The sequence below is a fragment of the Pleurodeles waltl genome, chromosome 7 (genome assembly GCF_031143425.1).
Source record: "Pleurodeles waltl isolate 20211129_DDA chromosome 7, aPleWal1.hap1.20221129, whole genome shotgun sequence".
Classification (NCBI taxonomy): domain Eukaryota; kingdom Metazoa; phylum Chordata; class Amphibia; order Caudata; family Salamandridae; genus Pleurodeles; species Pleurodeles waltl.
In genome coordinates this window covers 894,112,459-894,184,547 of record NC_090446.1, presented here as the reverse complement: position 1 = coordinate 894,184,547, position 72,089 = coordinate 894,112,459, and positions in this window count along the sequence as shown.

The window sequence follows — 72,089 nt, the reverse complement described above, 5'->3', positions numbered from 1 at the left end:
ACAATGGACTTTATACGTTTTGCAACAAAAGTAGAAATATTCAAGGACATTTGACCATGGAAAAGAGAACTTTTGACCTGAGGAACATGCCAAGGCGATGACATCCTCCGGATGTGCCACCTACGAAGACGTCAATTATGAAGACCAATCAGAGTGTTATAAATTATCGTGGGGTGACAATTTGGATTACCTAATGTATAATTTGATAGGTTGAAGATAGTAGGGTATAGCGAATATCCAACAGAAATTTTGGGGGAAGGTATTGTGAAAAAGGGATAAAAACTCATGACACAGAGGGGTTGTTAGAATTAGGTAGGGAATGATATCAATTGCATCCAAAAACTCTGTCACTCTGTTTGGTGATTTGAAACTTAAATAAAACCATCCTCATCCATAGACTGCCCCTTTACACTTTTCCTCCTTATGAGGGAAGTGTCCCCTGTCCCTTAGATGAAATTGACTGACGGCGATCTAACTGATGTCCTGAAGACAAAGACTGATCCTGTATGCTGACTTATTCCGAGGAGGGTAATTATGACAATGCTATTGTAACTTGTCTGCTTGCTTTTCCTTTCTAGGTACCAACTGCTGTATTTTTGGATAGAGACCTTAGTCAGATGTTTTCCAAATTTGTGTTCAAACTTATTTTGTATGAAGTCCAACATGCTGATGCTAATTAGTGGTTAGGCTAGGTGATCACTTTGACTGACACAAATAGAGGCGACTGACATTATGCTATGCTGAACTGAGACGTGTATGATATTCTATGCACTCTGATCTATGCGTATCTTATGTTGGTACTCTTATGTTTGTGATCTTTGCATTTTTGAAGTTTTATCACAACTGCCGTATTGTGACTTTGCTCTTTTGCTTCTTGGTTTTGAGATTGACACTTCTACTATTAGATTGTAATCAATAGGGAATAAAATTCACAAAACTCCAATAAAGGTGTGGTTATTTATGACTGAAAGGTCATGGTTGCGCCGACAGTTTAATCAATGTCTTTATCCAAAGTAAAGTATATGTGGTGATATATATTGATAACGTCATTGATATATTGCTTGACATATTGATCAGTTATCTCGTTCTGCGGTGTCTCACCACTGGGTCAAAAGATTCATCGGCCTAAAACGAGTCCTAATGTGTATAAAATGTACATAAAGGGACGCGTTAACAGTGGCCCCAACAGGCCTCTGTACCCAATCTCATTATCAATTTTGAATCTTCTCTCGGCAATGCTTTTTCTCTAACTCCCTCTCTCAAATGGGCTCTTATATGTTTAATACAATAGTATTTGAATGTGGTGCGGGGTCGGTCATGATGATGTTCAAAGTGACATGGCATGGGATAGTTCTTAGCACCATTTGTGACTGCTCGTATATGTTGGAGATTTCTAATTTTTAACTTCTTTATTGTCCTGCCTATGTAGAGTTTAACACAACTGCATCTCAAAACATAACACATGTTCTGAATTACGTACGATCCTGTCATTAATCATGATTTTCCAAAGCACAAATGTCCAATAACTTTTACAGTTCAGCCCATCTCGGCAAGCCTTGCCTGAGGTACATTTAAAGAAGCCCCAAGACTTTTCACTTAACAAGTTTCTGCTCACTACATCCGGGTCAAAATAACTCAAAGTCAAGATGTCTCCCAATTATCTGTTTTTCTTAAAAGTTATTAGTGACCCCACCTGTACAATCTCTTTCATTTTCATCATTGTTCAACTCATGCCAATTCCTATGCAATATCGTTTTGATGCTAGATTGAGCCATATCATACTTAAGGAACAGTCTCTTCACCTCACTCCCCATTTTACTTGAATCATTATTTTGTAGCTATAACAAGTGTTCCCTTGATTTCTTGCTCATTTTGGGCCAGATGTAGGTAAGTAAAATTTTGCGACTTGCAAATTGCGAGTCTGACCGACTCGCAATTTGCAACTCACAAAACCATATGCAGAAAGGTGTCTCAGGCACCTTCTGCGACTCGCTATGGGGTCGCAAAGACCCACCTCATTAATATTAATGAGGTGGGTTGCAGTTTGCGACCCCATAGCGAGTCCCTGCACTCACAGGGATGGCGACCTGCTGTAGTCAGCAGAGCTCCTTGTCTGTGACTGCTTTTTAAATAAAGCTGTTTTTTTTTTTCATTTTGCAGCCCGTTTTTCTTAAAGGAAAACGAGCTGCAAAATGAAAACTAAACCGAAACCATTTGGTTTCGTTTTTTTCAGAGTAGGCAGTGGTCCATAGGACCACTGCCTGCTCTGAAAAAATATTTTTTTCGGCATTCACGAAGGGGAAGGGGTCCCATGGGGACCCCTTCCCTTTTGCAAATGAGTTACCACCAGTGTGACACTGGTTGTAACTGCGAGTTGGTTTGCGACCGCATTCGCGGTCACAAAGCAACTCAGCATGGTGATCCGGTCGCAAATAGGAAGGGAGCACCCCTTCCTATTTGCGAGTCGCATCTTCAAATTGCGAGTCGGTACCGACTCGCAATTTAAGCATGAGCATCGCGTTCGGCCTTTTGCATGGCGCAAACTGAGTTTTTCGCAGTTTGCGACATGCAAAAGGCTTCCTACATCTGGCCCTTTATCTTTTGCATCTTCCAAAACACTTCTAGGGTAACCACTTTCCATAAACCTTTTCAGCATATTAGACAAATTTTTGTTGTACTCCTCCACCACTGAACATACTCTTTTAGCTTTTAACAACTGACCAAAGGGAATGGTCTATTTCAGGGTCCCTGGGTGACCATTATTGGCATGCAACAATGAGTTGGTGGCAGTCAGTTTTCTATAAATTTTAGTAATAAGTTTATCATCCTTTACATACAACTTAACTTCCAAAAATTCACAGTGCATCCTGCTATATGAACTCGTAAAGTGCAGGTTAATCTCGATAGGGTTGTATGATGGAACCACACATGCCAGAACAATGCATGCCTTAACAGCACGGTCGGAACCATGACCGCGTTATTTCCATGCATGCCTTTACCACACATACCTTAACTACGAATTTCATTGTAAAAACGTGCCTAGTAAAGGCATGTGTGGAAACGCATTGAAATGACATGCGCGGTTCTGCCATGCAACCCCCCCACCCTGAGACCCAAAACTATCCTACCCCTAATACTTAAGTTACCCTGACCCCCCAACCACCCTGAGCCTTAAAAACAAATACCCCCACCTTTGCACCTATAAACTAAAGTACCCCTACAACCTCACCCACCCTAAGCCCTAAATCCACTCCACCACTAAAAACTACATGCCAACCCTGCCCCAACCCCACTTACCTCACCGCATCCTCTCCCAATCCTTCCTCCTCTTCTCTCCTCCCTCCTTCCGCCCTTCCTTAAACCTTCCCCCACCCATTTAAAAATAAACTACCCCTGCCCCACCATAAGCCCTAAATAAAAAAATACCCAAGCCCCCACCTCAACCCTAAACAAAATACCCTGACAACCCACTTAATCCCTTAAAAAAAAATACCCAAGCTCCCCGAAGCCGCCCCTTAAAATAAAATAGCCTGCCTGACCCCCACCCACCCCAGGCCCTCAAACCACCACCCGCCACTGTCCCAGCCCCACTTACCTCACCTTGTCCTCAGCCTCCTCTCCCAAAAAACGCATGGCTTTTTCTGTACCTTAACCACCCATATGCATAGTTCAGGACATGCGTGGTTAAGGCACAGAAAAAGACATGCGTTGTTCAGGCAAGCATGGTTACACTTGTGATGGAAATGTCTGCGTCCTTAAGGACGTGTTGTTAAGGATGTTTCCCTCTTGTTATCATTCAATTTATCTATAAAAGAACACAACTGAATTTCATCACTCTCTCATAGAATAAAAGTCATCAAAGACTGCACCCAAAGTGCTATTTTCTGGACATATTGTTTTTCTCCTCAGCCCAAGCCACCTCCTTCTCTGAATCAATTTGCATAGGTAGGGGAGAAGGAGGTTCCCATCACTGTACCTTGATCCTGCAGGTAGTACTATCAAAAATAAAAACATTATGAATAGGAAAGTACCTGAGCATCTTAATCAACATATAAGTATGTTCTAATAGCTCTGTAGGTCTGTTTGTCAAAAAATATTTAGATGTCAGGACATCCTTATCATGGTTGATGGATGTGTACAAAGACGTCACATCAAGCGTGACCATTATCTACTCCAACTTCCATGGGATGTCATCCAATTTCTTCAAAAACTCAGTTGAGTCTTTCAAATATGAGGGCAAGTTAACAACTATATATATATATTTACATACATAGATATTCACAGAAAAAACAAAAGGTGACAGAGACTTTATGATTAGGTTCAGATTTAACACACACCAAACCATAGAAATTCAGCAGCTTAAGCTATCTCAAGTAATTATTACTTGTGTCCTTAGGTAACTATAACACACACCCCGCCATGTACAGTTTTCTCATCAATAATTTCACTACAAATGTTGCAGTGATATTATCAATGATGTCATAGAAGATGTTCTGAGTGATGTAACATGTAATACGTGGGGTGATTAGCAGTGTATGGTGAGTGAGGGCACGATTTATACTTACCTTAGGGCACTCTAAGCCTGAAAGGGTGTTGTTTTGACTTACACTCTCTCCACCTGAACATGAGAACTACTGAGAGTTCTCAGCTTCTTTTATGTTTTTATGTATATATATATATATATATATATATATATTCTATCTATACTATCTACTGGCGAGCGCTATAGTTAAGACTTAGTTTTTTTAGGGAGAGCGTTTTGTGTTTCCAAATAACTTTGGTGCCGTTTAACGAACCTTCGTGAAATTTTCAAAACATATACATCAGTTGGTTCAGCTGCTGTCTTGAAAGTTTTCAGGGACCCGTCAAGAGGGGATTGAGAAAAAGGATGGTCCCAAAACGCATTTTCCCCATGCTTTTTCCCATAGCAAATTTGAACATGACTACAGCCCGAACCGCTGGACGGAATTACACCAAATTTGACAGAAAGCTAGCTGTCGGTCCATAAAATGTGCTTTCTGTGTAAATCTCTTCAATAGTTTTGGAGATATTAAAAGGTAAAAAAATATAGATATCTAGGGACGCGGATCCTTCCTGGATCCAACTGTCCGCGTGCTGATATCTGATTGGCTGCCAACACTTCAACAGAGAAGTTTTGACATCCATTTTGGGACTCAGCTTCAGCATAAGTCCCACAAAGAAGGAGGGAAACCCTGAGCCCTTAGCACAGGCCCAGGGTTCCCCCAGAGACCCTGCCAGAGCTACAAAGCATTTTTTTTTTCATATTGGAAAAATCCACAGATGGATCCACGGATTTTTCTGAGATTTAAAAATTAAAAAGCATAAACTCCTGAGCTTTTCCTTTACATTGTGCCTGGGGGGACCAGGTCTTGGGGGCATTTGGGGGTGAAAAAAAGGGGGGGCACACAGGGCCCCCTCCTACAGCTTATTGTAGCCCCAGGGACCGCCCCCTCCCGAGGGCAAAAGTTATTATTGTGATGCGGGCGGCCTTCCATGCCCCCGGCAACCCTGAGAACCGCCCCTTCCCTGGGGAAAAGTGATATGTAGTGTGGGGAGACCACACAGACACCCCCCCCCTTTTGGCACCAGGGACAACCACTTCCTCGGGGCAAAGTGAAATGTATTATGTGGGGTCAAAGTGGCCTCCTTGGGACCCAGGGACCACCACCTCCCCGGGGCAAACCCCAACAATGTATGTGGGCTGCGGGGACTGTCACCTCTCTGGAGAAAAGTGGTATGTAGTGTGGTGGGGCAATGCAGCCCCTGGGCCCTGGGAACCACAACCTCCCTTGTGCAGACTCCAATAATGTGGGGAGGGGTACCACGCAGCCCCATGGGCCCCGGGAATCACCACCTCCCTGGGGCAAACACCAATAATATGTGTGGGGGCCTCAAGGCCCTCCAGGCCCCAGAGTCTACCACTTCCCCAAGACATATGCATTTTAATTAATGCAGGGAGCCTGAGTGGCCCCCTGGCAGCACTGGGGACTGACACCTCCCAGGGTCGAAGTGGTATGCAGTGTGGGGAACCACAACCTACCCAGGGTAAAGTGTAATGTATTATTTGGGGGAACGTGTGCACCCCTTGGGCCCCAGGGACTGCCACCTCCCCAGGACTCCAGTAATGTGTGGGGTGACTGTACAGCCCCTCTGGACCACCGGGACCGACACCTCCCTGGGGCAAACACCAATAATATGTGCAGGACTGTGCATCACCCAAAGACCTCAGAGACCACCACCTTCTTAGTGCATATGCATTTGAATTAATGCAGTGGGGCTTGCGTGAACCTCTCGCAGCATGGGGGACTGCCACCTCCCCAGGGCAAAGTGATATGTAGTGTGGGAAGGCCACCAGGCCCACCCGAGCCCCAGGAACCGCCACCTACCTGGGCAAAGTGTAATGTATTTTGAGGGGGGTTGTGGGGACCACCAGGGACCGCCACTTCCCCAGGACAAGCTCCAATAACGTGTAAAGGGGCCATGCGGCCTCTCCAGGCCCCAGGGACCACCATCTCCCCGGAGCAAACACCAACAATATGTACTGGAGGCATGCGTCACTTCTAGGCCCCAGGGCCCGCCACTTGCTTGGGGCATATTCTTTCTTATTAATGCAGGAGGAGCCCACATGCCCCGGGGATCACTACCTCCCCGGGGATAAACTCTAACAATAGAGGGGGACCGCAGGGCCACCCTCGAGGAGCAGTATATTGCCCTGGGGACCACCAACCTTATAGAGCCAGCTCCTGCTACCTCCTGAGGAGATAGATGCTTGATTTTGCTTTGTGTGATCTGACAGCTCCCATCAAGCAGTAGCAAAGATAACCATGATTTCTACAAGCTGGAGATGTCAAACAGCTCCCTGTTGCAGAAAGTGGAGTTTTCATCTGTTTCCCTGTGCAGGGGTATGTGTCCAGTGAAACAGATGAAAATATTGCTCCCGCAAGCAGGGAGCTACTATTTCAAGCAGCTCCCTGCCTACGGGAGCAATGCAGGCTCCCGCAGGATGTGGGGAGCCGGCTAGGACCATAGAGCCTTCAGGCTCCCCTGTGGTCCTGTCACTCTCTCTCTCTCTCTTGGAAGAGAGAGAGAAGGAGATTGTTATTGCAATGGTCTCTCCATGCAATAACTTGAATGTGTCACACTGCCAAGATGTTTGTTTGCAAATGTTATAGTTATGTTTTGAGGCACAGTAGAAGAAAGTCTTTTGTGGTGCACTGGCAAAGCTCTTGGACTGTCACTCAGTAAGTTGAAAGTTCAAATCCTGATGTTTCATGGTAGTTTGTCTGTTTATTTACTAGCATTTTGAATGTTGAACATTCCTAATGAAGGAGCGTTTACGTCTTTTTGCCATCAAAATCTTTAGATTGAATGCCATATGTATATCTGGAAACTGCATAGCAAGGAGTCATGTGGGGTTGGCGAGGGGTTGGATGGTTGTAGGGGCTTGGCCACAGGGCCTGTCAGTGGTGTACGTGGCACAGGGTTGGATTAATGTATAGTAATTAAAATTACTTTACATTAAAAAAACATGGAAATTCACTGAAAAAAACAAAGGTTACAAGGACATTATAGTTAGGAAATAACATTTAAATACACTGCTAATTACCCCAGATATTACAGCACTCATGACATGTTTTATAACATCATTGATAATATCACTGCAACGTCTGCAGTACAATTATTGATGAGAAAACTGTTCATTTGAGGGGCATGAGTTATAGTTACCTTATGGCAAAAATTATTGTTACTTCTAATAACTCAAACTATAACAGGTTTTGTATGTTTAAAATGTGAGCTTAACTATAATGTACCTGTAACCTTTGTTTTTTTTAAGTGAATTTCTATGTTTTTTAACCCTATTTCCTAATTATAACTTCCCTGTAACCTTTGTTTTTTTCAGTGAATACACACCACCCAACCATATGTCTGTTAAAAAATAGAAACAAGAAACACTAGACTTCCCACTTTAGATGAAAACGATCTCTTTACAGCTGATATTTTCAATCTCATTATTTTCCTTCTTTCAATGTAAAGTACAATACAGATTAACAAAATAAAACAGTATTTGATCATTCATTCACAACAACCTAAATTAACAAAATGGAAAAACCGGCATGAATTTATAGTATAGCAACAGGAATATTTTAATAGGAGCTGATCACAACTTTCATAATGTTTCTATTGTTGTCTTGTATAATTCTTAGATCTCTGCAAAATTTGAAATTATGCAAAACAGTTAAAATCAATGAATATTCATAACCCTTATAGCAGAATGTTGGTTTCACTGAACTATCCTCTGCCATCCAAAGAGCAAGGGCATATATTTTAGAAAATACAGGGTAAAGTACCCCAATGAACTTAACACACAGATATATCTTTCAAATCATATTATGCATTTTTAAACTTATTTAGTTAGCACATATCTTCACATTTATTCTATGGAGATAACTGTTTTCCTAATTCGTACCAATTTGTTTATGATTTTTAGGTACATGTATCTCCAAGGTATCTATCATAACATCCCATATTCCACCAATGATGGGTGAACGCAGGGTTGTGGCCAACTGTGTTACAGGAACTCTTTAAAATGTCTCACACAGCTTACAACTGCATGGGGACAGTGTCCAACCTGCAAATGTTAGACGTCCACAGACAATTAGGGGTGAGATGGAGAATCTCTCTCTCAAGTATTTGGGGCCATATGTACCAACGCATTTTCCCATAGACACAGAATGGGAAAAACCCATTGATACATCTGGCCCTTGGTTCCTTGTGGATTACGTCCTAAGCGCTATGCATATTTTTTTTATTAAATGTAGTACTTTTCTACCACTAATGGTGCAGAGCAGATTTCAAATTCTGTCATTCACTTTTTCAATGTACCGTTTCCTACTTTCTCATATACTATCTTTATTGCCAAAAAACTTCCAAAGCTTTTTGGAGGGTATCCTAATGTTTTTAGCTGTTTGACTGAGGGGCCCCCTTTCAATGCATATCTGCAATGAGTGCATCTCAGAGACTGTGCTGGGTATCCAGAACTGCAACAGGTATTGAGGAGCCATGCCCAGGGCCCTACATTGACAGTTCCACAGTAAATTCTGAGTTCCTTTCTGAAACGATGTATTCTCAGAAGAAAAGAAGCATTGGGAGACGACCCAGGGACATGTAATGTACATGACTGAGAATCCTAGATAACCACTCAAGCATTTAAATGTTAACATCAAGTAATAGGTTAATACAATAGCTCAGTGGGCTTAGTGGCACAGCTCCATGCATAATAACCTGAAAAACGTAAGAAGAATCATAATAACCTGAAAATGATATGCCAGCCCAGTCTCTCATTTTTCCAATATTGTTAGAATGAGTGCCATTGTGTTGGGGAGATGGGTAGACTGCTATTTCAATGCGTGGACATCCAGAGGGTGCCCCCACACGCTGAACACTATATTAACAATAAGGGTCTGAAGCACTATGGTCGGGGTCAAAAAACAGTCGGTGTGTTTACACAGCAACTACTTTACAATCAACCCTTAATTTTGCGTTGACTGACGCATTAATTAGACATATGCAAACTGCTCAATCAGACGGAGTCACAAAAAACTATCAAGTTTATAGTAATAGACAAAAAACCTTTTGTGACTGCATGTGAATGTCTCCAAAAAAGGGATGAAGCCCTCAGAGGGATAGTATTCCTCCATTCCTGTATTTGCATTCAATTAATGCAGATTTGCTTTGTTTTAGAAGCAGTCCATGTCCCGTAAAGGCGAGGAGCTGATCTCAAAAACGTGGCATTCAGTAAATAACAACAGCATGCTCATCACGATGCCAAACACACACATTCACAAGGTGAAAGTTGTCCCATGGTGGGGCACTGCTTATTATACGAATGGGATATTTTTCCTTTAGGAACATGTTTCAGAATAATGGCTTGTAACTGCAATTGTGGTCACAAAGGAGTGGCGGAAAAGTCCCGACTACCCTATCATTCAATTCCGCATTTCCCCAGCGAGCCATCTGAGGCTGGTTTTGGAAGCCCAGGGCCCTTTCTGGTGCCCTTATCACTTTCCACGAGTCCCCCAATTTTAAATGTGGGAGGGAGAGGGGTTTCAAGAGAGAAAACAAAGGAGCGAGGATGGTAGAGGTGAAGGAGAAGCAAATGAAAAGAGGAGAGAGGCAGACTGGATGAATGGAAAAAGTCAGAGAGATTAGATGAAGAGCGCGTGGGTAGTTTGAACATTTTTGCCAGGGCTGCTTTTTCCTCCAGTCTGCCCTGGAAGGGTCCCCTTTCACTCCTCGCCTACATTGCAACCAAATACAGACGTTGATATTGCGTCCTTTTTACACTGCAATGTGCCTTTTTGTGATGGCAAGGCTTATGATTTTTCAAATTGCAGGTTTCGCATCCCCAAAAGGCTGTTACTGGCTTCATAATTTAGTACTATTAATAATTAACAAGCTGAGGCAATGCTGAGTAACAAGTCTCAGAGAGTGATATGTTTGGAGTCAGGGGCATTCCTCTGTTCAGGTCATGCACACAATCCAATCTGGTTTCAAGCAGGCTTGATGTAAGGTAGGATGTTCATTCTCAAAGAAGCACTCTGTAAAATCCTTTTTTTTACAGAGCACCGATTGCTGTAGTTCCAACACCATCACAATAGTTCATCAATGCAACAGGAAACCTAAAACCGATACTACACAACTAAAAAACTAAAATGCCGAAAGTGGAACAATATTTCAGTTTTAACTGCTTATGCAGAAGTACATATTTGTCAATGCCCAACCAGAACTTCGAGCAAGCTGATCTAGTGCCATTATATAACTCAAATGACCCTAAGTCTGGTTTTCATTTGCAAGTAGTTGAGAGTTGAGGTTCCATTTGGATTTCAATTCAAATAAATTATACCTTGCTAGATTACACCCTGAGCTCCTGTTCTTTCCCAAGATTCCCTCACTTAACTTGCTTTCAATTCTCTTTCTTCGTACATGGTGTGTCACAAGCTCTGGTGCCCATGCTCCTCTAAAAAGCTGCTGGAAGGATTAGAGCGATGTGAAAATAATAATGTTAGCTCTGATAGCTTTCAATTCACAAGATTAGCTGAAAAGATGCTTTCCTGCTCTGTGGTGAGCATCTTGCATCCACATAAAAATCTTGTAAAGCAAGCTTGAGGAACACCATGCAAACGGCCTTATGAAGAATCACATAATCTTCTGAAACAAACAGGAGGTCTCCTACGTCCAGGAATATTTAGTAAGCCCTGCTCAGCTAATTATCCTCTGTGGTCTTTGTTTTTTTGGATCCAGCATAAGTTCATGGTCTGCAGTTTCTTGACTGATGATGTGAACTTTGTTCTCTCAAGAGAACACAAGTGACTGCGCTCACATTAACATCCAAAGGTTCAATATTTTATACAGTAATGTGTATTGCTTCTTTAACCTGCATTTAAGTGCCGTCAATGTTTTGCCATCAATGGGGATGTGGAAATGAGGAAATGAGACACAGGGCGATAATGTAATTTTCACAGGACCACATAATGTTGACATTTAGAGACATTTAGCATAGAACACAAGGTCCCTACAATCTGGTAACTAGAAAATGTCTCTTCAATGTCCTCATGAATATTCAATTGAGAAAGATCCCCTTAAACTCAATATGCACATTGACATCAGACCACTATAATCACAAAATATAAAGGGGGTGCTCTCAAAGAGACCCCCTTGTCACAGAACAGTGGGACATGAAGCACGAGTGTGTTCATCAAAGATGACATTGTAAGCTGCGATGCGTTCTCTGGAACAGCCGGCATGTCCACCAGGGAGATGCAAACATTCATTAACAGAATCATGTCTCTTTTATCATTGACGAAGAATCAGACAAACGTTTTCTCATCTGAGAGAACAGCTGGAGGGGTGGAAACATAACGAAAGTACCAACATTTATTACTGTAAAACTGTTTGAGATTTGGATGTTGTCCTCAAAGAAATAAACAAAGTTAACTCTCAGTAGTGCCTGAGTTCTAGCTGAGATGTCTGGGAACTACAGTGGCAATGAGCCCTGTGATGTGAGTGGAAATGTGAAACCAATTAGAGAGGGGAAGTAGCTGAACATTTAGATATGTTACAATGCATAAAAAGAAGTTTCCTGCTCAGGAGGATCAATGTATGGAGTCACTGAGAATGGCAACACAAGAGGATGATGGATGAAGTGCTGAAACTTTTCAAACACTCACTCCCCAGTCACTGATCCAGGTTTAATCCATCATTCTCCCCACCCCAGTTTGGACCCAGCCATATGCAAATCAGTCTTGACCCTGTTCCCCATGGGAACAGTCCAGCCTGAGCTGCCAGGCCAGGACCTCCTGGGCCAGAAACAGGCATCCTGGGTCCGGTTTCAGGTATTGCCCCCCCACCCCCTTGGACAGACTAGCTTGCATCCAGTGGCACAGTGAACAAGGGACCCAAGTCTTGGCATACCCTGGCCACTTAGGTTGACTTTGACAACATAAGAGGATGATGGATGGATTGCTGAAACTTTTCAAACACTTACCCCCAGTGACTGATCTGGGTTTAATCCATTGTTATTTTGCTCACCATGCCACTCCAGTTTGGACCCAGACATATGCATATCAGTCTTGACCCTGTTTCCCATGGGAACAGTCCAGCCCGAACTACCAGGCCAGGTCCTCCCTGGACCAGTTAAAAAGTATCCTGGGACCGGTTTCGGGGTGTCACCCCTCATCAGCCAGGCTAGCTTGAATACAGTGGCACAGTGGGCAAGGGACCTTAAAGGGATTCTTTTGTGTTGCTAAAGTAATTAAGAATGGACCAGTTACAATATCTGCTGAGTGCTCCGTTTCAAACTACCAGACTTCAGAATTTGCTGTGCAAGGTGCAGGAATTCTATTTGAAGGATCATGGGCCCTAGGGTTTGGGTCTGAGGTGGCATTTGGACTGGGCTTCAGACACAATTGTTGCTTCCAGATGACTAATTTTTTGATATCTGATATAGATAAGTTATTGCTAAGGACCGCTAAATGGCCTGATTCTCTACAGACAGCAGAGGACGGGCAAAGTATTGGTTCCTAATTATTCTTATGCTATCTTCATAAAAGCACTTAGTAGCATTATCACACACTGGAGTTTCCGCAACATCACATTACATGGGAAGCGCAAAGTTGACGAAACCTAAAAAATACGGCAGAAATAGCTTATTCTTATCCTTTGTGTGCGCACCTGTTTTCGGCCTATTTCCGCGCATTATTCACATGAACTCTGGCCACTTTTCAATATCTCATCTGAAATATACCTGATCTGAAATGACTTTGTTTCATTAAATACTGAAATAGCTTTACTTAAATTGTAGTATACTATATATTATTGTATCTTGTGGAAAGCCTATAAAATTCATACTACAAGGTCATTTTAAAACGCTCCGTGCTCATTTAATAATGCACAAAGTGTTTTGATACTAGTCAAAAGGTAAATAAAAATCTATTCTGGATGATCTCCACTTCTCTATAATATTGTGTACGTTCCCACGTATACAGGACAGCCCCATGATATGAATTTACCAAATCTTAGAGGAGATAGAGGAGTGAACGGCTCTGCCTTCCTTTCCCCCTATTGTCTTAACAGAGAAACCTTAGCATCACAGATCGCACAACTGGAATATTGTATATGAAGCACTGGAGGGGAAAATAAACCTCATCTTCATGAATGTTTGAATAAACTTCGCAATCATAAGAAAATTTAAGAAATTTCCAACCATGAAACAAACATTGGAAAAGCCAATACATCTGGCTTTGTATTAGTAAAACATGCAAGCAAATGATCTCACTAACGTTGTTTACGTATGTTGCCTGCAGATAAGATGATTAGGATGGTACATTAAGACCTACTGGCTCAGCCAGTGCTGATGGAAAATATGCCCACAAATGTATGTTTGCTGACATTCACAAGCTCCTCTCATTCCCCTGTCCACCCTGGTAATGCTAGGAATTTTACTCAAGCCAAATGGTGTTGCACATCAATTTCCAGGGCGGGAATGGGCATAAATCAGCCCAAGACCAGCTGAGGATGTAGGGGAAAGGGTTTCTCCATGGGCCAAATGTATTTTCCAACACAGAAAAAAAATTACGCATCCACTCCCCATAAAAATGTTTGTTTGATCATGGGAGATCATATTCCCCTTACAATTCTTTTTAATTCATTTGATAAAATATGTAACCATTTAGCTTATAAACATCATTAAAGAATATTATTAAGGTATATTTTAAATTAAAAAGCCACCCAGTTCCCCAACAGACCCTCCAAACTGGAAAAATAGCGTACACAAAATTCTACCAATATACACGTTATTTTACGTAGTAAATAAATAAAAGCAATTTAAACAATAAATACAAAATAATAATTAAATATTAATTAATCTGTATTTAAAATAAACCCTGTAAACCCCCCCAAAAATATATATATTACCAAATATTATTTAAAATATCCATGTTTATTTATATACACAATTATAACAAACATATACACAAAACAAGCTATTTTAAACATCAATATTATTGACAAACATAAAAAAATTATGGACCATATATACAAGGCCATAGCACCTCTTTGCGCTACACTAGCGTCATTTTTGTTTTATGCTCATGTGGCTCAAGCAGGCAATTTTCGCTGTGCCAGATTTACAAAGTGGCACAATGCATACATTGCACCACTTTGTGACCCCTTGCACCACATTATGCCTGCGCCAGGCATAATGGATGCAAGATGGGCATTCTGGCATTAGGAGGCCTGCAAAAATGGTACAGTGAAATCTACAAGATTTCAATGCACCATTTCTGCCGTCATTTTTAACGCCTGCTCAATACAGGCGTTAAAGGGATACACCCATTGAAATCAATAGGCCTCCTTGCACTTTGCTGTACCAGCATCAACATTTTTGACGCTATTGCAGCAAACCACCACAATAGCATATAAAATGTTGACGCTATTGGTCTAATGTGCGCCATGGTGCAACCTATTGCAAATACGGCACATTCATGGTGTCATTAGGTGGGGCAGGTGCGACGCAAAAAATCTGGTGAATCAGCACTGATGCAACAGTTTCTTGTGCACATGTCCCAGTGTTTTTACCTTCATTATTATATTCCTAGATATTTTGACACACGTGATTTGGAACATAGAGGGCCTGGAGAGAAAAGTATTTTTATGCGGCGTTATCAAATAAAATTAACTTCCTTTATTCACAACTGTAAGGATCCCCTGTTAGGGTTCAAAATAGAAGGATAGTACATGGATAATCTAATGGAGATTAATAGTTTGTACAAAATGAGACGACCGTGAAACTCTCCCTTTACCTCTCACGATTGAAGCACCGCTGGCTTCCCACCCAGTTTTTGGGGCACACGCGACTCAGTATTCATAGATTTACACATTGGGGGGCACCAATCTGGAATAACATTTGCCTCTTGATCAAGAACTGTAGGTTCAATTGGAGTAAGTGGGTCTCTTGCAGCATAATTTCATTGTGTAACCTAGTACATCACAACACTTTGAATATGTCTGGTGACCTTTGTAGTGAGTTTCAAATGTCCGCTTCTTCGTGCAAGAAAAACAGACAATTAGTGCACTGTCTAGCTGGTGAAACAAGTCCTGGTATACTGGCGCCCCCAGTGCCCCCAATCCTTTCTTACAAATTGTGCTTGGCAAGGTCAGTGTCCAGTTGCACAATGCACTGATCCAATCCATACTCTTCTGCAGTACACTGGGAGACTAGAGACTAATGGCAAACCTTAGTAATTACACAATACACTGATAAGGAATAGATATCACTGCTTGATACTCATGACAAGGAACTGAGCGATCCTTGCCTAAAATCCACTTACTTCAACATATTACCCAACTGGTATTAGTTTTCAAAACTGTATGCAGGCACAACCTTACACAAATGACCACTACTACAGGTGCAAATCGTCTGGTTGTAACTTGCTTCATGTGTTGTGGTCTTGTCCCCAGATAACTGATAACTGGAATGGGGTCAGGCAAGTGTTTCATTCACCTCTGTCTATTTTATCCATCAGCTAGGCTGGCCATTCTTCACAATTCCTCTGACTGGTTTGGTACCACAGCTCATTGGCAGAGGTGGTTAGCCACTGTGCTATCCATCACCAAGGGTTGCATTCTAAGACTCTGGAACTCATCAAAACGGCCCCATAAACTGAATGGTCAATGGAACACCTCCCACTTGTGTTGCATGAATTACAAAGTCAACCTCCGCTATTTGAAAGGGCCTGGTGCCTCTCCCTGGAATGCTGTAGTACACTGCCCCCAATAGTTCGGTTGGTTTTCCAAGCTCATTATCGTCAGTTATTTGTCCTCATTCGCTCTTAATCACACAAATTATTCTGTCTGTCCATTCAGCAGCCAGAGCTATGCACACAGACTTTCCTTGGAGTCACAGAGTTGGCAGGGATATAGCCAAGATTCCTTCTAAGTGTACCCTTCTGCTTCTGCCTTCCTATTCATATACACATTATCAACCACAATACCCTCCCACGGATTTCCCCACCCAAAATCTCCCACTGAAGTTCATTGGGACAATACCCTATAGTGCTTTTGTGTTTTTCTTACAATTATAGCACAACATATAGGTCAACCTACTTTGTTGATTTGAGGTCCGCCTCGAGGCACTTTTACTTCCCTAATGATATTTTTTCTAGTGAAGTGCTTAAATTCTCCCAAAATATCGAACAATAAAAAACTTGCACAAAAAAATAGGGAACACTAACCATTGTGACCAAAAACATCGGGGAAAAACCTACAAATATGGGAATAATGAAGTAAAAGGGGTATGGGAAGCAGCTAGGCTTCTACACCCCGAATAAAACGGTAAGGGAAAATTAAAATAAGTAAACAATATCATATTTAAACAATATTTTAATGCAATGGCCTTTCAAAACAGAAAAAAGTCTGGTACACGCTGGAAGGGAGGGTCAAGGTGAGGCAATGTTCCCTCACAGCACATGAAGGGAGGATGGGTGAGTCATGGTGGCTAGGGCATTCAGTGCGCATGTGGAGGCTGGGATTGGCAGTGAGCCACCATGGGGATCGTAATATCATTCAGGATCGGATCCGGCCCACAGGAGCATTTTATACCCACATCAATCCTATTTCTGGATGAATTACGTTACCTGTTTTCATTTTCGGGTCATCTGGGATTGTGGCAGCGTAAAACAAACAAGTTGCACTGGGAAGTGTCCTAATTGAAACAGGAGGGTGTGGAAGATGGGGCAGGCAGTGGTTACTACCACCCATGAGCTGGCAGAACGTCCACGTGTTCTGTTTTCTTGGGCATACGGGAATCCAGTGTGCGACCTGCACTAGCCACAGAACGTGTGGCAGCATAAGGGACTAACCCAGAACAGCTCTTAAAGGCCACAGAAAGCTGATCAAGGGTGCCCGTTACCTCAGGGAGCGTGAAGAATGCCAGAGGTCTCCACCCACGGCGGCACAGTTACCCCAGACATTCATGGCCGCCTGGGGCTCCTCCACAGCCCTACAGAGGGCCATGGATTCTTGGTGTCGAAAAGCCGCTGACTCTGGCGAAGCCCTCAATCTCCAGCTAGTCACATGCTAAAACTGCAAGAGTCACAGTCCCGTGTTCCTAGACCAGGAAACTTTCAGTCTCAACATTATCAGAAAGAGGAGGGATGCCTTGTCTTTGCGTATCAGCTTATCAGTTACTGCTTGAGAAAGCGAGGATGTGACAAAAGCAAAGGCTGTGCTTCAGAATCCATTTTCACCCTTGGTGTAAAAGAAAAAAAAAAGCAATTTTCAGCTGGTAAACAAGTCAGACTTGACCTTCACGTGAAGGGGTAGAGAAACACATACACAGCACAAGCAAAGGTCTCACGCACCGTTTGTAAAGCTGCTCTTTCGCCCGGGGGAGACTTTAAAACACTACCGCTGCAGGAACCGCCAGACCAGGCCTGACCTCTGTTGGGTGAAGAATAGCATCATTTACTGGGAAATCCCTACGGGAACAGCTTCTCAAGACACAAAGCTTCTGCATAGAGCGATCTTGCATCATCCCTTTCGCTGCTGCTTTCCACAGTGACTGCTCTTGAACCCTGCAACCTCGCTTCGCAACGATGGGCAGCAAGCTTGGATGCTTTGCCAGGGGCCCGTCCACAGGGAGTCCGCCAGAAGAATAGGGATGGTGACCTTTATAGGCCGCCATGCTTCGCTGACGGCCAACATTCCAGAGCTGATGAAGTCCTGATGAAGTCGTGCACCTCCAGCGGGTGCAGGAGGCAGTGGTTAAGACAGAACCGCTATTTTTATATCACACTTCGGCTTAACTACGTGGTATTCCTTCAATAGCAGGTAACCTGAGGTCCCAGTGCTCAATAGAATGTCCTAGATGCTCCGTTAATCTCTGCAAACCCTTCTCAGGCTGATTCAAACTTATCTAGATACTGAACAAAGTACCACTAATCTCTCTAGAAACAACACCATCTTGATATTGCAAATGCCCCCAAACGCACTGCAAATTACTACAGCTGGCCAATGGGTTGGGACAGCACTTATCGCTGGTTTTTAGTATGCTACTGTTAACAGTCTTTGTAGATTGCACATGCCACTGGTGGGGGATTTTGGCACAAGCAGATGTGTCAGGTACTGGCAGGGCCTAGTTCAAGACACAGATTTGGAGTTTCGTGTGAAACTCAAGGACAGAGTGGCTCTGGTGTGCAGGGGGAGATTATTTCAGACTTTGGGCATGAGTTACGAGAAAGTTTGCATGCTAGCTAGTGAATTTGCGGTGTGTGAACTAACATAAGACTGGACAAGCGGAGCCTTCTGGATGGTGAGGAAGCTGACATGGCCGTTTTGCCAGGTGGGGCCAAGGGCCTGAAGTGCCTTGCAAGTGTGAGTGAGAATTTTAATAAGCGCATTGAATGAAGCTTTTTGCAGTGGTCGGTGATGTGAGAGTAGGGTGGTGGGAAATAAAGTGTGTCTCTGGCTGCTGCATTTTGAATGAACTGGAGAAGTTTAGTAACATGAGTAGATATGCCCACAAAGAGAGCATTGATGTAGGGGAACTGTTTGAAGATCTTGAGGAGTTTGAGGGTGTGGAAGCAGGAGGATGCCATCACATTGACTTGGCTGGTCAGTAAGAATGGTTAGTTCACCACCATGCAGAGGTTCCTGGTTTGATTGCCAGGGTTTGGCGCTTGAAAAATTTCGGCTGGCGACCAGGCTGGAGTCCAGACAATGGAATCCTAGCGCTTCTGTTTTGTTAGAGTTGAGCTTAAGACAGTTGACCTTCATCTAATTAGCAACTTTGGATGTTCAGTTGGTGAAGGTGGTGTAGGTGTGTTGCATGTTGTCAGAGAGGGAGAGGATGAGTTGGGTGTCATCTACACATCAGATTATGACAATTCTATGCTGTTACAAACTGAGTTACTGGTTGAGGGGGTTAAAACCTTACTCAACCAGTAAGCACAATCCTTGACAGGGTAAGGCACAAGCAAACCCCAAATTAACCTGTGCTGTACTCTCCAGTAGCTTGGCACAGAAGAGTCAGGCTTAACTTAGGGGTAATGTGTAAAGTATTTATGCAGCACTTCAAACAGTGATAAAAGGAAAACACAACACAAGAACAATCCTGCACCAGCTTAGAGAAAAAAAAAAAAAAAAATGAATAAATAAATTAGTAGAACCGGAGGCATGCGCCAAACAGCAGCAAGCACTAGCTGTGGATATCTGGTTGTACAAGACCGGGACAAAGTCACAAGTTCAGGCCAACCACGGTAGAGCATGGGCCGGCAACAGAGACCTGTGTTGAGACTGCATCATACAGCTGAGGCGATGCTAAGTCTGGGTCAGAGATGCATCGCAAAGCGTTGGCTCCAAGGAGTTGAGTAGCTGCAATGTGAGGTCTAGCGTCATCATCAAGGATGCCATTGACAAGGAGGGCTTGCAGTGTGAAGTCCTGCGTCGAGGATGTGCAGTACATCAGCTGGTTTTTCAAGAAGCTGCAGGGCTTGCAATGCAAAGTCCTTGCTCTGGGAATGTCCGTGCAGCAGAGGTGATGCTCCAGTTCTGCTTGGGGTTGCGCCGCACAGCAGTGGACATTCATCAGTTCTGCTGGATCCACAGATGCACTGGCAGAGGCAGTTCAGGTCCACTTACAAGGGTCCAGGACCAGGGTGGCACCACTTAGCAGGGTAGGATTCACAGATAACAGAGTCCAGGTGCTGGGTTCAAGTTTGATGGAGACTTGTGTCCCTGAGGCTCTACTCAGGAGGCCATCAAACTAGCCCTTGGAGCCACCCTAGGGTCCTGGGTTCAACAGATGCCGGTTCACTCCTCCTCACCCAGGCAATAGGGCAGAAGGCAGCAGGTCAGCACAGCAGGGCATCAGTCCTTTTGAGCAGCAGTCCATCCAGCAGCATGGCATCATTCAGCAGCACAGCAGTCCTGCTTCCTGACAGAGTTCACAGGTCCAGAATTATACTGAAGAGGTAGGGTCTGATGTCCAACAATTATAGCTGGTCCCACTTAGAAGTAGAGACAGTTTTCAAAAGTTTCCACCCCTGAGGTACCATGCATCTACTTCCTTCCTGTCCTTGCCCCAGCTTGTCAGGCTAGTGACAAACCCCTTGTGTGGGTGCTCAGGTGAAAACCCAAGTCACAATAAGAACAAAAAGGAATAAGGACTATAAAAGACATAAGGACAAAATTGATTAAGACCACTTATCTGTGCATACAAAACTTAAAATACAATCCAATAAGGATGACTAATATATTTGTGTGTCTTCCATAAATACCCCAACAGAATCCCGTCACAGTGGTGTCAGAAGTGGGATTGGGGTGAAAGACATACAACCACATAGAGCAATGGAAGACAAACCCACCCTAGAGGATATGATTCAGAGATTGACAGAAGGTCAAAGGCATCTACATTTGGTATGGGAGGAGCAACAGAGAGAGGCACAAAATGATCGTGAGACCCGCCAAAACGCCTTGAAAAGTCAAGCCACAATAATAGATAATAACCAACTGGTGCATGAAACGGCACTACAAAAACTCACAGACACTATTGCTTCCAGCCGCGTTCATCCCAACGTCCCAACTTCAGTTTTACAAAAGTTCCAAGGAGGGGAAGATCCAGACACGTTTTTTACTAATTTTGAACAAGTAGCCGCTTCAGCTACATGGCCTGAGGATAGGTGGGGACAATATATAGCCCCACTACTAACTGGAACCTTACAGGCTGCATATCATGCTGTGAATTCTGGAGGTACCACCCCTTATCCTGAAATAAAGAAAGGAATCCTAGAACGAGTGGGGTTCCATACGGAATACTATCGTGTCAGGTTCAGGAAAACGAAATGGAGTTCCATGGAGAATCCTCGTGCCCTCCACTACAGAATCCAGGACCTAGGGCTAAAGTGGTTAAGTCCCATAGGTACAGATAGAGATGAGGTGATCTGAATTATCCTACTCTAACAATTTCTAGAAGCGCTACCCCCCCAAACCTGTAAGTGGATTAAGCAGCATCCTAATGTAGACACGACCACAGCAATAGAATTAGCTTGTGATTTCCATCGGGCCCCTGAATTCAAGATGGGAAACTAAAAGGGACAACCCATAGGGAACCACCTAACCAGTCCCCCATTTCGTACCAAACCAGTGAAAGGACCCGAAGAAACTCTCACACCGAGAATACCTGATAAGAATCCTAATCAGTTATCCCAGTGTCATAATTGTGCTGAATGGGGACACATAGCACAGAAGTGTCCCCACAAATTAGACAAAACTGAACCAATGGAAATTGGGGTCACCGAAGGCAGAGTTCTCTAAACGGGCAAGGGCATCTCTCGCTACGTCAAGGACATGTTAATAAATGGACAACTTACTAGAGTACTAATTGATTCAGGATGTAGCCAATCGGTAATTCGTGAGAGCTTAATCCCTAAGTAGGTATTGTCAAATGATGAATATGTCCCCATTTGCTGCTTTCAAGGAGATATGAAGCAATACCCTTTAGTACAAGTATCACTCGAATACAGAGGACAAAAAGAGATTCTTATGATGAGGGTAATACAAAACCTAGTAGAAGAAGTGATTATAGGCACTGACTATGACAACTTCCCTCAGCTATTGGACAGTGTCCATGACAAACAGACACTAGATGTATGGTGGGATGAAGCTCCTTTTTCCCAAGCCTCTATCACTCCTGAGAAAGAAAAATTAAGATTAAGTAAAAGACAGAAAAGTGAAGTAAAAAAATCTTACCAAATGGGTAAACCATCCAGTAATTCAATCCCAGCGAGTCAACTGGTGTTGGCGACAACACCCCCTTTCCGGATTAGCCAAAGAGACGACCCTACCCTACAACATGCCTGGGAGACTGCGGTAACCGACAAAACGGGAAAGGTGGGTCCTTATTTCCTTTTCCAGAAAGGTCTGTTATACAGAGTAACCCAACATAATAACCAGGAAAAAACACAGTTAGTAGTGCCTTTCCCATATCGTATCCAAACCTTACATCTGGCACGCAACCACATGGGAGGTGGACATTTTGGTAGAGAAAAGACGGAGGAATACCTGTTACAACAGTTTTATTGGCCAGGGTTTTTTTTGGAGATTCGTCGGTTTTGTCAACAATGTCCTAAATGTCAACTTGTCAATCCTGGATCCCACAGCAAAGCTCCCCTTTTCCCTTTACCGGTTATAATATTCCTTTCTCAAGGGTGGGTATGGATTTGGTTGGACCCCTAACTCCCTCCCCAAGGGGGTACATGTATATTCTCGTTTTGGTGGACTACACAACGAGATACCCGGAAGCCATACCTGTAAGTAGCATGACCACCAAAAATGTGGCACAGGCCATGATAGTTATTTTTCCCGGGTGGGATTCCTGAGGGAATTACTCACAGACCAGGGAACTCCATTCATGTCTCGAGTGATGTAATAAATTTGCCAAATATTAGAGGTTAAGCAAATTCGCACTTCAGTCTATCACCCCCAAATAGATGGATTAGTAGAAAGATACAACCGCACTCTCAAAACGTTATTGAAAAAAACCATTGCAGAGTCAGGTAGAGACTGGGACAAAAAGTTACCCCTAGTGCTTTACGCCATACAAACCCATGTTCAATCATCCACTGGCCATAGTCCATTTGAGTCAGTGTTCGGATGACAACTCCAGACCCTACTAGATATGGCTGCAGAGAGGTGGGAGGAAGATGAAAGTGAAGATAAAGATATTCTAGAATACACACAACAATTAAAAGATCAGGTTCAAAGTGTTTGGGAAGATGTCAGAATACATTTAGAGGGGGCCCAGGAGAAACAAAAACAATACTACAACAGAAGAAGAAGTTATTTACCTTCGGTAACACTTTTTCTGGTGGATACACTAGCTACCTGTGGATTCCTCACCTTAAGAATTCTCCCATGCGCCAGCATCTGACGGAAAATCTTCTTCCCAGCTCTTCACGTCGACGAGGACGTCACAATTGCACAGCTCCACGCGACTCCATCTGATGTCACCGTGCCAATAAGAGGTCCTCGCTGGCATGCTGGCGTCAGTTTCACCCATTTTTCACGTGCCTTTAAGGCGAACAGGTGAAAACCGACCTCACAATCGCTCCAATGAATACATACATACGTAAAACCACAATGTTGCAGTATAATCAAACCATCATTTATATATACACATAATCACCAAAATATATATACACTTGTAAAACAAACATCTTAGTGTAACCAGACAGGCAATGGGGAGGCGGGTGGGACTGTGAGGAATCCACAGGTAGCTAGTGTATCCACTAGAAATGGGCCCATCTCTCTCCCGCCCACGATGCAACTGTGCATAGTGACAGTCATTCCTAAGCCCGGGAAGGATTTCCGGAGCTGTTCTTCCTATCGCCCCATTACACTGCTCAATGTAGACGTGAAGATCTTTATGGGCATACTGGCCTGCGGGCTGAACCCGTACATGCAGCACCGGCATCATACCTGAACGGTCTTGTAGTGACAACACCAAGAGACTATGCCACCTACTGGCAAGGTCCATCGAGCTAAAATCCCAGCACTTCTCCTCTCCATTGATACAGAGAAGGCATTTGACCGAGTTCACTGGCAATACCTCCACACAGTTTAAAAAAAGATTGGACTGGGCCCCAGATTTCGAGGGTGGATTGGGTGCAGTTATGACAAACCTAGAGCGGCGGTTGCCGTGAATGGAGGCCTATCCCGGCAGTTCCCCATACTACGGGGCACTCGTCAGGGCTGCCCTCTATCGCCAATACTATTTGCATTATACATAGAGCCTTTTGCTGAGCATATACGATGGGTGCCAATGGGTGGCAGGGAACATAAGCTGGCCCTTTACGCAGATGATATGCATCCTCAGACTTCGCTCCCCAGCGTTATGGCAGAGCTGACGGCTTTTGGAAAGGTGTCAGGGTTTAAAGCCAACCTAACTAAATCTTCCATGCTGAACCTTACTACATCGGAGGCCGACCAGACCTCCTTGGAGTCTGCCCTCCCCTTTCCGTGGGCCAGGCAGGGGATTATGTACCTGGGTTTGCGTATCCTCCCCACTATAGGTGGCTACAGTTGACAGTAACTACAATCAGATACTGGACACTACTCGCTCCGACTTAACCAAATGGAAGTCACATGGCTTCTCCTGGATGGGGCGGCTAGCAGCAGTAAAAATTACACTCTTGCCTAAGATACTGTATCTCATGCAGATCTTGCCACTGCAACCCCCACCCGCCCTATTGGACAAAATGCAAACCCTCATCTGGGAATTCATTTGGGGCGGTAGAAGGGCTAGGATGTCAAGACCTCAGGCATATTTACCACAGTCCGAGGGCGGATTGGGGGTCACACACCTTTTAAGATACTACCAAGCCACACAGCTGCGTTATATGGTTGAATGGCACCGACGCATGACAGAGAAATACTGGTGCATTATAGACCGGGCTGTGGCGGGAGTTCATATTTGGAGGGTACCATGGATGCCGAAGAGACACAGACCACCTGGGGTATATGTCTCACCGATCTTGAGGGCCACACTACATGCCTTGGACAGGGTACAGATCGCGAAAGAACTTTCCACATTGGTGTCACCACAAACACTGTTCATTGGTAACCCGGACTTCCTCCCCGCACTTGACGAACCCGCCTTCTCGTCATGGCAGGTAGCGAACTGCAAATGGATAGGCGACCTTTTTGGCGGCATGGACTTCAACACCCTCCAAAAAGAGTATGGTCTCCCTTCCTCGGCCTACTGGCAATTCGTGGCCATCCACCACCGGGTGACTTTACCCGCGTTACGCCCACATGCCAGCTGCCGCCTCACGAAATTTGAGCAATGGATACTGACCAGAGATACGGACAAACGGCTCTTGTCTGACATTTACACCTTCCTGACCCCAACACCTACACTCCCCATGACACCAGCAAGAGGTAGATGGGAGAGGGAATGCGAGCGCAGTTTCACAGAGTGGCGGGATGTTCTTCACCGAGCACGAGTCACAGCACAAGCGACGAACACCAAAGAAATTTTTCTGAAAATAGCACACTACATGTACTACACACCCGTACGGGTAGCCCAATGGAGGGCACACGCAGATGGTGAGTGTTGGCGCCGATGTGGTCAGAAAGGCACACTTACTCACATATTATGGCATTGCCCAGAGCGAGCCCCCTTCTGGCAAGCCGTCCTCACCGCAATCGACGGCATGTACACTACCGCTATACCGCGCTTTCCAAGTAGTTACGTGCTGCTGGGCCTTCCCAATCCTCAAACATATCCACTCTGCACACCTAAGGGGAAAGCAATTACCCTGGCACTAGGGGCTGCTAAACTGTTACTGCTTTCTCACTGAGGTACAACGACCATCCCCACACACAATGACTGGCCACACAGACTATGGGCACTCTTGGGTATGGAAAGGCTGACAGCCGCAGTGACTGGCTCGCTGCCCCTCTTTGATAAAACATGGGGACCATGTATACAATACCTGTTGGACGAATTTCGGGAACAAAAATGCCCTTCCTACTTGCACATCTTACGCCTGACGAACCCATCACAGGCCTCCCGCAAACCGGACTGACGGTCGAAGCCTGGGTCCTTCCCCCACATCGTGCATGATTAGAATTAGTATACTGAACAGGGTGCCTCCCATGACATAGGCTCAGCATTCCTCTTCCCCCTCCTCCCTTACCCCCCCATTCCTCACGTTCTCTGTTATCCCACCGGCCTCTCGTTGTGGGTGGGTATGTTGTATTTATTTTGCATTACAAAACCAATGAAAGAGATTTAAACCATAAAAACTGAGAGCCCTTTTCGGGGTCCAAACGGTGGAGCCTCTTTCGAGGGGTAAGGAGTAGGTGAGGAGGAGGGAAGAAAGATGGAAGGGTAATGGTCTGCCTCAAATGAAAAGGAGTGACAACTTTTGGTAGGAAAGCCACCCTGGTTTTCAGCACCACTTTATCAGGAAAGAATAAGGTAAAGGGGGTTTAATGGAAAGAGCTTGAAGCTCACCCACACGCCTAGCCGAGGTTTTAGCAATAAGAAAAACCGTCTTAAGAACTAGAAACCTTAGCGGGCAAGAATGCATGGGTTCGAATGGTGACCCCATTAAAAAAGTTAAAACAAGATTCAGATCCCACTGAATTATATGAAAAGGAGTGGGAGGAAACCCACTAGTTAAACCTTTTAAAAACCTAATAACAATAGGCGATTTAAACGAGGAGGGCTGATCCGGGAGACACAGAAAGGCTGACAGCGCCGCCAAATAGCCCATAACAGTAGCAACTGCACAACCCTTCTGTGCTAAAGATAAAGCAAACAATAGAACATCGGAGAGGTGGGCCCTTAAAGGATCAATTTGCTTCTCTCCACACAAAGCCACGAATTTCGCCCACCTGCTGGCATAAACGGTCTTAGTGGAGTGTCGTCTGGCCGATAGAAAAACATCCACTACCTCTGGTGGGAGAGAGAAAGAACTCAGGTTGCCCTGTTCAATCTCCAGGCATGAAGGTGCAGGCTCTGGAGGTGGGGGTGTAGAACCTGCCCCTGTGACTGCAAGAGGAGGTCTGCCCTGAGAGTGAGATGGAGCAGAGGGCACAGCGAGAGTTGGAGAAGGTCTGTGTCCAATCTGGGGCTATTAAAATGACCTGAGCCCGATCTTGGTGAATCTTCCTCAGAACTCAAGGAATCAAGGGTATGGGGGGGAAATGCGTAAAGCAACTGGTTGCACCAAGAGATCTGAAACTCATCCCCCAAAGCTCCTTGCACCGGCTACTGGAGGCTGCATAATGACGGGCAGTGCGAGTTCTCCCAAGTGGCAAACAGATCTATCCCTGGAAAACCCCACATCTGAAAGATGTACAGGACAAGATCCGGATGGTGACGCCACTTGTGATCTGCCGAAAAATGTCGACTGAGAGTGTCCGCACGTACGTTGAGCACTCCGGCCAGATGATTCGCTACCAAGCAAATCCGATGGTCCCGAAGCCAGGACCAGAGTCGCAGAGCTTCTCTGCAGAGAAGGTACCACCACACTCCTCCGTTTGTTTATATACCACATTGCGGTAGTGTTGTCCATCAGGACCTGAACCAACTGACCGCAAAGGGACGGGAGGAAGGCCTTGAGAGCCAGACGTATTGCCCGCAATTCCAACAGATTGATATGAAAAGTCTGTGCCACTGGAGACCAACGACCCTTGATCTCCAGGTCCCCCAGATGAGCTCCCCACCCTAGAGTGGAAGCATCCGTCATTTCCGTGGCCACTGGAGGCGGCAGTGAGAACGGCCTTCCTTGGGAAAGGTTAGCGTCCTCAGCCCACCATCGAAGATCCGCTGCAGCGTCTCTGGCGATCATTATTGACTCCTCGAGATCCCCTTTGCGTTAAAACCACTGCTTGGCGAGGCACCATTGGAGAGCCCTCATGTGCCAAAGTGCATGAGTGACCAACATAATGCAAGAGGCAAACAGACCGAGCAGGTGTAGGACCTTGAGGACTGGAACAACCGCTCCATTTTGAAACATTGGAATCAATGCCTGAATGTCCTGAATCCGCTAAGGCGGAGGGTAGGCCCGATTCAATGTTGTATCCAGTACTGCCTCTATGAACAGGAGGCACTGAGAGGGCTCCAGGTGAGACTTGGGTACGTTTATCGTAAAACCCAGACTGAACAACAACTGTTGTCATCTGCAAGTAACGCAACACAAGCTCTGGAGACTTGGCTTTGATCAACCAATCGTCCAGGTAAAGGAATACCGATATCCCCTTCCTTCTGAGACGTGCTGCCACCACTGCCATCACCTTCGTGAAGACTTGAGGTGCTGAAGTAAGACCAAACGGAAGGACCGCAAACTGGTAGTGTTGCGACCCCACCACAAACCGGAGATACTTCCTGTGCGACTTGAGTATAGGGATATGAAAGTAAGCATCCTGCAAGTTGACAGACACCATCCAATCCTCTCTGTTCAATGCCAGAAGTACCTGTGCTACAGTCAGCATCTTGAACTTTTCCTGTTTGAGGAACCAATTCAAAATCCTCAGGTCTAGGATTGGTCTCAAACGACCGTCCTTCTTGGGAATCAGGAAGTATCTTGAATAACAACCCTGACCCCTTTCCTGCTCTTGAACCAACCCCACTGCACCTTTCAACAACAGTAATTTGAACCTCCTGCTGCAACAACAGGAGATGGTCTTCTGAACAAAACAAAGGGCGGGGAGGGATGGGAGGGTGAAACTCCCTCACAATATTCAGAACCGAGGAGTCTGATGTAATCAACTCCTACTTGTGGAGAAAAAGACGTAATCTTCCCCCTACAGGAGAAGTGTGGTTGAAAATGGGCAGAAAACTAGGGCTGCTTCCCTTGTTGTTGTCCTCCAGAGGAAGAGAATGATGCAGGGTGCTGCTGGGTAGCCCCTCGTGTCCGATCCCTCCGCCATCCTCTAAAGGACCTATAAGGGAGGCTGGCAGGCTGTTGGGACTGTGGACTGGGGTCTCCCACGGTAAACAGCTCCACGCCCAAACCCCCTGAACCTCCAAAAGGACCTGAAAGGGGTAGTAGTGGAGGCCTGCAGACCCAAAGACTTTGCTGTGGCTTGACTGTCTTTAAAACGCTCTAAGGCAGAGTCAGCTTTATCACCAAAACGTTTTTCCCCATCAAAGGGCAATTCCAAGAGAGCAGTCTGTACATCAGAGGAAAAGCCAGAGGACCTCAACCATGCATGTCTCCTGGTAGCAATAGGGGTACCCATCGTCCTGGCCACTGAGTGTAGAATCCAGACCAGACTGGATTATCTGTTTTGCTGCAGCCTGAGCATCCGACAGGAGTACTCCAAATTGTCTCTACACCTCCTACAGCAGGTCCGGAACCATAGTCCTAGCTGAGTCCATCAGGGCGTGCAGATATCTGCCCAGAACACAGGCAGCATTTGCTGCCTTGAGGGCCTTACTGAAAGAAGAAAAAGTTTTCTTTGCCGATTGCTCCATCCTTTTGGATTCCCTGTCCGACGGAATCACAGGGAAGGAGCCTGGTGCATACCGTGTGGAACAAAAGGCCTGAACCACCAGACTCTCCAGGGTAGGATGTTTTGATAAGAATCCTAGATCCCCGTGCTAACCATTTATCTCCTTGCCACAGATCTAGTGACAGCAGGTGACGACACAGGCTTCCTCCACAGTTCTAAGATAGGCTCTGTAAGAGCATCATTAACAGAAGCAATGGATCCGTCGAAGTAGAAGAAGGGTGCAGGACCTCAGTCAAGATATTTGTTTTGACCTCTGCAGCAGGCAACGGAAGATCCAAAAGATTTGCCGCCTCCCTAATCACAGTGTGGAAAGAGGCCGCCTCCTCCGTGAACTCCCCTGGTGAAGAAATTTCCCGTTCTGAGGAAATGTCTAGCCCACTAGCCAAATCCAGCTCTTGCTATTCCCCCAAGGGCTCCACAATCTCCCCTTCTTCCAACAACTGCCTCTGGTACTCTTCTTCCTCCAAAAGTCTCAAAGCTTTCCTACACTATCTCAGCCTGGCCTCTAACCTCGGCATCGACATAGATTAGCCAACGTCGATGACATTGGCTTCAGAAATGAAAGGCGCAGAACCGGAGAAGAAGGCTGACTTCGGTCTAATCCGGAGCCATCCGGCGCCAGAGCGGATCCCATAGGCACCGTAGACACCTTAGGCTCCATCATCGGCATCGACTGAAGGGGTGATGAGATCGGTGCCGTAGGTTTAGAAGGTGACGTCATCGGAACCGCAAGTCTCCGAGGCGACGTCATCGGTGCTGAACCGGCACCCTCATCCGGATAAAAGAGCATAAACGGCACCGCCTTGTAAGGAGATGGGGAGCCCAACGAAAATGCTAAGGGACCCTTGGGAACAGCCGGTGCCATAGCATTAAACATAGAAAACATGGTATTTAAAAATGCCGCCGGATCCGCTCCAGGAGCCGGGAAGGCAGGATACCGCTGGTCTCCATGTTGCACCTGCGCTTGTTGAGCATCCTAATCCTGTGCCACTGGTGAAAATCGAGGACTCTCTGGAGGTGCGAATACCTCGAAGACCGACGGCACCGGAGAAGCCTGAGGGCTCTGAGGTTGTGTAGTCACAGTCGGACTAACCTCCCACGTCGCACGGCGCTGCAGAGATGGAGACCTGGACCTTGAACGGCTCCAAGCTGAGCGGCGCCGAGAGTCATGACGACGTTGCCTCTTGTATGAGAAAAGGACCTGTGATGCCTCTTATGTCCTTTCTTCGCCTTGGCCAAAAAGAGTTTGGCCTCCCTCTCCTTCAGAGCCTTAGGATTCATGCTCTGGAAGGATACACACTCCTCTAAGTCATGTTCGGAGCTCAATCACCAAAGACAATCATCATGGGGGTCAGTAACCGACATGAGACCCCCGCACTCTCGACATGGCTTAAATCGTGACTTCCTGGGAGGAGACATTGTAACCAGAAACAAGATTGTAACCAGAAACAAGATGGAACACCTTCAACAGTAGCGAGAGCTAGGAGAAAACCGTTAGCATCAAAGGCACGGAAAAAAGGGAACTGACGTCAGCACACCGGCGAGGACCTCTTATTGGCACGGTGAGGTAAGAAGGAGTCGCATGGAGCCGTGCAATTGTGACGTCCTCGTCGATGTGGAGAGCTGGGAAGAAGATTTTCCGCCGGATGCTGGCGCATGGGAGAATTCATAAGGTGAGGAATCTACAGGTAGTTGTATCCATCAAAAACACTGTCCTTAGACAATTAAAGATGCAGACAAAGTATTGGTATTACTACCCAGTTCAGAGAACAAATTATTGGCCAGGTGGCAAGGCCCTTAAAAGATATTGGAACCTGTGAGCCCTGTCACATACAAACTAGATCTATCCGAAAATCCCAAAAGAACACAGCTATCACGTTAACCTCTTTTAAAAATGGGCAGAAGCACATAACCCCTCTGAATCAACAATAACTGGGTTTTTAATAAACAATGTGAAACCCCTGGTAATTAATTTATGTCCACAACCCAAAGAAGCATTTGATCATCTTCCTTCAATTCCCTCCACTCTCTCTCCAGAACAACAAAAGCAGTTGAGGGAGGTATTAAACAAATACAGAACTGTGTTTTCCCTAATTCCAGGGAAAACACCATTAGTACGGCACGCTATTAAGACCCAGGATGGAAAAATCATTTGTCTCCGCCCCTACAGAATTCCAGAAGCCCGTAGAAAGGTACTAGAACAAGAAGTCCAAGATATGCTGCAGTTAGGTATCATAGTACCTTCTATTAGCCCTTGGTGTTCGCCAGTAGTTCTAGTTCCAAAACCCAATGGCTCTATCCGATTTTGTATTGACTTTCGACAATTAAATAATATTTCCCAAATCGGTACCTACCCAATACCCCGGGTAGATGAATTGCTCGAACAATTAGGTAAAGCACAATACATGTCTAAGTTAGATCTTACGAAGGGTTACTGGCAGATTCCTTTGCACCCCCCAGATAAGGAAAAAACAGCCTTCTCCACCCCATCTGGTTTATTTCAATTTACAGTACTACCTTTCGGTTTACATGGGGCCCCTGCAACATTTCAAAGATTAATGGACTGACTCTTACGTGCTCATACAGGATATGCAGCAGCATATCTTGATGACATCGTAATACTTAGCGACACCTGGGTCGACCACTTACAACACCTCGATAAGGTATTTCAAACACTACTCGAAGCAGGATTAACTGCTAATCCTGAGAAATGTAATCTGGCCCGGGACGATATTGCATACTTAGGATATCATATAGGAAAGGGACAGATAAGACCCCAATTAAATAAATTTGAAACGATCCTCAACATACCTCCACCAACCACCAAAAAAGACATACGGTCCTTTCTAGGAATGGTGGGATATTACCGTCGGTTTATCCCAAATTACTCAACTATTGCGGCCCCTGATATTTTAAAAAAAGAGAACCCCACCAAGATTAAGGAATTAAATCCACACCAACTCCGTAATTTGGAAACACTCAAAAGGAGTCTAACAACCGAACCAGTTTTACAGTTCCCCGACTTCACAAAAATGTTCTATCTACGTCGGTATAGGTGCCGTCTTGTTCCAAAAGAATGAACAAGATGCCAACTACCCCATCGTTTTCATCAGTAGAAAACTACTACCCTGAGAACAACGATATCCTGTAATAGAAAGAGAATGTCTTGCAATTAAGTGGGCGATAGAAAGCCTCCAATTTTACTTGTTAGGACATCCCTTTGTTTTACATACTGATCATGCTCCTCTCACCTATTTAGCTCAACACAAAGACACAAATCCCAGAATACTAAGATGGTTAATGAAGCTCCAACTATTTATGTTCCAGGTACATCACCTCCCAGGTAGCCAGTTACCTACTGCAGACTATCACTCCAGACACCCGATGGAGCAAGGTCTCAATCAGCCCTTCCCAAGGGAGAGTGTGTGTAACAGGGTTGCGTCACCCTGTTACGGAATATGAGAACGGGGACGATATCATGGTACCCCGGGGGTCCTGACGAGAGATGAGAAGGCTGGACTTATGATAAAAACACAGATATCTGGGTTAACGGGAGGCTGAGAGAAGAGATGGAGCAGGAGGACGCCAGAGGGTCGAGAGAGGAGACTGAGCAGGAGGACCCTGAAGGGCCGAGAGAAGAGACGGAGCAGGAGGACGCCGGAGGACCGAGAGAGGAGACTGAGCAGGAGGACACCGGAGGGCCGAGAGAAGAGATGGAGCAGGAGGACGCCGCAGGGCTGAGAGAGGAGACAGAGCAGATAGATGCCGGAGGGCTGAGAGGAGACGGAGCAGGAGGATGCCAGAGGGCCAAAAGAGACAAGTAAGAGTGACGAAAACTCGGCACAAGACGAAAACCCCAACCACGTCCCTGGAGGGACGTGACTCATGCAGATATGTGCAAGTTTTCAGAACCCCACAGGATATTGGTGGAAGTGGGGAGGTGGGAAGGGCAAGTTGGAGAACAAGAATGAGCACATATAAAGAGGGAATAGATCCCTGTACACCTGGGTGTTCATTATAACACTGCTATGTCTTGAGAGTGTGTGATGTTCACGCGCACCACAAGGTGAACTACACCATATAATACCAATCCTCACACGGAACTACTCCCCACACTATTCGCCTGCTCCTCCCTACCCAGTAATTTATTTTTGTTTTTAAAAGAAGATAAGGAAAAAGGATACACTCAACTGTTTTGTCCTGGTTCTGTTTTTGCCTGCATGGTCCCGTCAACATTGGAGGTGGACTCACGAAGAGACAAAACCTAAAGGAAGAAAAGGAAACAATAGGACATCAGAGACGACAAACAGGGAAAACCCAAGTCACAATAAGAACAAAAAGGAATAAGGACTATAAAAGAAATAAGGACAAAATAGATTAAGATCACTTATCTGTGCATACAAAACTTCAAATAAAATTCAATAAGGATCACTAATATATTTGTGTGCCTTCCATAAATACCCCAACAAAATCCCATCACAGGGCTCTTTCCCCAACTCCCTACAATGCCCAGCTTAAAGAAGAGGTCCTGATTTCAGTTCAGTTCAACATGCCAGGGATCTTTCAACTGTGCAGCTGCAAGTAGAAACTGATCCCGTACAGAACCTGTCCTTTCTTTATGGCCACTGGAATTATGTAGCAGGACAGGACCAAATTCTGTGGCAGAGTTTACTAAAAAATATGAAAAGAAAAGGCAAATTATGCAACATAGCTCAGCACAATTTGTGTTTACTATATTATCTCTTATTGTTATATATGTATCTGCTATTGTTTCAATCACTAGTGCCAGCAGATTAATGCCAAAATACAGCAACAAACTACTAAAAGTGGCTAGTCAACCCTTGCAATGGGTCTTCCACAGTGCAGCAACACTAGTTACTGCACTTTCAGTAATTTGTGATCCACACAATTTATTTCTGAAAATCTGCAAATTATGCAGCAGATGGTGGATTATATGTCAAATGTTGTAAATCCATAATTATGTGAAAAACACTTCACAGATGCCAAATCACATAATCCCAGTGGTTCTGCCTGTCTGAGTCAGTTGTGCTTATGCTGGTATGCTGAGCTAGAAACAGAAGAACACTACTCCAGGAACCTATACATTGGAGGTCAAGGTGTTGCAGAGGCAAGGGGGTGGAGTCATATGTCAGCTGGGAGTGGGGGATATTTTTTGGGAGACTTTAAGCGCCTTATGAGGGAAGCATAGTGGAATTCTGCTCGAATCTGATGTGTGGGCTGGATTTCCAAGATGTGGAAAGAGTGGATCTGATTTTACTAGCTTGACGATCTCAATTTAAATCCACCTAACATGCAACTGGGCATTGGCAGAACACATCGGGGTCCTGCTTTGTTCCTGGATAGAAAGAAGGTGCTTTCTGCATGTTTGCATAACAAGGATTAAGTGGAATATTTTTATCAAATACATGACTGGAAGAAAGGTGCTAGGCAATCATGGGATTTTTTAGCCAACATGGTTTGTTGTAATGTATAAAAGAGTCATGGTATGGAATGCTCTACAATATGGTCCCCCATTGTGCAGAATGAAACAGCATCCAATGTGAGGAAAAGTGGCTAAAGGCAAATTAATATCCCCCTTTGTGTTTGAAAAGCTATGAACCATATTGTGCTGGGAAAAATACAATACCATTTGTATCATTAAGACTTTGGTAAAACAAATCAATAACTTCCTTAAGCATCACCGGGACCTCCACAACATGGGCAGTGAGCTGGATCTCAGTCATGCAGCACCCCTTCTTGTTAAAGAACCAGCAGCCACATAGCACACTATTACCAGACCTGTTGTATTCCCTGGCACACCTGCCGCTTCAGAGGGAGAGCCGCCATCTTCCTGTCAATGCTGCACTCTCCCAAACAGCTCTTTTTTAATATTTTTCATTTAGGAGATTCCCTAGTAACGGAAGTGTTGATATCTTAAAGCGTTATGTCCAGCTACCCTCATACCCCTGCTTTTTTAATCCCACTAGCATTTACAAGTACAGAATAATTTGACAGAATGAAAACACAAACGTAATTTGTTTCTAAAGTGATATCCTGTATATATTGTATGTATTGAAACTTGTAAAGCACGAACTGTCACCATAATGGTATCCTGGCGCTGATAACAGAAGAGACTGAAACATGCTACTAGGCCTCGAATCAGCCGCTGTTTTTGGACAATTATTTAGGAAACAGCTAGGTCTTTTAGGCCTTTCTGAATTTCAGCAGATCCCTAGATGATCTGAGAAAGAGGGGTAAATTGTTTCACAGTAAGGCATCTTAGACTGTGAAAGCAGGACCCCCTTGTTTCTTGTGGAATTTATTCACACAAACCAATCTTGCTGAGCTCAATCGGAGGGGTATCCCTGGAGTGTAAGCTTTAATCATATGTGGCAACAGCGCCAGACCTTTGCTATGGTTTCTTCCATCATTTACAATACTGAAAATAGCGGGTAAAGTATTTCACCTTCATTTCTCCACAACACAAATATTTGGGCATATTTATGAAATTTTGGTGCATGGCAGTGCAGAAAGTCACCTGCTGCGCTGCCCTGCACCAAACAGAAAGGGCAGGAATGCACTGTATTTAAGCTATATATCACGTACCTACCTGTTCTTTCCTCCTGCACTGTGCCCTTTTGGCTCCCTAGCGTCAATGCAGGCACCCTTGCACCATGGTGCAATGGTGTCTGTGTTGAATGCAGGATTGTTGTTGTGCAGGAAGGAGCACCTTCCTGCACAACAACAATCCTGGGAAGCTTTTTCCTCTTTCTCTGTGTACTGCAGAATGCACATTTGTCCACATCTTTGAAATAACCTTGTGTTTAAGTTTTCCCAACCTTCTTTATTCTGGTTGGTGTATCATATGGACAAAATGATATTAAAAGCTGATGATACTTCAGCACAGCTTCTAAGAAACCTATGAGTAAAAGCAATAGCCTTAGCCATCGCTGTTCAACTTGTGCATCGTGTAAACGTTCTTTCCCATTATTGGTTACTTCAGGCATTTTATTTTCGTGCACGCACATGTTTTTTTATTTTGTCTTTGTTTACCAATATGACACGTCTTCTTGACCCATCTTTGTTGATACCAACAGAAAACTTAGCATGTGATAACATGTAATCTTTTGAAGAGGTGATTTTGAGTTCGAATTAATTTCCATCATGTTTTTATACAATTATATTTAAATTGAAGAGACCTCTTTCTTAGACACCTAACCTAGAAATACTGCCAGATGCCCCAATCCCAAAAATGTCAGGGTCTGGAAGAGAGTTAGCACCTGTTCACAATATATAAAGTAGGGAATACACCATACTCTTTTACTGTCTTTCCAAACACAAGCATGTACAGCTACAGGGAGTGCAGAATTATTAGGCAAGTTGTATTTTTGAGGATTAATTTTATTATTGAACAACAACCATGTTCTCAATGAACCCAAAAAACTCATTAATATCAAAACTGAATATTTTTGGAAGTAGTTTTTAGTTTGTTTTTAGTTTTAGCTATGTTAGGGGGATATCTGTGTGTGTAGGTGACTATCACTGTGCATAATTATTAGGCAACTTAACAAAAAAATATATATACCCATTTCAATTATTTATCATTACCAGTGAAACCAATATAACATCTCAACATTCACAAATATACATTTCTGACATTCAAAAACAAAACAAAAACAAATCAGTGACCAATATAGCCACCTTTCTTTGCAAGGACACTCAAAAGCCTGCCATCCATGGATTCTGTCAGTGTTTTGATCTGTTCACCATCAACATTGCGTGCAGCAGCAACCACAGCCTCCCAGACACTGTTCAGAGAGGTGTACTGTTTTCCCTCCTTGTAAATCTCACATTTGATGATGGACCACAGGTTCTCAATGGGGTTCAGATCAGGTGAACAAGGAGGCCATGTCATTAGATTTCCTTATTTTATACCCTTTCTTGCCAGCCACGCTGTGGAGTACTTGGACGCGTGTGATGGAGCATTGTCCTGCATGGAAATCATGTTTTTCTTGAAGGATGCAGACTTCTTCCTGTACCACTGCTTGAAGAAGGTGTCTTCCAGGAACTGGCAGTAGGACTGGGAGTTGAGCTTGACTCCATCCTCAACCCGAAAAGGCCCCACAAGCTCATCTTTGATGATACCAGCCCAAACCAGTACTCCACCTCCACCTTGCTGGCGTCTGAGTCGGACTGGAGCTCTCTGCCCTTTACCAATCCAGCCACGGGCCCATCCATCTGGCCCATCAAGACTCACTCTCATTTCATCAGTCCATAAAACCTTAGAAAAATCAGTCTTGAGATATTTCTTGGCCCAGTCTTGACGTTTCAGCTTGTGTGTCTTGTTCAGTGGTGGTCGTCTTTCAGCCTTTCTTACCTTGGCCATGTCTCTGAGTATTGCACACCTTGTGCTTTTGGGCACTCCAGTGATGTTGCAGCTCTGAAATATGGCCAAACTGGTGGTAAGTGGCATCGTGGCAGCTGCACGCTTGACTTTTCTCAGTTCATGGGCAGTTATTTTGCGCCTTGGTTTTTCCACACGCTTCTTGCGACCCTGTTGACTATTTTGAATGAAACGCTTGATTGTTCGATGATCACGCTTCAGAAGCTTTGCAATTTTAAGAGTGCTGCATCCCTCTGCAAGATATCTCACTATTTTTGACTTTTCTGAGCCTGTCAAGTCCTTCTTTTGACCCATTTTGCCAAAGGAAAGAAAGTTGCCTAATAATTATGCACACCTGATATAGGGTGTTGATGTCATTAGACCACACCCCTTCTCATTTCAGAGATGCACATCACCTAATATGCTTAATTGGTAGTAGGCTTTCGAGCCTATACAGCTTGGAGTAAGACAACATGCATAAAGAGGATGATGTGGTCAAAATACTCATTTGCCTAATAATTCTGCACTCCCTGTATATACTTCAACCACAACATCCTGACGATTTGTTGGTTGCAATTTTAATTATTTTCTAGACACAGTGCTTCATGTGGGTGTCATACCATTATAATTAGGTAGTTACGTCTAGATCAAACATCCTATTTCAGCGATTACACCCTCACTTCTAAAGGTTGATAGTGAAAATAATCCACGTTTTTTTTCAACTAGGTGGAATCCACATTCCCTGTAACTTATATACAGTACATTTGGAAATATTATCCTTTTTGCGTGTTTGTCTGTGAACAAGCTGACTTTGTTTTTCACTACTAGGCAACTTTATAGACACATCTGTGTGTCTGATTACCTCAGAAAAACTGCCAAAGCTTTCCAAAGCCAATATCATTGGTATTCAGTTTGTGGAAAGCAAATCAGTGCTAGACTTCCAGTTTGTGAGTGTGTAATGCTGGCATCTTGTAGTGTCTGTCTAAATGCCATCTTGTCTTCTCCTGGAAACCCATGTGCCAGCTATTACTTTGGCCCGTATGCTCAATGTTCGATTGGGTGAGCTTCCACACTTGGGTGGAATCAATTTTCTCACCACAGACAAATCTGATCTAGGTTCTGATATTGTCTAATCTTGCGTTTAAAGCACTCAAACGCTAATTTTATTGCTGCTCGTCAAATCGATTGTTATTCCAGTGCTTACGCAATTATTTAAGGTGAGCTATGGAAACTAGTACAATCTTATTTTCGTGCCCCTACAGGTTATCAATTGGTTTGGGATTTATCTCTGCAAAGGCAATAGATTGCTTCTGACAGAATAATTTTGACATGAATCAGTCTAATCAACTGGTTCATTCTGAAAAGAGGTTTAGTTAACTCCAGCCAAGACAACTGAAAATGTTCTAGTGCTATTTCTGGGATAAGAGTTATCTCATATACCACACTTGTGCTATACACACTCCTTCTATGAATTTCCCTGTACTTCAGGCACAGTTCTTGGCCACAAGGTTTCCCTTGAGGTTACGGGGATTTTTTTCTCCTCTCGGGACAACGGCTGGGAGTAGGGAGCAGAGACTAACTTCTATAACCCCTCAGATGGCGGACTAAGTCTTTCACTTGCAAATATATCATCTGGTTCTCGGTCCTGTTTTTGATTGTTTGAATATTTTAAAACTATGTCATTGTTACAGTTTGTAAATCACTTTTATTAGCTTTAGAAACTCTTTTTACATTTGGGCTATTTTACTAAATCGTTGCCCATGGCTCTCACCTGCCTCTTCCTGCTTCTCTGTCTACTTTATGAGGTTTGACACTAAAGATATAGTTATAAATTCAAATTAATTTCCATTAAACAGTAAATAGTTTTTCTTTGTGTCATATTTTCTTCTATGTCTGTTGCTACATTGGCTTGTACAAAATCCTTGTGTGACCTCTAGAAAACTGTAACGTGGGATACATCCTTTCAGGCTATTTTTGGAACAATGTTACCTTTTATTACAAGCTGTCAACTTGTATTAGCTTGAAACTATTCTAGAACTTTCCCTCTGCATTTTTCCTGCTTCAGCCACTTTTTAGCTGTTCGTAGGGCACATACAGACTTTACATTCACCACAATCGATCCACCCAGCCCTAGTTTGTCAATAGAAAACCCTCCTGCACCTTAGTCCTCACTAGCAACACCAATGGTATTTAAGCATTGAGAGGACACAATTGCTGTACTTCCCTGTAATACCCTGTACTTCCAATCCTCTCTGCTTATGACTTACAGCAGTGTTAGCTGCCACTATTTAAGGCTTACAATTTCTATAGACCTCTGTCAGTTTACAACTTTTATCATGATTGAAGGAGCACTTTGGCCATTGCTTATTTTGAAAAAAAGACAATTACTAGAGCAACCCAGAATGTTCACGTGAACTCAGGTAAAATTTAAGCAAGGCACATATTCACATGAAACTCACTTTGAAACAATTATTGTATTGTAGCAGAGAAATGTCTTGCTATTGACTTAATCATTCAACAATGTTTGAATAAAGACAGTAAATCGTCATAAGCATCCTAGTTTGGTCCACTTAAACCAGTACTCAGACATGTGTAACATCACAAACGTTTATAATCGTTAGAAGCCATAACCATGGCATAGGACATTCCTTGTGTCTTTTTGTGAACCAAACTAGGATGCTTACTGTCTTTATTAAAATATTGTTGAATGATTAAGTCAGTAGCAAGATATATTTCTGCTACAATACAATAATTATTGCTTATTTTGCTTATTTTGAACCATTGGTCACAGGTGAGGGTACAATCACTAATTTTGGGGACCAGGACTTATTTTTAATCATCAGAGTGTGAGCCGAGCAAGAGAGAGACAAAAGGCAGAAAAGAGAAAAGGGAGGAGAAGAGAAACATAGAACAACAGTGACAATAATAAAAAGCAGGGACGGTAAAATCTAGCAGGGTTGAGATAAAGACATGTGGGGTAGGATGGGGGAAGAGTGGGACATGAGGTGTGATAAAAAAGAGAGTACCTCATATGTGTGAACTTTGACCCTGGACAGAGTCAATGATGAGACTGTAATAAAAACTTTGCTCCCAGCACTTTTTTAACAAGTTAAGGACTGGCCCAGAGTTCAGTTGCTGGTAGTTCCACCATGTGTAAGCTAGGGCCCCATATAAGATTTGGCAGAGGGTGAGGAACGTCTTAAAAACCAGTGTTCTCTTACCACATCATACCTGCTGTTTTCAGCTCCATTTAGAAGTGGGGAAACAACTGAATTAAAACAAACGTAATCTTTTCTGTTGGCACTGTCCATTTCTTATGAACCTCTCTATAGTACTGCTCTACAAACTGAGTTGTGGATATTATTAGCTTTATTTCATCAACAATGAAGGTGCGCTGGTGCACAAGATTCCAATCAAACTTGCTGAATTCTGTGGCAATCTTCACAGCAGAGTAACCTCTTGCACTCCCTTGTCATTTTCGCCCAAATGTTTAAACTGTATTCTTAAATTCTATTTCTCGAAATTTAGAACAATCCTTGATGACTCACAATAGAAGCTTTAAACACAACATGAACTTTTCATAATTTGTAGACCTTCAACTTCGTTTTCATTAATTGAGACCATGACCTTTAAAATGATGCTTGTGCAACTTATTATTGAGCGAAACACGCTTTAATCATCAAATCCCCAAAATATTATCTTATTTTCCATTGATTGCCTGCATATTCCCAATCCATTATGAGCTCACAATGACACTTCTTCAGGAGAGAGGTTTCTCATGAACTGGAAAAACAAGTAATTACAATGTCTTAATTAAATAAAAACCAACCTTTATTTTACAGTTAACATCAATGCATCTGCGCTAGACCCTCAATCCGCATTTATTTTGATATGGAGGATTGTTGCTACTGCAGTGCTACCATCCTTTCTTTCAATCCAATCAAGACATCTCACGTCTGAATAATAACATCCAAAGCTATTCCAGAATGGTGCACATTCATACTTCAAGTATATAAATATTTTTCATCACATTCAAAACAGGCATGCCAAAATCTCTGATGTGCTGCTCTCCACACCCACTGCTAAATCCATACCCTGGTACAAGCTCGGATGTTGAAGACATTTCATTTTTCACAGGAAAAAATATTGGCCACAATATCTTAAGGTCTTTATCTGCATCAGTCAAATTTTGAGAACTGGGTTCTCCTGAGGCAGGAGAGAAAGAGCTTTCATCTGAGAAGAACTTGCCCAAGGCTTAGACACATCAGAAGAAACTAAATAACTTTCATCCTTTCTCAAAATGATGTGAAGGATCAACTTTGATTCCTGCACTCAAGAACTCATCTCCATCCACATCTGACAATCTACTCATAACAGCAATGCAACAGTACCTTTAGTTTTTTTCTGAATCCCTTACCTGGAGCTGCTGCAGCACATAAATAGTCTAGATATCTGCAAGAAATCAGCCTCGCTCAAGACCTGCTGCACCAAATGCAAAACATACTGTAATTTCAATACATATTGATAATTACATGCAACTTCCCCGCATTGCAGGGACCCTGCACTTGGACTACACCATAGTTCAGTATATTATGGATATTTACCAAAAAAGGGATCTTAATGATCAGAAGTTTGCATGGGTGGAACATGAGGGTGTGAAACAAGTGTTAGGGCCTCATCATGACCCTGGCGGTCATAAGACCGCCAGCCTCAGTGGAGGTCGGGCCACCGCCAAAGCAGTGGTCCGACCTCCATATTAAGACACTGGTGGAGCCGCCACGGTCCGACCGCCGACACCGCCAGCCGACACCCTGGCGGTGCCGGAGGTCTCAATCTGCCAGGGCAGCCTGCTTGCAGTGCTGCCATGGGGATTATGTGTCCCCTTTCTGCCATCCTTTGCATGGCAGTAGCCCCACGTTGCACAGGCTAGTGGAAAGGGGGTGCCGGGCCACATGGGTCCCCCTGCACTGCCCATGCCATGCCCGTAATTCAACGCACCGCCACATTACCCCCAGCTCAATTATGATCCAACGTCAATGTTAAGCCAGCGTTTCCACCCACCGGCACCATAATAGTGACGGCGGGCGAAAGACCGGAATGGTGGTCTTCCGTGTGAATGCGTTTGGCAGGAGGGCCTTAGTGTTTGAATAGAACTATGTTTCTCATGTGCGAGAAAGATGTACTACATGACATGACTGTACTTCATAATGTGAGACAAATGCCAACAGGAGTTTATAGTGCTTGCAAAAACACTTAAATGGTGGACTGGAAAAACCTGTGCATGATTACACCAAAAACTACATTTCAGCTGCAAGTCATTCCCTACTATCCAAGCACTGGCATTAAAAAGATTGCTGACCTAGCTCTTTAAAGGAATGTGAAAACCTATAATACCTTTCTCCAGTGCAAAGAAAGAGGATTACTGAGAATAATCTCTTACTGTGCCTTCCAGTCAAAAAATTAAGTAGATGCAAACAACTCAAACTCCGAATTTATGGGAGATTCATGTTGTAATTGGAACCCATCATCCTCTCATGTGCCCACTGCCCAGAACTGAATCCATATGCCAGGCTTTCCCCTAAGTACACAGGAAAATTCCAAAAAGACAGTAGGAAATAAAGAATCCCTTTTACCAGTTTTAACAGAATTGTCAAAAGTGGTAAGAGGAAGGCCGCGTAATCTTCACTGTGTAATATACAGTAGTTTGAATTAATAGAGGTGGACAAGTCAACAAATTAACGGGTAGAGAAGAGTCAGAGTCGAACTAAGGATCAGGTTTGGCTCTAACAGGCCACCTACAAGCCAAGCCTGAAAATATTTAGCATGTAAATGAGGCAACAAGCATCATGGAAAAATATGATAAAATCTCTACTAAGTTCAAAAAGTGTATTTCTTTAACATGTGGAAGAATTCCACCTTACTACCTCAGGACATACCACTGCATTGAGACGTATTTATTAAAAGTGAGTTTTTAAACATGAACTTAGAAACACTCCTGTCTCCCGCCCGGAAGCCAAAGTCACTATTGAAGAGGCAAGTCATTTGTCACATGCATCCTATATGTGCCCTGGATTCTTATTATTCATAAAGCAATATTATAGCTTATTTAATCTACACAGGATGTTTTCTAAAGTGCACATATCTGAAGGTGTTCGCATAAATGATAATGAAGAAAAAGGACGCTTGGTGAAACAAAGTACTTTCCTAGGATCACACAATTTGGTCATGCAATGAAGCGGTGATTGATCCCTCGTTTTCTGGTTTCACTAGATTGGTATCTGCATGTCTTTCTCAAAGGTTAATAGTTTGGGCCTGATTTAGAGTTTGGCGGATGGGTTACTCTGTCACAAACATGACAGATATCCTGTCTGCGTATTACAATTCCCAGAGGGTACAATGGGATCGTAATACAGTGAACAGGATAGCCGACACATTTGTGATGGAGTAATCCCATCCACCAAACTCTGAATCAGGCCCTTTGTCTTTAACTCTTGGCATATGAGTTTAGAGCTTGGGTGGCAGGCAGATGCCGCATATTTTTATGAGGTTTGCCATAACTCAAACCTGTCCCCGGCAGTCACTATACTACACATTTTTAGACACCGGGGGATTGAATAATTTACCCAAATTCAGAGGATTTTGAGAAGAGTCTGGGATTGGATGCAGGTTCTTCATGTTTACAGGCTGGCACGGCTCACCATGGCCCACATCTCCACTCATGAATGCGCAGCATATTTTGGGCTTGAGGTTCCAAGAGGACTTCTAGCTAAGCCAGAGCCTGGTATCTGAAATGAGCCTATCTCGAGCTTTCAGTGGCTTGTCCACCTCTACAAATGGAGATACCCTTCTCATTTACTATGCTAAGTCCCTGTAATGCAGCCAATTAAATACCAAATCTCCAATCTTTTAGTTGTTCTGAAGCTCCAGCTAGATGAGTAGATGAAAGCAAATAACTTTGCCTTAGCACCCCATCATACAAATGCTGCAGTCTGGAAGGACAGCACCAACAGTTTTATCCACTTTGAAGCACTTTTAGGATCTTCAATCTGAATCACAAATATGTTCATGGAAAAAAATCCAAATACTGCTGCTGTGAAACCGCTTCCCAAGACTTGGTTCTGTGCAATAAAGTTTTAAACTCTGACGATACTGCACAAGGCAGATGACAAGACGTAGATGAGAGACTACTATTATCGAACATGCCTCCCAACTGATTTCAACGCAGGAATCTCTCAAAATGCACAGGATGAAAATTAAAACACAGCTGCTTCTTAGAATCCCTTGTAAAAGTCATCCACGTTGACAGTGGTACCATGCCCATTCTGGCCAGATCCATCTACACTTCCATTGAAAGTCATTAGTCAGACTTGGCTTCACCATAAAACAGATTCCTCTGTAAATTCCTAGTGCTCTGCTCAATTCTTTCCTGGCCTTCATCTCCTTATGTTTTATCAATCGTCAGTCCCTAAATGCCTATCGGCCACTTGACTTCCCTATTGTTTCCCTTTACTTGGGTAACATGGGTGGCGACCTGCCTCCAAATGATTTTGCATACTGTTTCCAATCCTGGTCTTGTCCGTGGTAGCCTAGTGCATTCTGGGTATCATAGTCTTGTTTTGCTTCCACTGAACTAATTGAGCTAACGCACCTCAAATCAATGTTACCTGGAGTGAAGTGGTCACTAATGGAGTGACCGAAGATCTGTCTGCCTTTCAAAGGGGGCCTTAATATATCTCTTCGAGCTGCTAAACAAATATTACATTTTATCCCTCAGACCACCACTTCATGAGCAGTGCCCGGGTCGTGGTGATTTGATCTGTTGTGCCTCGCTCTGCACTCCAGGCACTAATCAGAACGTGGGTGCCCCTGGAGCGTGTGCAGCGAAAGCACAAAGCAGTGCTCTTCCAAGTGCACGCTGACTGGCTCCGTGGCGCAGTGGCAAAAAGACTAAAGAGACAGGGGGTTTTGAGGTTGGACCAGACCTTTTGGCTCAAAAGCACCACGCTCCACACATCCCCGGGCGCCACTGTGCCAGAGTATACAACGCCTCTGACTTGTTGACATAGACGAAATAAGAGTAAACAGAAAACCCACCACAACAAAAAACCCCAGGGCGCCGCTAGCCCCCACTCCCCCGAACCAGCAGGAGCAGCCGAGGTGGAAACTAATTACCATGAAATGCACGCGACCAGATCTAATATTCCACTTCAATATTTGCAAATAATGTTTCCATTAACATTCATTAGCTTTGGAAATAATTCCTGCCGGGCACTTAGAGAGGCAGAGAGTGAAGGCTCTTCTTTTGAAAATCAATCACTCCGAAAGAGCTAATTTCTGCACAGCGCAACATTTACATAGATTTTTATTTAACAAAAAGCCAAACAAAACAGCGATATAGATTTCTGCCACGATGGAAGGCTAGGCGAGAGAACACGGAGGAAGAGAGAGGGTGCGGTAGAGAGAAGCACAAATAGGCACAGTGAATGGAAGACAAGGGTGGGCGAGAGAAAAGCGGAGAGGAGAAAGAAGCGACACAGGGATTATAAAGAGAAGGAGAGGAAGAAAGGAAGTCAGCGGCGCTTACAGAGGCAGAGAGGGAGGAAAGGAAAGAGATGAGGAGGGGGAAGAGGACATTACATCTGTATGAGAGAGAAGCAAACAGACAAGAATGGACAGGAATAAAGATGAAGGGAATGGACGGGAGATTTGCATTTTTGCATCAGTGCCCATGTTCACATTTGTGCTTACATGTTTTTAGGAAGGCGAGTGTGTGGATGCCACCATGGCTATAGGTAGTCAATGTGTTTCAGTCTGTGTTGGTGTTTGCGTATTTGAGGTGTGACTATGTATTCACGTCTTCATAAATGTCTGTAAATTTGTGTAACCGTCTTTGGCGGTCAATACGAGTGGCCAGGTAAACTGCGACCCCTGAGTAAACAAGCACGGGGATTGAAATGATGAGTGTTGCGATATTTATGACATCAAGTAAAATAGCACACCAATCATTAAATTATGCCACGTCACATCTGCCGGAATTTAAAGAGGGGAAGTGCCCAGTACATACTGGCGCATATGCAGGTTGGTGTTGGAAGCATCGAAAGAGTAATGTACGCCCACTGCTTAATTTGTGCTTGTTGTTTTCGGCGCTGAGCACCGGCACTTATTTTTGAGGGCCAGCGCTTATTCTTCGCCTCAAGCATTTGCTGCGAGCAAAAGACACATATGGGAGAGACGGAGGAAGAGAAAAACGAAAAAGCGTCACAAAGGTAGAAAGTATAAAGCTGGGTTTTCATCACAGAAGCGTGACTTAAACAGCCTTGATCCTGGCAACCATGGAATTTAAGGTTACATTTGATGATGGGGATACCATGGGGCTCATCCTTTTGGTCCTCTTGGCTGCTTTTTACAAATGGCTATAACATTCTGCTTCACCATATGGACAAGTCAAGGGTTCAGGGTAATGTCCTCCAATGTGTATCATCCTTTTTCACAGACCAAACTCAATCAGAAAAAAGTGGCCCATTATCAATTTCAGAACAATGCTGTTTCACTGGAAATGCCACAAGGTTCATCCCTCTTCTCCATGCTTTTCAGTATTTATGCTTGACCCTTCCTCAACAAAATCTGATCATTTGGATGAAAAGCCTTATCCTATGATGATGAACAGGAAAGTTGTCAACCAGGTGGATAATCAGGCTTCCGGCTCATTGATCAAGCTTTAGAACTTCTTTTCAACTATTCAGAAATGGATGTCTCACATTATTATAAAGCTAAATTCCAATAAGCCAGATTCTGGAAAAAAATGGGATATTTCGAATAGCTCTCTATTGCCTGCATTCATGCGTGGTAGACCGCTTTCACTTATCAAGGTTATATTTGTTCTCTGGACATCATTATTCTCACTCCAAGTGCAGAATGAAGTGCTGGAGCTTGCCTATTTCACTTCCTAAGAAAAGCTGTACCTTGTTTACCAGCTTGGCACCACACCTAAATCGAGGATGTCTGTGTGATATCCAAGATCTAATAGTTTAATAGGCTCAATATTGGTTTTCTGCCCAATGAGATTACAAAACAACACAGTACGCTGAAGGCAGACGTGTCTCTTATCTATCAATCTAACGGGAGTGACAGTCTCTCAGACTCAAGTAAAGATGTTAACTGGCTGATTATGGGGGTCATTATGATCCTGGGGTTCACTAGATCGCCAGAGTCATGGTGGCGGTCGGACCGCTGCGATCATGTCGGTCCGATCGCCACATTATGACCGTGGCAGAGCCGCCATGATCCAACCGCCGACACTGCCAGGCTGCCGCCAGCCTGCATCCCCGCAATCCCGGCGGTTGTAATCCGCCAGGGCAGCGCTGCAAGCAGCGCAACCCTGGGGATTACGAGTCCCCATCCACCAGCCTGTCCATGGCTGGAAAGGCTGGCGGAATGGGGTACTCGGGGGGCCCATGGGGGACCCTGCACTGCCCATGCCAAGGGCATGCACAGGCCTATCACGCATTCCACTACTCAAATCATGGGCAGTGGAATGCGCGACGAGTGCTCCTGCACCTGCTGCACCACCACATTGCAGCCGGCTCCTTGTTCCCCGCTGGGCCGGCCGACGGAAACACTGTTTCCTCCTGTCAGCCTAGTGGGGAAACCATAATGGGGCCTGCAGGGTTCAGGCCTCCGCCACCGCCAGTGACATAATGAGGGCATATATTAGCAAGAAAACAGTTTAGCTTATTTTGTCTTATTCACAAAACTTCAATAAGCCTGAGTATTCAGTACCTGGTATTTATACCATATGCTGCCACACAACTCTTTTGGTAAAAAAATCAGTTTTTTAAGGTTCTCAGGATGAAACAAGAGTGCAGTCGGGGTGGATCTCTCACATCTCTGAAATCCAAGATATGAAAGAATCCACCTCTCCAGCTGCCAATGACCTGCCCCTACTTCACCCTTTGGAGAAGCACTCAACCCTTTCTTATTCTCTTTGCTGTATTTCCTGGCAGTCTTTATTTTATTGATATTATCGAGTTATTTTTGATGCACAGAAACCCCTTGGTACTTCTTGCACTCCACATGAATGCACATGAAATCAAATTACAAATTACATGTCCTTTTTTTCAAATGCCCTTTTAAGATACGCAAAAGAGCAGTCAAAGGAGGAAATGTAAATTCCTGGTGTCATCCCACTGAAAATAGGCAGCAGGATGGTGGCTCAAACAGTTTCATCCGAAGTATTGCTTACTTTATAAAATACATTTCTCAAGTAGTGTGTGGGCAGGTTAGGCCTGAATCACATATAACTAGATTTGAACAAAACAAAACCTAGAATGTGTAATGCAGTGGTTCCCAACTTTTTGATTTCTGTGGACCCCCACTTTAACATTAATGGAACCCAGGGACCCCCACTGAATCATCACTAGAATCTGGGGACCCCCGCCTGAGTGATTACTGGAAGCTGGGGACCTAATTTGTCAATATTTGTTAATATTTTTTAATTTTCTAAGCTCTTGCGGACCACCCGAGAAGGCTTCGCGGACCCCCAGGGGTCCCCGGACCACAGGTTGGGAACCACTGGTGTAATGAGTTGGTGTATAAATGGCAGGCAGCACACCAAAGCTGGTAACCTTTTGCACTCTGAATTTTAGGAGCATGTTCCCAAGAATTCTGGTCACAATGTTGATACAATTGTCTAAAAGTTTGTGGCTGTGGCCACAGTTAATAAAAGCCAAGTCTCAAAAAAACATGGGCATGGGCAAAATTTAAATTATGCCAGTAAAATTCACAAATCGCCCTAAGGCTGTACTATGGGGGTGATTATGACCTTGGCGGACGGCGGAGGCCGTCCGCCAAGGTACCGCCGCCAAATGACCGCACCGCGGTCAAAAGACCGCGGCGGCCATTCAGACATTTCCTCTGGGCCGGCGGGCGCTCTCCAAAAGAGCGCCCGCCGGCCCAGAGGAAATGCCCCTGCAACGAGGACGCCGGCTCAGAATTGAGCCGGCGTAGTTGCAGGGGTGCGACGGGTGCAGTTTGCACCCGTCGCGTATTTCAGTGTCTGCATTGCAGACACTGAAATACACAGTGGGGCCCTCTTACAGGAACAGGATGGCGGTAGGGGGTGTTAGAATCCCCATGGCGGCGGAGCGCGCTCCGCCGCCATGGAGGATTCCCCCGAGCAGCGGGAAGTCGGCGGGAGACCGCCGACTTTCCGCTTCTGACCGCGGCGGTTGAATGCTCGTGGGAGCACCGCCAGCCTGTTGGCGGTGCTCCCGGCCTCCAGGGTCAGAATGACCCCCTATGTCTTGTACTCTTACATGGTGATAATGTTGTATAGCTATTTTAGCCATATTTGAGACACGTTATTTTAGCGAACTTGGCCTGCCATTGTGCACTTTAGCTCAGATACATTTTATTCAGCATTGCTTTATTTTTCTAGCATTAGCCACATTTGAGGTGTTGTTTTATTTTTTCTATCTATTTGTTCTTTTGCCTAGGAAAGCATTACATTCTTAGCAGAACATTCATTTCACTTTGTGCTTTCCTCAAGGCTGCAGTTAGATAGGATTGCCAGCAAAAGTGGTACGCTGTGTCTCCAACATTCACAGAAATATACACAGTGCTACCTGGAGACCCTTTCTTAATATGTCAACTGTTTTATTATAAAAACACTCTTTGTCCAAATGTACGTTAGAGGGAGATTTCAGGCAGACGACCACAACTGTATGCTGAGTGCTGATTGCCTTTGCTACAGCTGCTTCCTTAGACTGCTGCATCCCTGGCCTACATGGGGACAGTGTCTCTCTAGACTACAGGCTTCCTTGCTCAGTTATGGGGTATGATGCCTTTCCAGGGGAGAAACCAGAAGGGCAGATTAATCTTATTATGCTGTGCTCTAACACAGCTTAGGTAGGAGATCTATATCACTCCTAGTGACATTATGTGGGACTACTTTTGTGTTTCACTCTCCTTGTCACAATCTTGCTTTAATTGTGTTTTATCATAGTTATTGCAATAAATGCCATTTTGTCTAAGATGCAGTTACTTTAACCGCTACGGTGCCTTGGACGAGGTGATCTCGTCCAAGGCACCGGTTCCTGGGTGCCTTGGACGAGATCACCTCGTCCTGCACCTGGGAACTGTGAGAAGCGCTAGCGCTCCCCCCCATGGGCTCCCCACCCACCCCCCCTGGTCGAGGATGGAAGGGGAAACCCTTCCCCTTCCACCCGACCCCTCCCACCACCCCACTGTGATGCGCGCTGACAATCACAGAGTGTTGCGCCGCGGCAGCGTACTAGGGCCGCTGCGGCGCAACATGCAGGGAACGCGGCAGCCCGTGGGCAGACCGCGGGGAAAGCCGCGGCTCGGATTCAGGGTCGCGGCACACGCCGCAGCCCATTTCTCCGTCCGCCAGTTCCAGGGCAGGCGCGGCAGGATAGAAGACCCCGAGTCGGGTCTCGATCCTTGCTGCGCTCAGCACGCGCAGGGCGCGCAGCACATTTAATGACTTAAATCACATCAGGGATTCCCCGGGGAACCCTCCTTGCCACCACTTACCTTTTACACGGCCAAAAGCCGTATGCATGCACATGGCTCCTTTTTATGCATGCTTTTCCCCTTCCCAGCATGCTGTTCACTTCCTCTTTTCCCTGCATGCATTATTTCCCTTTTCTTAGGAGCATGTTTTCTATTCTAGTTCTGATCTTTTTCCCAAACCAAGATGGTGGTTTTACTACTTCCTGTTTTCCACTTCCTGTCTAGGGGTATATAAGGGGAATCTATCTTTCTTCTCATTGCGTTGCAACACTCCTGTGGTGGTAGTCACGCTCCGGCTGGTTTCCTCTTGTGACACCAGTTGTTCTTGATCTGTCTTCCGTCTCCAGAATTCCTGAATTCCAGAATCTTAAGTCCTAACGTCCTTGTGTCCTCCTTCTGTTTCAGGGAGTTCCTGTTGGAGGTTTTTTACCCTTTTGGGGTTTTTCCTCTGGGACTCCTTCTGGAGGGCACGGACTGTAGTGGCTTACTATTGTCAAACAGCACCGTGGCTACCAGAAGGGGTCGCCCCTACCTCGGCCAGAGCAGGACTTGCAGGAACCGGGGCCGCGCACCACCTCTCTCCAACCTCGACGGTAAGCCCAGGGTGAATCATGACACAGAGGGCCTCCTTCCATCGCGCTGGAAGCCTAGCTTCCAGCGCGATCGAAAGAGAAATACAAAGCATTTCTCTTTCGATCACGTGGAGGAGGCCGGAGAGGCTTCAAAGGGAAGGAAAGGAATTTCCTTCCCTTTGAAGTCTCTCTGAGCGTTTCAAAAGCCGGATTGCAAAGCAATCCGGCTTTTGAAACGCCCACTAGACACCAGGGATTTTGTTTGTTTTTAGAAATGAACAAAAGGGAGCGACCCCTTAGGCAAGGGGCGCTCCCATGGGGGGGGGGGGCATTTTTTTGGAAGGCCTTTTCTGCCCCCCCCGGGGGCAGATCGACCTATTATTAGGCTGATCTGCCCCCAGGGGGGGCAGAAACCTCTAGGCACCAGGGATCTTTTCTTTTTTTTGTTTGTTTTTTTGGCGGTGGGTCAAAGGCAAGGGTCGCTCCCTTAGGGGGCAAATTATATTTAGGCCATTTGGGGCAGATTGGCCTATTTTTATGAGGCCAATCTGCCCCCAAGTGGGACAGAAACCACTAGACACCACTGAGTTTTTATTTTTTTAACGTGAATTTCACGCAAGGGGAGCGACCCCTTAGGCAAGGGTCGCTCCCCTGTGGGGCAAATTTATTTTAGGCCAATTCTGCCCCCCTGGGGGGCAGATCAGCCGATTTTAATTAGGCCAATCTGCCAAGGGGGACAGAAACCACTAGGCACCGGGGATTTTTTTGTTTTTTGTTTTACAGATGGGGAGCGACCCCTTGGGCAAGGGTCGCTCCCCTGGAGGGGAAAATTGTATTTAGGCCATTTCTGCCCCATTTCTGCAGATCGGCCGATTTTAGGTCTATCTGCACCCAAGGGGGCAGAAACCACTTGGCACCGGGGATTTTTTTTTTTGCGCCAATGTCACGCAAGGGGAGTGACCCCATAGGCAAGGGTCGCTCCTGGGGGGGGGTTGTTAGGGAGGTGGGGGATCAAATTTATTTTAGGCCATTTCTGCCCCCCCTGGGGGCAGATCGGCCTATTGTTATTAGGCCGATCTGCCCGCAGGGGGGGCAGAATCGTCTAGGCGCCAGGGCAAATTTTTTTGGGGTGTTTTTTTTGTTCTTTTTTTAGAGATGGGGAGCGACTCTTTAGGCAAGGGTCGCTCCCCTGGGGGGGAAATTGTATTTAGACCATTTCTGCCCCCCTTGGGGGCAGATCGGTTGATTTTAGGTCAATATGCCCCCAGTGGGGTAGAAACCACTAGGCACCAGGGATTTGTTTTTTGCGCCAATGTCACGCAAGGGGAGCTACCCCGTAGGCAAGGGTCGCTCCCGGGGGGAGGGTTGGGGGGGTGGGAGGTCAAATTTATTTTAGGCCATTTCTGCCCCCCTGGGGGCAGATCGGCCTATTGTTATTGGGCCGATCTGCCCCCGGGGGGGCAGAATCCTCTAGGCGCCAGGCGAAATTATTATTTTTTTGTTGTTGTTTTTTTAGAGATGGGGAGCGACCCATTAGGCAAGGGTAGCTCCCCTGGGCCTGGGGGGGAAAATTGTATTTAGACCATTTCTGCCCCCCTTGGGGCCGGATCGGCCGAGTTTAGGTCAATCTGCCCCCAGGGGATCAGAATCCTCTAGGCGCCAGGGCAAATTATTTTTGGTGTTTTTTTTGTTTGTTTTTTTAGAGATGGGGAGCGACTCATTAGGCAAGGGTCGCTCCCCTGGGGGGCAAATTGTATTTAGACCATTTCTGCCCCCCTTGGGTGCAGATCGGTTGATTTTAGGTCAATATGCCCCCAGTGGGACAGAAACCACTAGGCACCGTTTTTTTTTTTTTTTTGAGCCAATGTCACGCAAGGGGAGCGACCCCGTAGGCAAGGGTCGCTCGTGGGGGAGGGGTTGGGAGGTGGGGGGGTCAAATTTATTTTAGGCCATTTCTGCCCACCCTGTGGGCATTTCGGCCTATTGTTATTTTGCCGAACTGCCCCCAGGGGGGGCAGAAACCTCTAGGCGCCAGGGCAATTTTTTTTTTTGTGTTTTTTTTTTTTTGCTTGTTTGTTTTTTCAGAGATGGGGAGCGACCCATTAGGCAAGGGTCGCTCCCCTGGGGGTAAAATTGTATTTAGACCATTTCTGCCCCCCTTGGGGGCAGATGGGACGATTTTAGGTCAATCTGCCCCCAAGGAGGCAGAAACCACTAGTCACCGGGAATTTTTTGGGTGTAAATGTCAAGCAAGGGGAGCAACCACGTAGGCAAGGGTCGCTCCCAGGGGGGGTTGGGGGAAGGGGGGCAAATTTATTTTAGGCCACTTCTGCCCCCCCTGGGGGCAGATCGGCCTATTGTTATTAGGCCGATCTGCCCCCAGGGAGGGAAGAATCCCCTAGGCGCCAGGGCAAAAAAATGTTGTGTGTTTTTTTTTGTTTTTTTAGAGGTGGGGAGTGACCCATTAGGCAAGGGTCGCTCCCCTGGGGGGAAAATTGTATTTAGACCATTTCTGCCCCCCTTGGGGGCAGATCGGTTGATTTTAGGTCAATATGCCCCCAGTGGGGCAGAAACCACTAGGCACCGGGGATTATTTATTTTGAACCAATGTCACGCAAGGGGAGCGACACCGTAGGCAAGGGTCGCTCCCGGCGGGGAGTATTGGGGGGGTGGGGGGTCAAATTTATTTAAGACCATTTCTGCCCCCCTGGAGGCAGATCGGCCTATTGTTATTATGCCGATCTGCCCCCAGGGGGGGCAGAATCCTCTAGGCGCCAGGGCAAATTTGTTTTGTGTTTTTTTTTTGTTTGTTTGTTTTTTTATTAGAGATGGGGAGCGACTCATTAGGCAAGGGTCGCTCCCATGGGGGGCAAATTGTATTTAGACCATTTCTGCCCCCCTTGGGGGCAGATCGGTTGATTTTAGGTCAATCTGCCCCCAAGGGGACATAAACCACTAGGCACCAGGGCTTTTTTTTTTGCGCCAATGTCACACAAGGGGTGCGACCCCGTAGGCAAGGGTCGCTCCCGGGGGAGGGTTGGGGGGTCAAATTTATTTTAGGCCATTTTTGCCCCCCGGGGGCAGATCGGCCTATTGTTCTTAGGGTGATCTGCCCCCAGATAGGGCAGAATCCTCTAGGCGACAGGGCAAAAAACATTTTTGTTTTTTTTGTTGTTTTTTTAGAGATGGGGAGTGACCCATTAGGCAAGGGTCGCTCCCCTGGGGAGAAAATTGTATTTAGACCATTTCTGCCCCCCTTGGGGGCAGATCGGCAGATTTTAGGTCAATCTGCCCCCAAGGGGGCAGAAAGCACTAGGCACCGGGGATTTTTTTTTTTTGCGCCAATGTCACGCAAGGGGAGCGACCCCGTAGGCAAGGGTCGCTCCCGGGGGAGGGTTGGGGGGTCAAATTTATTTTAGGCCATTTTTGCCCACTCGGTGGCAGATCGGCCTATTGTTCTTAGGCCGATCTGCCCCCAGGTGGGGCAGAAACCTCTAGGCGCCAGGGCAATTTTAGTTTTTTGTTTTTTAGAGATGGGGAGCGACCCATTAGACAAGGGTCGCTCCCCTGGAGAGCAAATTGTATTTAGACCATTTCTGCCCCCCTTGGGGGCAGATCGGCCGATTTTAGGACAGAAACCACTAGGCACCGGGGATTTTTTTTTGCGCCAATGTCACGCAAGGGGAGCGACCCCGTAGGCAAGGGTTGCTCCTGGGCGGGGGTTGGGGGGGAATTTATTTTAGGCCATTTCTGCCCCCCCTGGGGCCAGCTGAGCTAGAGGCCAAAATCCACAGGTAGGCACTTTGCAAAAAACACCTCTGTTTTCTGTGAAAAAATGTGATGTGTCCACTTTGCCCCACAAGTCACCCCATATTGGATTCCCCTACGTTTCTAGTTTTCAAAAATGCGCTGGTTTGCTAGGTTTCCCCAGGTGCCGGCTGAGCTAGAGGCCAAAATCCACAGGTAGGCACTGTTTTCTGTGAAAAAATGTGATGTGTCCACGTTGTGTTTTGGGCCATTTCCTTTCGTGGGTGCTAGGCCTACCCATACAAGTGAGGTACCATTTTTATTGGGCGACTAGGGGGAACGCTGGGTGGAAGGAAATTTGTGTCTCCTCTCAGATTCCAGAACTTTCTGTCACCGAAATGGATGGAAAATGTGTATTTTTAGCCAAATTTTGAGGTTTGCAAAGGATTCTGGGTATCATAACCTGGTCAGAGCCCCACAAGTCACCCCATCTTGGATTCCCCTAGGTCTCTAGTTTTAAAAAATGCACAGGTTTAGTAGGTTTCCCTAGGTGCCGGCTGAGCTAGAGGCCAAAATCTACAGGTAGGCACTTTGCAAAAAACACCTCTGTTTTCTGTGAAAAAATGTGATGTGTTCACGTTGTGTTTTGGGGCATTTCCTGTCGCGGGCTCTAGGCCTACCAACACAAGTGAGGTATCATTTTTATCGGGAGACTTGGGGAAAAACGCTGGGTGGAAGGAAATTTGTGGCTCCTCTCAGATTCCAGAACTTTCTGTCACCGAAATGTGAGGAAAACGTGTTTTTTTAGCCAAATTTTGAGGTTTGCAAAGGATTCTGGGTAACAGAACCTGGTCTGAGCCCCACAAGTCACCCCATCTTGGATTCCCCTAGGTCTCTAGTTTTCAAAACTGCACAGGTTTGGTAGGTTTCCCTAGGTGCCGGCTGAGCTAGAGGCCAAAATCTACAGGTAGGCACTTTGCAAAAAACACCTCTGTTTTCTGTCAAAAATTGTGAAGTGTCCACGTTCTGTTTTGGGGCATTTCCTATTGCGGGCGCTAGGCCTACCCACACAAGTGAGGTATCCTTTTTATCGGGAGTCTTGGGGGAACGCTGGTGGAAGGAAATTTGTGGATCCTCTCAGATTCCAGAACTTTCTGTCACCGAAATGTGAGGAAAATGTGTTTTTTTAGCCACATTTTGAAGTTTGCAAAGGATTCTGGGTAACAGAACCTGGTCAGAGCCCCACAAGTCACCCATCTTGGATTCCCCTAGGTCTCTAGTTTTCAAAAATGCACAGGTTTGGTAGGTTTCCCTAGGTGCCGGCTGAGCTAGAGGCCAAAATCTACAGGTAGGCACTTTGCAAAAAACACCTCTGTTTTCTGTCAAAAAATGTGATGTGTCCACGTTGTGTTTTGGGGCATTTCCTGTTGCGGGCACTAGGCCTACCCACACAAGTGAGGTATCATTTTTATCAGGAGACTGGGGGGAACGCTGGGTGGAAGGAAATTTGTGGCTCCTTACAGATTCCAGAACTTTCTGTCACCGAAATGTGAGGAAAATGTGTTTTTTTAGCCAAATTTTGAGGTTTTCAAAGGATTCTGGGTAACAGAACCTGGTCAGAGCCCCACAAGTCACCCATCTTGGATTCCCCTAGGTCTCTAGTTTTAAAAAATGCACAGGTTTGGTAGGTTTCCCTAGGTGCCAGCTGAGCTAGAGGCCCAAATCTACAGGTAGGCCCTTTGCAAAACAAACCTCTGTTTTCTGTAAAAAATTGTGATGTGTCCACGTTGTGTTTTGGGGCATTTCCTGTCGCGGGCGCTAGGCCTACCCACACAAGTGAGGTATCATTTTTATCGGGAGACTTGGGGGAACGTAGAATAGCAAAACAAGTGTTATTGCCCCTTGTCTTTCTCTACATTTTTTCCTTCCAAATATAAGAGAGTGTGTAAAAAAGACGTCTATTTGAGAAATGTCCTGTAATTCACATGCTAGTATGGTCACCCCGGAATTCAGAGATGTGCAAATAACCACTGCTCCTCAACACCTTATCTTGTGCCCATTTTGGAAATACAAAGGTTTTCTTGATAGGTATTTTTCACTCTTTATATTTCAGCAAATGAATTGCTGTATACCCGGGATAGAATGAAAACCCACTGCAGGGTGCAGCTCATTTATTGGCTATCGGTACCAAGGGTTCTTGATGAACCTACAAGCCCTATATATCTCCGGAACCAGAAGCATCCAGCAGATGTAACGGTATATTGCTTTAAAAAATCTGACATTGCAGGAAAAAGTTACAGAGTAAAACGTAGAGAAAAATTGCTGTATTTTTCACCTCAATTTCAATATTGTTTTTTTCAGTTGTTATTTTCTGTAGGAAACCCTTGTAGGATCTACACAAATTACCCCTTGCTGAATTCATAATTTTGTCTACTTTTCCGAAATATTTATGTTTCTGGGATCCAGCATTGGTTTCACGCCCATTTCTGTCACTGACTGGAAGGAGGCTGAAAGCACAAAAAATCAAAAAATGGGGTATGTCCCAGTAAAATGCCAAATTTGTGTTGAAAAATTGGGTTTTCTGATTCAAGTCTGCCTGTACCTGAAAGCTGGGAAGCTGGTGATTTTAGCACCGCAAAACCTTTGTTGATGCCATTTTCAGGGGAAAAACCACAAGCCTTCTTCTGCAGCCACTTTTTCCCATTTTTAAAAAAAAAAACGAAATTTTCACTGTATTTTGGCTAATTTTGTTGGCCTCCTTCAGGGGAACCCACAAAGTCTGGGTACCTCTAGAATCCCTATGATGTTGGAAAAAAAGGATGCAAATTTGGCTTGGCTAGCTATGTGGACAAGAAGTTATGAGGGCTTAAGCGCAAACCTCCCCAAATAGCCAAAAAAAGGCCTGGCACAGGAGGGGGAAAAGGCCTGGCAGCAAAGGGGTTAATAAGTCCTTATTAAACTATATTCTGCCTCTACTGTCTTTGCCTGTGTGAGACTAACGTAGCTGAGGGAAAGGAACAAGATCATCAACCACAAATCCCCTGAGGAGTCTTTCTTGTCATGCGCCCAGTTGCCACAATCATCCATGCTCTTGGGTAGAGATGAGGCGCTGCTAGTTAGCCAGAAAACCCAGATTAGGCCGACAGCTGTCACATGGTGTGGAACTGTATTTAGGACCCACAATTTATGCGATCCTACTGCCCATTTCCAGTAGCCTCATTAGGATAATGAGAACCTATGTGACAATAATGCCTCCCAGACTCTACACTGGCATCCCCGTAAGGGCATCATACATAGAGGAGAACTGCTCATCCAGGGCCTGGAGAAATATAATGACATCACCCTGTCCTAACAGAACTCAATTTGCTCCTTTTGCCTTCCTGCATCATCTTCAAAACCAACTGCATCATTTACAAAGCCATCATGAACAGCACCCCATTTATCTTGCAGGCAAGCCATCTCTAGTGGTTCTCAGCACACTTGCTGCCAGGACACCACCAGACTGCTGACTAAAAAATGTAAAAAAGAAAAACAAGACAGTAGGCTTTTCCATCTGAGCACCCAGGTTCTAGAACAACATTCTCAAATCCATCACAACTGCCTCAAAGCTGTTCCAATGAAGGAAAGAGTTGACAACTCACATCTTTAAAGATTACAACATCACAGTGCATTAGTGTTCACAACCCAGCTTCCCCTCCTATTAGTTATATGTTGAAACAATGAGTGCTTCAACCACCCATGCCTGAACAACAAGGTCGGAACAACGACCTCATTGTTATCACTAATGCCTTTACCACGAATTCCTTAACAACGATTTTGCGTTGTAAAGGCATTCCTGGTAAAGGCATTAGTGATCAGCATGCAAGGTTCCAGCATGCTTCCCCCCCTGCCCCCACCTCTAAAAATTACCGTGACCCCCCACCCCCACAACCACCCCAACCCCCACCCCCAAGATCACCACAACCCCAACCCCCTACCATAAAATCTAAAGCACCCTAACCCCCACCCCACCTCTAAAACCTAAACCCTGACCCCCCTCCCCCACCCCTAAACCCTAATCATCCCGAGCCCCCACTCCACCCCCAAAAACTAAAACTACCCCAACTCCCCACCGCCCCTAAAATCTAAAGCACCCGCATGTACGTGGTTCACACATGCGTGGTTAAGGCCCTAAAACAAGGAAGTCGTGGAAAACGAAAGCGTTGTTTCGCTTTCGTTTTCCACGACTCTGTAGTTCATGACTCATTGTTCGGGATGTTTCCCCTCCTATTCCTCGCTGAATTAGGATCTTATTATGAGTGTGACGTCTATAGACAGCCAAACTCGAGGTGGCGGTCTGGACTGCCGCTAATGCGGCGGTCTGACCACCACATTAACCCTGGTGGTCTGACCACCAGGGAACCACCAGCTCCGCCAGCATCTTAGATCTCAGCGGTCTGGCGGTGGCAGAGGTCCTAATCCACCAGGGCAGTGCTGTAAGCAGCGCTGACCTGGGGATTACAACCTCATTCTCTGCCAGCAGTTTCATGGCCATAGCACCGCTATGAAGAGGTTGGTAGAGAACAGGTACAGGGGGCCACAGGGGGGCCCCTGCACGGCCCGGGAACGGGCAGTGCAGCGGCCCCCCTGGCCAGCACCAGTGCAATATTCACTTTCTGCTTTGCAGACAGTAAAGAACTCAAGGGTGCTAGTGCACCCTGCAGGCTACAGCATTGCTGTCGGCTCGATTATGAGCTGGAGACAATGCTGTAGCCTGTTTCCCGCTAGGCCAGCAGGAGAAAACTTAGGTTTCCGCCCTTCCGACCTAGTAGGAAACCCATAATAGCTTTGGCGAAGAGGTTGTCGCATAGGGAGAGGCCACCCTGTCAGGAGTTTGGCGGATGGAGTATTCCATCTGCCAAAGTCACAATGGTCCCTTATTGCTGGCCTTTGATTACATAGAGAGTTCCAATGTCTTTTAGGTAAATTTGCGTTATAGAAATATCATATACATACATACATAATGTAAACTTCATAAAATTTAAAAGTATGCATTTATGTGTTATTTTCACCCAAAGGGCACTGGTTCGCGCAGAAAAAGTCTCACCAGGTAATTTTCTTACCAAACAGCTCTCTGCTCATATCCTGTATGAGTTTTGGAACGTAAGGTTATACTTCATGAAAGAACGTCAAGCAAGATAGTGGCAACTGACCTTTTGCTCTAAAGTGTAATTTCACGTAATTCTATGAACTCTTGTGTGCCTAAACAGCACAATGTCTCAAACCCATAGACACTCTGTGAACAATTATTCTGAGAGCACCTGGATGTATCTTATGGCTTGGCTGTGTATGATGGGTTTATGTATTCCAAGGTCTGAAGCCTACCTATTTTCATTGCACTGTGGTGCTCAGACAATGTAATCAAATGTAGTGCATTGCAAGGCTTTTATCAGATAATACATTATACATGCAACACATTGCATGTGAACATGACAGCATTTAATATTAGAAAATATGTGTAATAGGCATAGGGTCTGGAAAAGAAGACTAACTCTTTCAATAGTAATACTAACAAATGTGTGCTTGATCATCAGGTTTGATTAAAGAAACTTCATATTCTCTGACACTGTTCAAACTAACAAGACAAGAAAGGGAAACTTGTCACATCTCCGATGTACATAATGTAACTATGTTTTAACTAATTCTGCAAAGAATGAGGACTTTACATTAAAGGAAAAATTGGCATTAGTTCTGTAATTCTTTATGTTTGTGCAATGTGGCATGGTTAACACATTTTTTTGTAGCAAAGAAGGAGCCAAGCACGAGTAGTCCCTTCTCACTCCATACAACATAATTGGTGATAGAAATATATTGTGAGAAATTGGGTTGCTGGTTGACTGGGGTGTGAGCCCTAGTCAAGCAATAGCCACAATTCCTTCCAAGGTGAATCACAAAAGGTCACTAAAATTAACATGTACTAAATCTTGGGTAGGTTGGCACAAAAGGCAGTAAGGGTTAACTTAGGGGCTACGTGTAAAATATTTATACAGCACACAAACAGTAATAAAGTGAAAACACACCACAAGAAAATCCCCAAAACAAATTAGAAAAATAGTGTATATGTTAATACATTTTCTGACAAAAAAACAACAAAAATTCAATCAGTAGAACCACAGTTATGATTTTTTAAAGTTTAAGGTTCAAAATAGCGCCTAAAAGATCAAATCGCCAATCGAGGACATCTGTTTGCGCAAGACCGGGTCAAAGTCAAAAGTTAAGGCCGACCCCTCTTGATCGCGGTTCGGATACAAGAAGTGGATTCGACCAGGTCAATGCTTATCTTCAAACTTAGAAACATTTTGAGAATTTTTTTTTTGAGAAGGTTGAAGTTCAGTGGGGCAAGGCTCCAGGAGTGTCCAAAGAGAAAGCCTCATCATCAGACAGTCATGCAGCAAAGCCGCAGGGAAGATTTTTATCTCTGGACTTAGTCAGTGAAATGGAAGTTGAAAATCTCCAGTGAGACAAAACTGAGGACTGTAGCTGAACATAGTTCTACGAGGTTGGATACCCCTTTGGCGAAGGATGGATGCAAAAGATTTGCTGTTGCAAAGAAGAATGTAATGGGAGAAGCCACATAGTCAGTCTAAGCGGCGTTGCATCTCAGGAGGCTAGGCAAGCTGGTTGGTACCGGTCCCCTCCTGGTTCTCAGAGCACTTTTTGGTCAAATTTTGTACAAGTCTACAGTCTTGGGCTTTGGCCATTTGGAAACATTTAGCACCACACCAAGGGTCTAGGAGTGGGCGGAGACATCCTGGGGGCTCAGAGCTCACTCAGGTTGGGTCCAGGTGTAGATTGAAGATGGTGGAAGCCTGTTATGCCCCTGTGGCTCTGAACAGGAGGTCAGCAAACTAACCCTTGGAGTCACTTCTGGTAGTCCTTGGTTCAGATGTAGATGCAGAACTCAACAGCAGGGCTGTCCTGTGAGGGTTCAAGTAAGGCTTCAGGAAGCAAAGCAGCCGTGCCAGGTACAGCAGTCAACTGACAGAGTGCACACAGCAGGTCACAGCAGGAGGCAGGTCTCTGAGAGTCCTTTCGCAGGTACAGTGGTGAACTTAAGAGTGGGTCTGAAGGTCTTATTTTTCATACCCTGGTGCCCTTCTCCTTGAAAATGGGAGAAACCTCTGGAAAGGTTTTGTGAAGTGCATGGGATTTCCTGACTCCTCTGCCCTGGATCCCAGCTGGCTGCAGTAGAATACAAGGTCATTAAGCCTTTTTTGTGGAGACAGGACACAGCCTATTGAGGTGAAAGTGGGGCTGTGCTCAGCTCGGCCCCCCTCAGCCTGCCAGTTGATGGCCCATTGAGGTACACCTAACCCCTCTATTGTGTGACTGTCTGAGAGGAAGTCTGTCAGCTATACCCAGTCATGTGACTCAAGACAGGCTGTAGGCATAAAGGGCTAAGGGCAGGAAAATGTCATTTTCAACATTGTAATTACACTTGTAATTGTACCAACTTTACCATTAAAGAGGGGTCATCATTACAATTCCATAGGTACCAAACATGACATATCCACCTCTTTTCAATTAGAAATTGCAGCTCTTTAAATGTAATAAGAAATGTCCAAAGTTATCCTGTAGGAGGGGTAGGCATAACAGCAGTGAAAAACAAATCTGGGAATTTTCACTATCAGGACATGTAAAACTTAAAGGTGCATGGCCTGCCTTATAATTACACAGCACCATCTCCTATGGGCTACCTGGGGTTTAAGTTACTGGTGGCATATATAATAAAAGGGGAGTTTAAGGCATGGCAAGGGTGTGTGAATGACAAGTTGAAAGGCCAGTGTGACACTGCATTCAGGCTGCAATCGCAAACCTGGAACCACCCTTAGAGTGCTACTTAGGCAGGTGGCACAATAAGTGCTGCAGATCCACTGGTAGCTTTTAATTTACAGGTCTGGGATATATGTTATACCAATCTACAAGGGACTTACACATAAATTAAATATGCCAATTAGGTATTTGCTGAACAACCATATTAGGGGAGTGAGCACAAGCCCTTAAGCACTGGTTAGCAAGGGTAAAGTGCACAGAGCTCTAAGGCCAACAAAAAACAAGCTCAGTAAACAAATGGGAGGAAGGGAAAACATTTGGGGGTGATTCTGCAGAGAGGGCCAAGTCAAACATATATAATGTGTTGATTATGGGGTGGGTGAGACATGGATCGGTTGCTGAGGGGAAATACTGAAGGGCTAAATTCCTGACTGATACCCGATTGACAATATAAGGCATTGCAGGGAAACTGTATGACTTTGATTAATTTAGGATTAATAAATCAATATAGCAGTATAAGATAGATGTCTGACAACATTTAGACAGGTTGGGTCAGAAATAGATAAACAGATTAGGAATGTGTGATACAATATGACAGGGGCATTGTTAACATTTGCTTTGCTCTGCATTCCATCTACTTAGTTGTTAATAATAATGATTGTTCTAATACACATAATTTGTAGACAAATACTACAAAATAAATAATCAGATGATAGATAAAATACCAACTATTGTGTGTCTATATTGATTTAGAATGCAATGTCAGGGCTCCATATTTGATCATCCACAGATAAATGTTTCTCTGACAGGTCTGCCTAACTCCTAATACTTTCCATTTAACAGAGAATTGCACACTAGAGGTAGACTTAGAGACAATTGCCCGTTCCTTTTTGTTCTGAAAAGGATGCATTTCGTTTTGGGGCTAACAGGATCTACCAATTGTTATCACAAAATGTTGGGTGAACATGACAAGCCATTAATATGGTGAGACCGAGTTTATTTAAGTCCAATACAGAGGAAAGCACTGGTGGAACACACTTTCGTCAAATGTCTGCAATTTGTAACATGAAAACTATGTTAATACAGCTACACAATGAGTAAGAGGTGTTTAGTAGAGCAAGCGTATATAAAAAGCCTGCCTTTCCTCAATGACAGGAAGGCATTTCAGTGGCTATTTGAGAACACTGGGTTCCACAGATTTTATTTTTAACTTTTGTAAACATTCATCAACATTGAGTTCAGCGTTCAGAATGACAGTGGGCCAGCTGGATGTGTATGCAAATTCGAACAAAATAAGTGCATTTTTAGAATTAATCACAGGAAGCAAAGACAGAAGTAAGGGCCAGATGTAGCAAAGGTTTTTACCCATTCTGTGTCTATGGGAAAAAGTGTTCGTACATATGACCCTAAAAGAGTGTTATTGGTGGAAACGGTAGCAGGAACCAACCTTGAAAGTACTGTGACAGTACTGTGACAGAGCGTCAAGTATTGAAACAATGCCTGGCAGTAGTTACCACATTACTCTCCAGAGTCAAGTAAAAACTTCATCAACATATTATTTATATCATTGTTTTCTCTTTTTTGTGGGAAGGACATTTTCAGCTATCACGTTGTAACAACAGATAGACAGCAATACTTCCTTTGTAGCACACATTTATTATAATAACTATTATTATTTTAGTTGTCTGGAATGACATAGTAAGTATAGAATAGTGTTTATCATTCAAACTTGAATCATTTTTATTTTCAATGCTCCAGTGTTAATTTGTTTGTCTTGTGGTTTATACATCTAGAGTGGAAATGATGCACATTAATCATTTTGAGGCCGACATTTTATACAAAGGAATAGTAAATACATAACATACCTTCACGTGATAATCTAATATATTAAGGGTGGGCACAGTTCTACAACTAGATGACTATAAACACTTTAAAAAATTGTGGTGTAAAGGCACACCCTAATGCTAAGGTATGCGAAGTTACACCGGTTTTTCCTCTACAAATTTTTGACATTTTTTTTAACTTGACAATCTTTGGTAAACTTAAAAAACGTGTACTTTTTTCAAAGGCAAAGACCAGAAGAAGACATGGCTGCTGAAAAAAATGTGACCAACTCTAAACTGAAAAAGAAATAGCAGGACAATTCTCCGGCGAAACTTATTGCGTAAGAAAAATCTCTTGCACCCAAAGTTGGAAAATTAACAAAAGTGTGCTAACTTAATTCCACTTCAAAAGCAAAATCCGAATCTTTGCACTTCCATGTTATTTGCATAAAAAATATGTTTTGAAACTTTCTTAACACAAGTATGCGACCGTTTAATTTTGCGGAAGAAGGAAGCGTGAACAACGGAATAAAGAAAGAGGCTGAAGGCTGCACGAAAAAACAGAGACCTAGCTGTATTCAAACATAAAGAGCAACTCTTACTCAAACTTTGCTGAGGCCCAAGCTATTTTAAGAGTACATAGAGCCACATTCATATAAGATTATCTCCTCAACGTTCATCTCGTCCCAATACTTACTTAAATGAGGAGTTCAACCTCTACCCAGGCACCATGTGACCTCGCCCGAACCAGTCACAAATTTTAGCGCTATACGCCCCCCCTCCTCCAAGCCCCTCGCACTAATATGGTGGAAAAAAGGGGATGGAGTCCACAGTACGTCCTGTTTTTTTCATCTGCTCATCAGTATGTGACCTACGAGCATGTGGAATCCGTTTTGCAGGTAAGCCTGGGGAGGCTGGGCCTCTCCAGGTAGGGGGCTCATGGGTGTGCTCCAACTACTCCTGGTAAGTTGGGTACTTGCTGGGCGAAGTATCTAGAGTGTGGGGAGCATTGTTTATTTACCTTGGCCGCATTTTTGCAAAAGCCGGGGACTTTTTGGTTCCCAGGGTACATCTTGCATGTACATAGGAGACTTGATCTTGCCTTTGTGTGAACCTTGCTGCCCGGTTGGTGAGGCTTGTCATTCTTCCTGCGCGCTGCAGGGTCCGATACGTATTGGCAGCCCGCGGTCGGTTTTGCCTTCACTTCCCTTCCACCCAAAGGGGTTGCTGGGGCTCACCTGGTTCGGGTAGCTGACAGCACATTCTACACCCTGGTACAGCAGTATGTTTTCGCCTGTTCCACTGGGCTTGGCGGAGTGTCCCCTATGTTGGGCACGCTCTTGTTATCCAAGCCTAGCGGGTTCGGAGCGCTTGGTTGCTACAGGGTAGGGTTTCTCAGCGGCTGTCCAGTTCGGCGGCTAGGTGTGCGTGGCTGTCTGCTGCCTTAGTACGATATGCTGTGCTCCTTTGCTAGCGATGCCTCGTTGTTTTCCCCTTGACTTCTTCAGGGTGCGTTTTGACTAGCCTCGTGGCTTTTCTGTGTCTTTGACTCCCTCTTGTGGTGTCCATGTCGCAGACTCTTGTGCTGAAAGTCGAGGTTTCTACTCCTACACCTTGGTTTTATTTCTGCAGTTCATGCGGTGTCTCCTTGTCTATCCCTTCAGTAGGTCTTCCACTCCTTGTGTGATGCTCTTCTGAGTGGGGTGGGGCGTTTGGCTTGTTGGCCTTTATGACCTCTCAGGCAGATCTTTCTGGGATGGCCTTTTCTGCCTGCCTCCTTTTCTTTGGGAAATGAATGGTGTCAGATTCTCAGATGCCTGGTTGGCTTCTTCTGCCCCTTTCTGGCGTTTTGCTCTTTTGTAGTCTGTATGGTTGGGTGTCTTCGCACGAGGAGTCTTCTGTGCTACTGCTGTCAGTGAGCATGCCCTGCTCCTTTTTGCTTGTCCCAGAAGATGGGTGCACTCCCATTGTCTTCCTGTGTGGGTTCAGGGTTGGTCCTGACAGCATTCTTTCTTGTACCTGTCGCCGGTTTCCTCTTTCTCAGGCTCCACTTTATTTGCTGTTAATTCTCCTCTGTGTGAGTGTCTTCCTTGGCGACTGGGGTCTGCCGTGGCAGTCTGTTGCTTTCCTTGGGACACAGATCTGTGGTGCCTGGTAGTCTTTGGTTACATCTCCTTGTCTCCCTGTTCCTATTTTTTCTGGCAGTCAATCCGGTGGTGGCTGGCTCTCACAACTCTGTTCCTTTGCTTTCTATGGTTCTTCCACCCCACCATCCAGAGTCCATGATGGGGTCGGGTGTGGCCTTGGAAGGTCTCTCAGTCCTGGAGTTGTGGTCACTTTTCATCTCACTCTGCTCCTCGGTCTGGAAGGTGTTGGGTGCTCTGGCACTCTTGCGCTGCTTGCCACGCTCCAATGGTTCTGCTTTCACCTGTCACCTCTGTGGCATATAGCTCTGTAAACATACATTCTGGCAGGGTCCTTATCCCTGGCAGCTGTTGATTTCCTATTGTTGCTGGGGTAGTGTCTTACCATCTCTCTCTGTCTGCAGCTTGCATCCAGGGGAACCACTGCTTGGGCCGACAGGCTTGGCGGCCTCTTTATGTCTTCCATTGGTGTCTTTTGGGTACTGGGTATTGTTGCCTGTTCTGCTTCGCTGCACTTGTTTGCCCTGGCTCGATAGGGGTTCTTCCTTCTTGCCTCTGCTCGCTCCAGTCTCCTTTTTGTTCCCCCTGACATTTGGTGGATGTTCTGTTGGATTACATGGCTCCTGTCCGAAAGGATTTGGGTTTCCAGGGGTTGTCTTGCTCCCCATTATTATGGCTCCTTGGGGTGTCAAGGTTTTGGTTGCTTTGAGTTCTCGCTTCCTGGAAGGCTTTTGCTTGATCTGGCTCCCCTTCAGCCTCCTTTTCGTGCCTGGGGCCTTCCTCTGGTGCTCAGGGACTTGCACTTTTCTCCTTTTGAGCCACTGGGGTATGCCTCATTTCGATTCTTTGCTGCTCTGGCTAAACCTGGGTTTTCTCCCTTCGTGGCTCTCCTCTGTTCCTCTACACCAATGACTGGCTTTACCCCCCTTTTTTCCAGCCCTCCCTCCCTTTGGGAAGGTTGTGTGCTCTCTTTTAGCTGTTTGGGCGGTGTGCATTTTCTTTGTCCAGTACAAGGGGTTTCGGACATTGCCGACCAGTGCTTCTACATTTTTATATTCTCCGTCATGGTCTGCTGGCTTCCTCTATAACCCTTTTTTGGTGGCTTTGATCTCTGCTTTCACTCATTTCCCTGGCAGGGTAGGGGGGTCTTCAACACGTCACCTGGTGGCCTCCTAAGCTTCTGATGCGGGTGTTTCTTTTGTTGGTCTTTGTTTGCCTGTTTCCTGGGCATTCCAGTCTGCCTTCATTACCCTTATCGTATGGGGATGGAGTTGTGGCAGGGGTTCTGGCTGCAGTTATCCTTTGTGCCCTCTTCTTGCTGTTTTTCTCCTCTCTTGGTTTGCATTGTCTTCATTGTTTTCTTTTGCTTTTCTAAGAGTTGTTTTTGTTTCTGTGGGATTGAGGTTGTGCTGGCCTTGCTTTAGTATATCCTCATTTAAGTAAGTATTGGGATCAATGGTTTTATTACTTACCGGTAATCTTCATTACTCCAAATACCTTTTTCTCGAACCAATACCTATGACCCTCCATCCCACCACCCTCTCCACACCCTGAATCCTTATGTTGGCTTGGGGACGTACAGGGCTTATTGTGGACTCCATCCCCTTTTATCCACCATATTGGTGTGAGGGGCATGGAGGACAGGGCGGGGCTTACAGCGCTAAAACTTGTGATTTGTTTGAGATAAGTCACATGGTGCCTGGGTAGAGGTTGAACTCCTCATTTAAGTAAGTATTAGAACGAGAAAATGGTATTCAGAGTAATAAAGATTACCAATAAGTAATCAAACCATTAATTAAAATCTTCCATGACTGTAGGATACACTCAGGAAAGTAAGTGATTCGTAAACATGGCTGTATGAGCTACATTTCTCTTCTGCAGTAATAAGTTAAAAACTGGTTACATAAAATATATTGTTTCATTTGAAAAAATATATGATTCCAAAAACTGCTTGAATGATGTTTTGATGTAGGCACAAAGAACACATTAGCAATCATTTCAGAGCATATTGGGCATATCTGTATTATGCGCTACAGCATTGGGATAATTATCCTTCAGCTTCATGAGTACCATTCAATCTCTAACCTAACTTTTTCCTTGTTAGTCAATATCGAAAGTCGACAAGTGGTAGATGCAGTTCAAGAAGTAAATATTAACTTTCATTTTCTGAAAATATAATCGAAAAATGTAGAAAGATTTACTTAGAGGATGAACCAATATTTTCTTTGCATTAAAATACATAAAATCATTCACAGAGCCCAGCGTGAGATGCAATCGTAAATAAAAAGAATGTAAAGATCTATACACTTAACGAGCTGGTAGAAAGCGTATTAGGACCAGCGGTCAAAGGAAGTAACTGTTAACAAGTTATTGCCTCCAGAGCCATAGCAGTCGAGGCCTGCGTGCCAGACGTTTCTCTGTACAGTATTTATGGAGATGAGGTCCAAGATCCTCAAGAATGGAAACAAAAGGTTGTCTCATTCAGACAAGGTCCCTAACTACCAGAGGAGAATAGCTGTGGGGTTCACAAATATTACTGTGGTGAGTCAGAGAGAATGTGAAGAGATAGGGGCCACCTCTGTGTCACACACAGGCCAGGAGCCTGGTGAGTTTTACAATACATGGAAGTGATACATACAGCAGCCCAATGAAAGGTATGCTTTTAATTATGGCTACAAGATGTCTTACTTTAGTCTTCTGGTTTTATCAGCCATCAAGTTACATTGTGAGGATACTCCCAGTTAGAGTACACAATAGTGTTTTGTGAGAGTAACATTAAATTTATGTCACCCAACATTGGAGTTGGAGATGAACAAAGGGACCATTACAATTCTGGCAAAGAACATGAAACGTCATCACATTGGATCATACTCACCAAGGATCCTAAAAGAAAATGCTGCAGAACGGCATAGTGAATGGGGAAATACTTTCAATGCAAATAAAGATAAATGTGTTACCACGAAAATACCACCATGTGGCCAGAAACTGTCTCTGTTTAAAAAAAAAATACTCACATTGTACATAAGCAGCTCAAAATAAATAAGTAAGGATTAGCACTATCACGATAGGTCATCTGTGCTCCTGTACAAGTGCTGAAAATGTACACCAATGACGGAATTTAACACTGTTTTAACCACCAGAGCCTTGCCACCCTTTCTGAATAAATGAGTCAATGCTCATCATCCACCTGCTTCTGCATAAACATGAGGTTGTCTGCAAAATGTTTTTCCTTCTGAGAGAAGGGCTAATAAACCACGTACAAAGATAAGAAGAAGCAGATCTACATGATATACATATTTTGAGAGCAGGAGAATAATTAGTGCCCTGGGAAAAACGAATGGCCTGCTTCTCAATTTTTATGTCAATAACTTCAGTCTACGTGCACAAGAAAAAACTTCTCCTAACATGAATCATAGATCATGATTCATAAATTCAAAATCGATGACACCCACCGATGTAATTTAGCAATATGGAATATCTACTAGTATGCGCAGATTTTCAGCAGGGCTACATTTAGGTTTAGGACCAGACAAATGGGTATTTCCAAGACTGTTCTCTGGACAGGGGCAGAGGATGCCCCTGGAAAGGTATACAGACCGATACAGTTTTATACTTTTGTGAGAAGTCACATTTCTTCTTATTATGTTTTGTATACTCATTTCAAACAATTGAATGTACTCAAGGCAGCAGTAAGTGTGCAAAAGAGGTGGAAAGGTTCAGCAAACACTCCACGGGGATGAGAGGAATTGGTTTGACACCCATCAAAAAATGTTTTCTTTGCAGAGAAAAAAGGGTAATGTGTTATTGCTAATGGGATTTTATGTTCTGCTCACAATTAACATAGGATAATAGTGGTGGCGGCGCAGTCAAGGAAATCTACAACTTGTAAATTTTTCTGCCAATATTCTTGATGTGAATCCCCCAAACAATAAGAAGTCGTTGCAAAGCATAGGTGTGTTCCAGAACGTACATTAAACACTGGATGCCACAGAGCAGGATGCTTAGATTTCTTCTCAGCCTTAGTTAATTAACTCTTTGTTGGAATACATTTATTTAATATGATGCTTTCCTTTAAAATAAAATAAAAAATGCTGCTGATGTTTTCCCTGTCCTTTCTTGATGTTTGGAGCACTTCACGTTTAAGCCATTTCAATTTTTCCCCAAACGGTATCCAGGCCAAATGTGCATCCTTTCCCCCACACTGCTCATATTTCAAAGGTACCCAGGGTTTGTGGAGTTTTTTGCGGTGCCAAAAGATAGCAACATTTGGAGATTTAAGGAAAAATTGGAAAAACGTGCTGTGCAAGGAATATTTTCTGTTCTAAAAAGGACATCAATAAAGGATTTACATTGCTAAGATAATCATAGTTTCAGCTTTAGAGAAGAAGCAGACTTGTGAAAAGGTATCCATTTTCTTACCCCTTTCTTTGCAAAACTGGTAGTCTATTTATTCCTGTTTATTGTGGGTTCA